This window comes from Hydra viridissima, unplaced genomic scaffold (assembly GCF_058129835.1).
Source record: "Hydra viridissima isolate aposymbiotic clone 2 unplaced genomic scaffold, HvirCarnegie_v1 scaffold_1, whole genome shotgun sequence".
Classification (NCBI taxonomy): domain Eukaryota; kingdom Metazoa; phylum Cnidaria; class Hydrozoa; order Anthoathecata; family Hydridae; genus Hydra; species Hydra viridissima.
This window is the reverse complement of record NW_028324300.1, coordinates 34080451-34150357: the sequence shown is the minus strand read 5'-3', so window position 1 is coordinate 34150357 and position 69907 is coordinate 34080451. Positions and strand designations below refer to the sequence as shown.

At 28.9% G+C, this 69907-nt stretch overlaps 8 protein-coding genes and 1 long non-coding RNA gene across 29 annotated transcripts in view; 3 read left to right on the top strand and 6 right to left on the bottom strand.

Annotated features, from left to right (window-relative positions):
- The window catches only part of LOC145192190 (uncharacterized), a 14167-nt gene extending 3394 nt beyond the window's left edge, over positions 1-10773 (bottom strand). For 3 of the 4 annotated variants that reach the window (XR_016453360.1, XM_090090442.1, XM_090090444.1), the window contains exons 1-13: positions 10616-10773; positions 6539-6637; positions 6248-6339; positions 5778-5894; positions 2470-2604; positions 2291-2355; positions 2134-2195; positions 1668-1783; positions 940-1132; positions 773-850; positions 559-683; positions 369-464; positions 75-203 (exon numbers count right to left, since the gene is read on the bottom strand). Coding sequence is in view for 3 of the 4 variants with exons in the window: in XM_090090442.1 (XP_089946568.1) it covers positions 75-203; positions 369-464; positions 559-683; positions 773-850; positions 940-1132; positions 1668-1783; positions 2134-2195; positions 2291-2355; positions 2470-2604; positions 5778-5894; positions 6248-6339; positions 6539-6637; positions 10616-10676 (1368 nt within the window). In the remaining variant the exon portion in view is untranslated. Of the gene's footprint in view, positions 1-74; positions 204-368; positions 465-558; positions 684-772; positions 851-939; positions 1133-1667; positions 1784-2133; positions 2196-2290; positions 2356-2469; positions 2605-5777; positions 5895-6247; positions 6340-6538; positions 6638-10615 lie in introns of those variants that run through there. The other variant, XM_090090448.1, reaches the window with a different exon arrangement.
- A 464-nt stretch (positions 10774-11237) lies between these two features.
- Positions 11238-16058, bottom strand: LOC145192191 (RNA demethylase ALKBH7, mitochondrial-like). 2 transcript variants are annotated; one of them, XM_090090650.1, is made up of 5 exons: positions 15482-16058; positions 12584-12729; positions 12303-12333; positions 11846-11970; positions 11238-11626 (listed from the first exon to the last, which is right to left on the bottom strand). In XM_090090650.1, exons 1-5 carry the CDS (start codon positions 15776-15778, stop codon positions 11488-11490), a joined length of 738 nt encoding a protein of 245 aa, XP_089946776.1. In that variant the 5' UTR covers positions 15779-16058; the 3' UTR covers positions 11238-11487. The 2 variants fall into 2 exon arrangements, with proteins under 2 accessions (XP_089946776.1, XP_089946785.1); XM_090090659.1 differs by lacking the exons at positions 12303-12333; positions 12584-12729 and having other exon boundaries at positions 15482-15871.
- A 4830-nt stretch (positions 16059-20888) lies between these two features.
- On the top strand, positions 20889-29809 carry LOC145192596 (gamma-aminobutyric acid receptor subunit beta-like). Of its 7 annotated transcripts, none has more exons than XM_090098824.1 (10): positions 20889-21201; positions 22929-23014; positions 23610-23713; positions 24742-24809; positions 24903-25129; positions 27561-27643; positions 28184-28321; positions 28555-28707; positions 28916-29145; positions 29586-29809. In XM_090098824.1, exons 2-10 carry the CDS (start codon positions 22962-22964, stop codon positions 29802-29804), a joined length of 1275 nt encoding a protein of 424 aa, XP_089954950.1. In that variant the 5' UTR covers positions 20889-21201; positions 22929-22961; the 3' UTR covers positions 29805-29809. The 7 variants fall into 7 exon arrangements, with proteins under 7 accessions (XP_089954950.1, XP_089954981.1, XP_089954961.1 ...); XM_090098855.1 differs by having other exon boundaries at positions 24494-24809; positions 24911-25129; XM_090098835.1 differs by having other exon boundaries at positions 20897-21201; positions 24494-24809.
- Positions 29810-43093: 13284 nt separating this feature from the next.
- LOC145192281 (transmembrane matrix receptor MUP-4-like) lies at positions 43094-49673 on the top strand. Of its 7 annotated transcripts, XM_090072556.1 has the most exons (12): positions 43094-43303; positions 43584-43642; positions 44009-44083; positions 44758-44898; positions 46529-46684; positions 47041-47184; positions 47303-47443; positions 47741-47893; positions 48272-48409; positions 48620-48778; positions 49088-49216; positions 49411-49673. In XM_090072556.1, exons 3-12 carry the CDS (start codon positions 44029-44031, stop codon positions 49557-49559), a joined length of 1365 nt encoding a protein of 454 aa, XP_089928682.1. In that variant the 5' UTR covers positions 43094-43303; positions 43584-43642; positions 44009-44028; the 3' UTR covers positions 49560-49673. The 7 variants fall into 7 exon arrangements, 5 of the variants coding, with proteins under 5 accessions (XP_089928682.1, XP_089928678.1, XP_089928675.1 ...); XM_090072552.1 differs by lacking the exon at positions 44009-44083 and having other exon boundaries at positions 43128-43372; XM_090072549.1 differs by lacking the exon at positions 44009-44083 and having other exon boundaries at positions 43131-43303.
- A 1411-nt stretch (positions 49674-51084) lies between these two features.
- LOC145198400 (ubiquitin-like-conjugating enzyme ATG10) lies at positions 51085-54023 on the bottom strand. Of its 3 annotated transcripts, none has more exons than XR_016445084.1 (7): positions 53823-54023; positions 53543-53641; positions 53227-53335; positions 52426-52520; positions 51891-51976; positions 51402-51664; positions 51085-51254 (listed from the first exon to the last, which is right to left on the bottom strand). XR_016445084.1 is itself a non-coding variant. In XM_090067070.1 (7 exons), exons 1-6 carry the CDS (start codon positions 53922-53924, stop codon positions 51583-51585), a joined length of 573 nt encoding a protein of 190 aa, XP_089923196.1. In that variant the 5' UTR covers positions 53925-54023; the 3' UTR covers positions 51085-51254; positions 51537-51582. The 3 variants fall into 3 exon arrangements, 2 of the variants coding, with proteins under 2 accessions (XP_089923196.1, XP_089923202.1); XM_090067070.1 differs by having other exon boundaries at positions 51537-51664; XM_090067076.1 differs by having other exon boundaries at positions 51571-51664.
- A 303-nt stretch (positions 54024-54326) lies between these two features.
- LOC145198398 (NAD(P)H oxidoreductase RTN4IP1, mitochondrial-like) lies at positions 54327-55502 on the bottom strand. The gene has a single exon (XM_080074113.2). The coding sequence runs from the start codon at positions 55500-55502 to the stop codon at positions 54354-54356; it is 1149 nt and encodes a 382-aa protein (XP_079930239.2). The 3' UTR covers positions 54327-54353.
- A 389-nt stretch (positions 55503-55891) lies between these two features.
- LOC145198399 (NADH dehydrogenase [ubiquinone] 1 alpha subcomplex subunit 7-like) lies at positions 55892-57108 on the bottom strand. The gene is made up of 4 exons (XM_080074115.2): positions 56838-57108; positions 56623-56669; positions 56273-56425; positions 55892-56016 (listed from the first exon to the last, which is right to left on the bottom strand). Exons 1-4 carry the CDS (start codon positions 56886-56888, stop codon positions 55974-55976), a joined length of 294 nt encoding a protein of 97 aa, XP_079930241.2. The 5' UTR covers positions 56889-57108; the 3' UTR covers positions 55892-55973.
- Positions 57109-62479: 5371 nt separating this feature from the next.
- Positions 62480-64691, bottom strand: LOC149894672 (uncharacterized). Of its 2 annotated transcripts, none has more exons than XR_016455937.1 (2): positions 64340-64691; positions 62480-64078 (listed from the first exon to the last, which is right to left on the bottom strand). It is a non-coding gene; the product is annotated as an uncharacterized LOC149894672 (long non-coding RNA). The 2 variants fall into 2 exon arrangements; XR_016455938.1 differs by having other exon boundaries at positions 62480-64051.
- Positions 62945-67440, top strand: LOC145192334 (uncharacterized). Of its 2 annotated transcripts, none has more exons than XM_090098798.1 (3): positions 62945-63101; positions 65270-66479; positions 66612-67440. In XM_090098798.1, the coding sequence occupies exons 2-3, from the start codon at positions 65309-65311 to the stop codon at positions 67280-67282; spliced, it is 1842 nt and encodes a 613-aa protein (XP_089954924.1). In that variant the 5' UTR covers positions 62945-63101; positions 65270-65308; the 3' UTR covers positions 67283-67440. The 2 variants fall into 2 exon arrangements, with proteins under 2 accessions (XP_089954924.1, XP_079925700.2); XM_080069574.2 differs by lacking the exon at positions 62945-63101 and adding an exon at positions 64796-65156.
- The last annotated feature ends 2467 nt before the right edge of the window (positions 67441-69907 follow it).

The following is a 69907-nucleotide window of genomic DNA, read 5'->3' as shown; positions in this document are numbered from 1 at the left end:
ATGAAAAAGAAAAATCAATATGTTTAGGGTAGTTTGAAAAATATAGATGTTTAAAAAAAGATAAGAGTGCTTACAAAGATAAGTCTACTTGAATGCATAGGTTTATTGATGGCAAGGCGTTCATTTTGTTGATTAAAAATATTAGACCATGTCTTTTCAGTAATATATAATGGTTGCTGTTGCTGTTTCTTCTTCACTTGTTTCTACAAAGAATAATTTTCAATCATTTCAGGTATTCCAACTATTATAATTTTCAATAGAGCAGTAAATTTTTAAAGATTTTCATAATACCAAATATCTATTATAAACAAAAACTTTTTCTAAGTAAAACTCAGCATGAAATAAAAACAAAATAGAAAATGCAATACTGGTTTGACATTCTTTTTCTTTTCAACACATGGAACACTCAACTCAATCACTTGTTCCTCAGTTGTGCAAACATCAGTTTCATTCATTGTGCATACCTAAACATTCAAATCATTTAAAAACTACAACTATTACCACATAAACCTAAGTCAAAAATACCATAATCCATAGATAAAGTACATTAAATATTACCGATTTTCTAGGCTGGAGTGGATTAGGTAATGACAATAAACCAACATCACTTAGCAGAATTTCAGTGATGTGAGGTGTTGGCGAGATTTGAGAAGTTAGAGTTTTCTGTCTTTTAACTCGATTACCTTTAAAAAATCACTTGAGAATAAAAACTTGCTAAAAAAAACATTGTTTGTTTTCTTTTTAATTATCAGCAAAATACAAAAATTTATACCAGAAACCTCTTCTGTCCACAAAGCAACAACAAATGGCAGGTTGCTAACATCATAAATCTTCAAGTGACGCATCATTACTAAAAATAAATATTATTTCTACTTTTTATACACTTACAAAGAAAAAAATAATTGATAACTTATAACTATAATTTTGTGATTTATATACCAATTGAAACCTTTGTATCAGCAATATTGGTAATAATAAACTTAATGTGAGGATGCTTTGACTTAAAATGTAGCATGCTACGTTGGTATGCATGTAGGAAATTGTATGAAGCTGAATTTGATGATGTAAATACACAAATGAGAAGTATAGTTGTCAGAGACACCTTGCTGGTCATCAATTCATCCAACTGGTCCTAATAAAGTGTAAAAATAGTATAATACATTATTGCAACCATGAAAAATTTTAATTCAAAGCAAAATGCTATTTACTAAAAATATCAGCGAAAACAATTAAACTTTTCAGTTAGAAAAATAAAATAGAAATAAAAATATTTTATACAGAAATTAATTAGATCATGTGTATCTAATACTTTGTTTTACCATAAACTTCAAAATGTTCTAAAGTTCAAGAATAAACTTTTTTCTTTTTTTCTTTTTTAAAGACATTACCAGGATCTGTGCTTGACATTTACCAACTTTTATCAACAATTTAAACAAATTTTTGAATTAAGTGCTATTTTGCGTTAATATTCACCTGGAATTAGAGACATGCCCCTATTTCCAAACAAAAATATGACTTTAGAGAATTAAAATATTTCAAAACAATAATTAACAAATCATATTGTTTAATATTGTATAATTGAGTTTGTTCTTTAGTTTATTTTAAAAAAAAACAACTAAAGTTTGAAAAAATAGGCAAGTTATGAAAGTTCAAGTTTAAAGGATTACTGGATTTGGAGAGATGGCATTTAGATCTTGTACAAGAAAATGCAGTCTGAGAAACATCTCTGTCACTTGATATGGTCCATGAAATGATTTCAAGACTTTAAACTTCTGCTGGCTATCTGAAAGAAGATAAATACTTTCAGAAATTTTTTTTTATTTTGCAGAGTTCAAAATTTATTTTCCAGAAAAATGTTACTCTTTATGAGTAACAATAAAAGCTATTGCAGGTAAAAGATAAGATTTAGTAAAAAGTTTTTTTTACGCATACTGTTTCATAATAGCTAGACAATAGATGTAAACAGTTTTTTGGAAATTGTTCTCTCATACAAGCTCAAATACAAAACATTGAGTTAGATGGTTTTCTTTATCAATAGAACAATTTATTGACAAATCTTTTTATAATGACCACATTCTATATCATGATCTATTCCCATATTTTATACAGCTAAAAGTTAAAAAGATTACTTACACTGCCTCGTTAATATGAACACACAAGGAAACTCATTTACTTGTAAATATGGGACCATCTCTCTGAAAATTTTAAATTTGAAATTAAATGTGTGCAAAAATTGAGCCATGCTTTAATTAGATACACCAATAATAACATAATGTTTATAATAGTAAACCTCTCAACATTGGTGTTTGGTGGAACAAACACAAGCTGTAAATTTGGTTGTTCAAACTCCAGCATCTTAAAGAAGAAACATTTTATTGCATGAAAAATTTTTAAAATCTTTACATGAATTTCTATTTAAGACATCTGACTTTTTTCTACAAACTAAAGATTAACCACAGAAACACCAACCAATTGTAGCAAATTGCATTGAGTATTTATCCATATATTTCCAGGTAAAAAAACAAAAACTGTTTTTGATTCTCTTGATACAAGATTCTCTAAATGGATATCCTTTGCAACTTTCATTTGTATTACATCTGGATCCTAATAAAAAATATTTAAAATTTTTCAAGAAATCTATTGTCCATACGAGAATTCAAGAAACATCTGCAGACAAAGCTCATACAAATAGTATCTAATAATCAAGATCTGCATAAAAGAATTAAGCAAGTAATAATTATCATCTTAAAAAATTACATTACTATGACGTGACAGTAACTTAATTTTACCAATCCATCTTTTAATAAGCTACATATATTTTATGTTTAATAAACTACCTATATATTTTATCATTAAAAAACTACCTATATATTTTATCATTAAAAAACTACATATATTTGATTTTTTAAAAAGCTATATTTTTTATTTAAAAAAAACTACATATATTTTATTTTTATGAAACCATATATCGTGGGTATACTGGCAAAAAATGTTAACTCAAAAATCCTTGTTTGGAGAAATCAATCATTTCAGTTTTCTTAAAATACTCATTATATAAGTTAGCGTTAAATGTATTTTAAAATCAGAGAAAAGATAATGTTTCATTTGACTTAGGGGTAATTCCACATCAAATCACCCAGTCCATTGAACCATGTGTCTTCCTTTTGTGTTATATTTTGACACATTATTCCTTATTATAAAAAAATATTACATGCAAAATTTCAGCTAAAAATGTTGAGCGGTTGACAAGATACTGCAATTTTAATATCGACCTGGTTTCCCAAAATGACCCGGTTTTCATAACATTCTGAAAAAACATTTTTCTTAAAAAAATAAGAAATAAAAATGGCAAAAATATGAAAATAAACATATATAATGTTTTTTTGATGCTGAATTCAATAAAAGTACTTAAAATGCTAAAATATAAAAGGAACATGCTTAAAAGTTAATAAAACAACTAGTTTCTATAAACCAACTTTGGGGCCCAATATCTCAAAACACCCCTGTCAAATTTTTTTTTTTTTTGCTGTTAATATTTTCAACTGCTTATAATCTTACTAGGCACAAAAAATCTAACTGGAAAAACAACTGAAACATATGGAACTTTAATTTCAATGATCTATTACTTTTTCAAGAAATTCCCAAAAAATATTTGTAAATAAAATAAAAATAAGTTAATCGTAATTTAAACAGTCACTTAAATATACAAGATTTTTAAAGGTATTGAAAATGTCAGTTATTTTGACTGTGTTTGTAATAGTTTACAATATTGTTCCCATTTTACTTGTACTTCCTCTATTTCAGTATTTTCAAACACATTGTTTCTACCGGAACTGGAGCAAGCTTGTGGAACAGATAGTTTTTTCAATATGTTGGTGTTGGGAATAAAACAGTAGTCGTCTCTTTCAGGCCAGTTAAAACAGATTGATGGACCATTTGGGTGAAGAAATTTAACTTTAGCATCAACTTTTTCTAGGTTGGATTTAGTTACAATGCCGATCCATTACTACACAGACTACAGCTACATAACAACCTAAAGCAACAGTATCAAGTTGAAATATATCTTGTTTCTTTTTAAGATTGTGGATTATTGAATAATTAATGTCCGTACTACACCTCTTTGCCCCAACCCTGTTATCTCTAAGATCATAAATTGATGAAAGCTACCAGTACCAGGTAGAGTTGTTACACCAGTGTATCTTTCTTTTTGCTCTTCATGTTGCAATTGTAAGTCCAATCCCTTTATGTAAATGAAGTTAACAACCTTGATTTTCTCAATACAAAATTCATACATAGCTTCTGATGTGAGAATTTGGTTTCTGTATGGTCGTTTTAAACTTTTTTGTGCTGTTAACCTTTTTACAGTACCACCAATCCCATTGCATTGTGACTTTCCATGGGACGTGGCAAAAAAGTTCCATTCAACTTTAAGGTCAAATTCACTTTCTAGTTGGCATAGATTGTAAAAGATTTTACAGCTTTTGTACTGTCCTGCGCAACCATCAATTAATATATGTAATTTAGACAGATTGAAAAATTTTTTGATAAAGAAATAATTCAAACCTTTTCAGAATCCCTCTGTTGTATATTTTTTTACACTGATAGATATTGGTTATTTTCTTTATAGATATATTTATATATATATACAATCTACATATATATATATGAAATATATATATATATGAAATTGTTAATTTGTTAAAATTTAAATAAAATTTACCAATAAATATTGTTTTATAACTGAACTTTTTATAAACTAGTTATTATAAACTTTTACAAAATGTAGTTACCAAAATTTTAAAAACAAATGCACATCAATATCACACTTATTCAGTTTTTATATAAAAACATAACAGGATGTTTTTTTCAGTTGTTAAGATCAAATAACTAAGTTATCATATAATTAAGACTTCCTTAAATATAACAAAATTCTTTTTTTTTTTTTTTTAAGGAGTCTATAAACTAAATATAATATTTTACAGAATTCTATTTGCATGTTTTTTAAAATAATTTCTTTAAAAAGTAATAGATCATTGAAATTAAAGTTCCATATGTTTCAGTTGTTTTTCCAGTTAGATTTTTTGTGCCTAGTAAGATTATAAGCAGTTGAAAATATTAACAGCAAAAAAAAAAAAAATTTGACAGGGGTGTTTTGAGATATTGGGCCCCAAAGTTGGTTTATAGAAACTAGTTGTTTTATTAACTTTTAAGCATGTTCCTTTTATATTTTAGCATTTTAAGTACTTTTATTGAATTCAGCATCAAAAAAACATTATATATGTTTATTTTCATATTTTTGCCATTTTTATTTCTTATTTTTTTAAGAAAAATGTTTTTTCAGAATGTTATGAAAACCGGGTCATTTTGGGAAACCAGGTCGATATTAAAATTGCAGTATCTTGTCAACCGCTCAACATTTTTAGCTGAAATTTTATGTGTTAACTTTTCTTTTTAAGATGCAACAGCCAAAGAAATTTTTAAAAAATTTGAGGACCCATGGTTCAAAATTTTCTAAATTTTGGGTGATTTGATGCGGAATTACCCTTAGTGTATTTTGCCAGTTTGTAGAGCGTTGTAAACTTCACAATACTGCATCATTAAGTCAAAACTGCCAATTTTCGACTTAACCTCTTTTGCTAGTTTACCCACGACATTTTACTTTTAATAAGCTACATATAATTTTTTTTTTGTAAACTTCATATATTTTTTTTTTGACATTTAAATGTGCTTGGTTCTTGAAAATATTTACAATAAGTAGCAAAACTAAAAGTACATACCAAAAACTTTGCAAGCAATCGTTCCATTTGCTTGCTCTTTAAAATATTCTCCATTTTAAAGAAAAATGGAGATTTTTGTTTCACAAAACAAGAAAAGTCATATTCAGTAGATAAAACCTGAATAAAAAAACAACTTACACTAGAAAGATATAATATACAGTGTCAAACATTAAAAAAGTGTTTTCAATAATTGGTGAAACAATAAGCATTAGGCATTTATCAAACAAAGTTTGAACAAAGTCATGGATAGAACTAAAATTATGAACTCAAAATATCAAACACAAGTGATTGATATTTTTATTATTTACTTTCCAAACTTAATCAAGAAAAGCCTAAAAAACAAGTTTACTTTAATGCTTCTTGTTTTTAAAATTATTTTTTTTGAAATATTTAAACTACACATGCATTCAATATGCATTATATATATAGATATGTGATACATTTACACATATATATTATAAATAACTTGCCTGCTTAGAAGAAATATAAAGCTTCACATTTTTCTTCTCAAGACTTGTATTTAAGCTCTGCAGAACATTTGTATAATTTTGGAAAGCAGTTGCTAATTATAAAAAACACAAAACTAAACGTGAAAAAAGAGAGCACTTCGCTGACTATAAGTCTTAAAAAGAAGCTTTTTTTGATTTATGTACTCTTTTTTAAAACTAGTTGACTAATACATGCTCCTGCTTTAAAATAAACAAATTTACAGATTATAGAAAATATGAAATTCAAAATATGAACACAATCAACAATCTCACCAGTGCTATTGAAAAATATGCAGGCAGGATTATACCATTGCTGTTCATTTATGTACTGTGTATATTCTGCAGAATTCAGTTCTTTATAAGCACTTGCACCTTAAATTAACACCATAAATATACAGTACATTGCATTAAAACCAATCTTAAATATAAACCCTTTTTAGCAAATCATTAAATAGCTTTTAGCAAGTTTGCAGTAAAATATACTTGAATATAAGTACAAAAGTAATTTTAATTTACATCAAAGCTCAACACAATATTCAGCTTTGATATTGCAAGAATAAGTAGTAAGTAGTTGCACTAACATCAAAAAAAGTGCATTACATCCCTGTTTTTGGTAAAATCATTATCTCAAACAATATAATATAATATTTATTACATTATATTATGTTATAATATATTAAAATATATTATAGATAAAATGAATTTTCTTTCACTTTAATTTTTTTTTTTAAAATCATCAATCATTTTACTCAGACTATTCCATTCATTATATAGTCAGATTATTCCATTCGTTATATAGTCAGATTATTTGATTCATCAATTAATAATCTGTTTTACATTAAAAAAATTTCACATCCTTTTTCAATAAAAATAAAAATAACATTTGACATGTGATTCTTTGTGTAATACCTTTATATCTTGAATTTTTCATATCAAACTAAATAAAAAACTGATCAAGCAAAATGATGGCATTGATGAGGGTAATATGTTCTATACTTATAACAACTGAAGAGCAGCATTAATGGAGTTGTGATGGTAATATGATGCCAGACTGGAGTTTAAGGCTGGATTTTAGTCAGTACCAATCTCAAGAAAATCAAATCAAAAAGATTTTTAAGTCTGTGAAAAACTCATGAGTTATTCTGGTGCTGATTTCTAACCCTTTTTTCTTATTTAACATTGATAAGGTAATGTGTAAAACTTCCTTCTGATAGGAAAATATTATAGTTAAGGCAATAGCCTACTTAAATACACGGCTCTTTTTCCTGCTTAAGTAAAAAAAAAAATAGAAGCCCAGTTCGAAAATCGTATATTTTATCACATGGACAAACTTTCTCAAAATAATTTTAATTATTGTGCAATAAATTTTAAATAAGTAAATCCAGCACAGGATAAAAGCATTTTCTAAATCTTAATTTCTACTAAACCTCATGTACTTGATTGTAGCTTCTTTTTATTAATAGATAGTTATTATGGTTAATAAATGCTGTGTTGTTGGTTGTACTTCCAATTATCTAGGTGGTAAAGTAGTTTCAGTTTTTGGCTTTCCAAAAGATGATTATTTGAGAAAGTTATGGATTAGATTTGTAAATAGAAATTTTTGGACTGTCACAAAATCATCTGTTATCTGTTTAAAACACTTTGTAGCTTACCTAAAGATCTTATAATAATTTTTGATGAAATTTATTTGCAAAAATGTGCTGAATATTCTGGTGGCAATGTCATTTGGATTAGTGAGGAAAATGAATGCTATAGAAGCATTGTATCTTTCATGGTAGTTGGTTTGAAAGAAAATATTTCCTGTGTTGTCAAGGTGATTCAGATTGTAAAATTGAACAGTGACTGGTTAAAGTCTGAAGTTCTTAACCTGATTCAATTTTTAATAAATAATATAGTTTTAATATTCAAGGTGTTGTTTGTGACAATCATGTTTCAAATGTTTCTTCTTTTACAAAATTACTTGATACACATGGTGGAAAAAAAGATGGTTTGTTTATTAATGCACAATCACAAAAAATTTACTTATTCTTTGACACAGTGTAAAATTATTCACAGTGTAAAATTATTCACAGTGTAAAATTATTCACAGTGTAAAATTATTCACAGTGTGCGTCTGATTAAAAATATTCAAAACAACTTAATAAAAAAAGATTAATTTTTCCAGAATTTAATTTTTCAACTTTTAAAGATGAAATTCATGTTCAATCAGGAGTAATATCGTGAAAAATATTTCATGATTTATTAGAAAAGGACAGTCTGTTGGATGCAAATTTAAAAAAAGCAACAAATATAAATAACAAAGTTGTCCATCCTGGAAAGTAGAAGCAAAATGTCACTGTTGCCTTAGGTATCTTCCATGAAACTACAGCAACAGCAATAAATTCATATTTTCCTGTCTGTTTAGAAATTGCATCGTTCCTTAAACTTTTCAATAAATGGTGGACAATTACAAATTCAAAAAACCAGTTTTCTAATAATTGTCTAGGCAATGCTGCTGTTATAAATGATAAAAAAACCTGAGTTTTTTCGAGGTTATGCTGACTGGTTAGACAAATGGAAAAAACACAAAAATTTCAAATTTTGAGAAATATACATTATCTCCTCAAACATCATCAGCACTGCAAAGAACTTTATTATGTCATGCTTCATTAATTAAAGATCTGTTGAAAGATAAGTACAAATTTATATTGACTGCTCTTTTTTAAAGTGATCCTTTAGAAAGAAGATATGGACAATACCGTCAAATGAGCAGTGGCAGATTCCTTGTCAGTTTGAAAGATGTTATTTATAGTGAGAGTATAATCCAAATAAAAAGTTTAATAGAAGAAGGAATCGACATTTTTGAAAATGATATCAATGCTGATGAAGATAAACATGTTAGATCCTTGATGGAGTAGATCAAAGAAAGAGATTTTGATTGTGTGACTTTATTGGATTATTCTTGTGAAGTTGCCAGTTATATTGTTGGTTTTATTGTCAAAAAATCAATTAAGAAGTTTGGAGTATGTTACAAATTGCTTTGTACTCAGCATTGTCAACAGGAGTCAACTGATTATTATTATTTAAATAAATTGTCCAGAGCTGGGGTAAAAACTCAATCATTACTGCTTTTAGATTATATCTGTGACAGTTTTGCTATGCTAGATCACATTTTTGAGGTAATTTATTAGTCTCAAATGCGACACCGTAAAGCAGCAAAGTTAGTTTTTGGCAGTAGAGAAAGGTATCAATCATTTTTATGTTCAAATCATCAAAATCATGGAAAGAAATTATACACACTGCTATTTCAAACATTTTTTTTAGTAACACCAGAAGGAGAGTTAGGGATTCGATTATCTACAATAATCGAATTATCTACAATAATCAAACATTTCTGCATTTAAAAAAAGAGAGAAAATGAAAATATTGTGTTTCATTTTTAATCAGTTTGTGTTGGAGTTTTTTTTATAATTTTGAAGCTTATTTTTGAGAATTTGTGTATTTTAATTTCTTGCACAGCACTTAACAGTCCTAAAATTTCTATTGCCAAATCTGACCAATATCTTTCTCAAATCATTGTATTTTGGAAAACAAAAAACTGGGGCTACTTCACAACAAATATAATTTGAGGTGCAACCATAGTTAAAAGCATTTATTAACCATAATTATAAAAAAAGCCACAATTATTCAAAGTTTAGTGAAGTTAAGCAGAGTTTAGATTTAGCTAGCCAATGCAAAACTTTTTATCTTGTGCCAGATTTACTTACTTAAAATTTATAGGACAATAATTAAAACTATTTTGAGAAAGTTTGTCCATACGAGAGAATATATGATTTTCACACTGGCCTTCTATTTTTTTTTTAATTTAAGTAGGAAAGAAGGTCGTGTATTTAAGTAGGCCATGGTTAAGGGCAGACAATAGCTATCACGATTTGTAATACATTGTCAATAGTTGCTCTTTTTTTTTTGTTTTGTGCAAGGGTGCGTATTGTAGAGCTTTTTATCTGAAGAAATGTTCTTATGGAAAATTTCAAATAAGTATTTATTCAAGCTACATTTTTGAATTTATCACATTAAAATTATGTAATATCATCTGGTTAACTTAAAACAGCAGTGAAATTTTTTTGTTAGATAGTTATTTTAAATCTTTAAATTTGACAAAAAATAACTTTTTCAATAAATGGATATCTCGAAGTCTTTAAATGGTTGTATAAAAGAAATTTTTAACTAAAGTTTAATTATGAAATTATACTTTATTAAAGCTAGAAAGTTATACACTCCTATAACTTAAGGAAAAGCAGCATCCATATTTAGAGCTTAAAAAAATTGCAATTAAAGAAATTTTAAAAAGATTTAAAAAAGAAAACTTACTTTGAGCAGGTGTAAACAAAAGCAAGACCAAAAAACAATATAATTTATACATTGATACCATATCTTTTATTGAAGTCTTCCAGATGCCTGAAATTTTATATAACAGTATTGGCTAAAAACAAATTAATCAAACTAATTCACATTGTTTTTTTACATAGCTCAACTATTGATGCAGTGAACATCACAAAGAGTTTTTGAAAATTGCTCACTATTTTTTGTCTTTTAACTCTAAATATTGTCATGATTATAAATAGTTTAATATATATAAAAAAAAAAAAAAAAAAAAAAAAAAGAGAAAAATTTAAATTTATTTTTAAAAAACTACCACTTTTGAACTATTAACATAACTGTATACTTATTTCAATTAAATAAATTAAATAACTGTATACTTATTTCAAAGTAACTTCTGACATAAAAATATGGGCAGAAATTCACATTTTTTGGATGAAAACCTTTTTATGAACTTATTTAACATTTAAACTAATAAAAAAAACCTCATTTAGAAGTTAAAACAAAAAAAAAAGAAATAAAATGAATCAAACAAATACATGCTATATCTAAAAAAGAGAAAACCAATTAATGAAAAAATACTTTTCTAGTTTTAAACAATTTTACACACATATTAAACAAAAGTAATTCAAATTTATTTGGGTTTTTTGCCTGATTCAAACAATCCATAAATTTATAATAACAACTTTTTGTGGGATTTTGTGAGAATATTGTTTTATTTCTGAACATTTTATTACTATTTGAGAAAAACTGAGTCATGCTAATTTTACTTTATAAAATAATGTAAATGTTCCAATATTAGATTATAAAATGCTTATCAGTGTAATAAGCAAACACACTGTAGTTGTAACCAGTGTGTGTAACTAAGTAGACTGTTGGTGAGAAAGAGGTTTGTTTCTTCTTAAAACTGTGAGTCTACGATCTCTTGGTATATGCTGGCCATTCCAATAAGACTTTTCCTCGCTAAGAACTTCATGTGTGAAATCATAGCGTAAAGTGTCACTAAAATGTAAAAAATTAACATTTAAATATCATTTTTTAAAAGATTGTTGTAAAAATTGGTAAAATTAAAATACAATAACAATAAAAAGTGAAAAAACTGCTTTGGAGTTGTAAAGCAAAAACCAAAATCAATTTTATTTTTATAGGCCAATTTATGTAAAATCATAAAAATAAATGCAAATATTTGCATCCTCATTAAATAATTTCAAGTATTTCAACCTCATTAAATAAAGACAGTATCTTGGCATAAGAACATCTACAGATGAATCAGCATTAGATGAACTCACAAAACGCATCACTGCGGAGGAGAGTAAACATAAACCAGTAATTTTAGAACCACAAAACTAAATGAAGACAAAGAATAGAAACTGAATAGAAACTTCTAAATTAATAATTTATTGCTACATGTAAAGTTATAAAACCAGATGCAATTTGGTCTCAATAATGTCAAAGTAAAATATATGTATAACAAATTACTCAATTTGTAAAGAATAAATAACATCTAAAATTTTTAATTTGCTAAACTAAAAGTTCTACTTTTAGCAAATTAATAATCTAACTACTAAAAACTACTATTAAAAAACCAATTTACACACTACACACTAAGTCATTTTCTGAATGTTGAACAAAATATATTTTTTTAAATTCAAAAACATTTTTAGAAGTTTTTACTTACTTTAATACTATCTGTGTGGGGTTTTATGTAGCTAATAAGAAAGAAACAAAGTTTATTGTTTCTAATATAAAGTAAGCACATAACATTTAAATGAAAAAAATATTTTCAACACTTTTTTAAAATTTATCTTTTAATTTTAAAATATACAAACTATTCAATTAAAAATTGCAGCATGTTTTTAGAATGCTTTAGACAGCACGTATAAAAATAATAAAGAGAATTTGATTTTTAAGAGTGAGTTTTCACTAGGAGTATGATGGTATAAAATAAATGTAATATACCCATTTTTTGCTAAATCAAGCACATGCGTAAAAGGTTGGATAGAATCAATGTCATCCACAAACACTGTCTTTGCTATGCAGTCTAATATTAACTGACATTCTTTAGACCAGTTTGTTTTTTCAAGTTCTCTGAAACCTTCAATAGCCTAAATATAATTAAAAAGAACATTGGAAAAATATCCAAAAAAATATCTTGAAATAAAACGATGCTCTAAGATATTTTTAAAGCAAACCTTGTTTCATTAAATTTTGGTTTTTGACTGAAACTATGCTTTTACTGTTACAGAGCCAGGTAAATTCACAGAAGAAAAAAGAGAACCAAAATATTTCTACTGTTTATTAAGCGATGTTAATTTCTTTGTTTTAAGAAATTTGAACATTTGAAAATGCTTTTGTTGTAGGCTCAAGTGAGAAAGGGGGTATGCAAGTATGCATGAAAGAAATTAGGAAACTCGATCCTGTTTTTCTAAAAAATTAGGCTTACAGACTGAAGATTTAAAAACATAATTCACTTTTGGTCATATGAAAAACAAAAAGTCTCCAAAACCAATATTTAAAAAGTTGTTAACCCTGGAAAAATAGATCTTTAGAAATCCTATGGAAAATCTACAGAATTTTGGGATTCTAATGCAGTTTTTTAAGAACATTTTTTTAAGATTTATATAGAACTTTTATAGACTTTTAAACATAATAGAATTTTTTGTTCTTAGAAACAATTTTTTGTTTCTTAAAACTTTTTTGCTTTAAATGTATATCAAAACTATATGGTAACCCATATTCTAGGAAATAATACCTTTGAAAATGTTGAACTTCACTTGCTTAATGCCAATTTCAATTTTAAATATTAAAGGTTGTAGACATGACTAACAACAAAAACATAGGTTTACACAATGAAATGAAAGACATCTACTCTATATTGATTTTTATCTGATTTCAAAACTACAAAATGTCTATCTTTACCAAAATGTATAAACTTTTTAATCTCTTTAAATTTTTAAACAATAAAATGACCTTCTTGTCAATTAATAAATAATAACAAAATGTTCCTGATATAAATACACTAATCACCCTTTTTTAAGTCGGTAAACTATAAGTATGTTAATGCTTTCTAATATTTCCTAGTCTATATTTCAAATATAATAGTCTGACAGTCATTTTTTATAATGATCAATTAAATTTGATGATTGTATTGTACTTTATATATATATATATATATATATATATATATATATATATATATATATATATATATATATATATATATATATATACATATATATTATTTCTATGATTGTACAGTTTCTCTTTTTTACCCTCTTAACTTGTTCTGTTTATCTACAAAGTGAACTGTAATTTTTTATGTTTCAAGTGATATTATGGTAAGCTCATGAAGCAGCTATAAATAAAATATAAGAACTTAGTTTTATGAAAAAAACTACTGATAAATATCAGGCAAAAAGACAATGAAGTTTCAGGGGTTAAATCATCCCTAAAGGAATAAGCAAACACACTTTGACTGTTTACAATTCAGGTAACAAGTGGGTCTAGCTGGCTGTATATAATACATATCATTTTTATACAAAACCTTAACACACAAGCCTACAAGCTGGGACATGTCATCACATATTTGAACAAGGTGGGTAGTGTTTTTGATAGTCTCCAGCATTTAAAGGACTAAATATAAATTTATAGGTGAGTTATAAAAGTAGTATGACATGATTGCTATATAATTTAGAATAGTTAGGAATGATTTGCTCAATTCTATACAGCATCTGTAGAAGACTTTTTATGCTCCAGATGACTAAAAAGAGCTTTGTTGTTTTTTGAGATTCTGTTTCTTGATGGGTATTATCTCATTACTGTCAAACAATCCAGAAGTAAAGAAACATTGTCATAAACTGCAGTTAATTTACAAGTGGCTTATTTTGACAAATACCAGATTTCATTAAAGAAACTACTAAAATATTTTTTGCTGTGCTACGCATTTTTAGAACTTTCTATTGCATAATCATACCACATGGGATACAAATAACAGTTTTCAAGTGTCTTGATGCAGAATTCAAAGCCTAAAGTTTGTGAAAGATACAATATAATGCAGTTCAAGAATAACAAAAGCAAAAAAACTTAGCAACTATTTTAGTCTTAGGAACACTGTTCAGACTGTTTCCCAGACTAATAAAATTAAACATATTAGTAAAGTTTTATATTTAACTTTTTTTCTTATTGTAACTAGGAGAAATAATAATATAGAACAAAGCCTTGCTTATTTCTCTATTTCCTTATAAAAACATTGTAAAAATATATTTCATACTATTATTGTTAAAAGGTTACATTTTCTATAGAGCCTGGTAATGCATACAAATTCAGGTAGTGTAAGAAAAAACTACATTTTAGATATCATAATGTTTTATAAGTTAACAAATAAAGCATATTAGACCATGGTTTCATAGTTTACTAAAAGAGGCTGATTGAAGTGCATGCTTGTAAATGCTCTGCTTTGGCATTGAGATGTTTAAAGGGTAAGAAGGTTCTTATTTCTGAAAGTTTTTCAGAGAATGATAATTTTGTTTTTTTTATGCCAAGATTATTTTTACTGCAATTTATTAAACTATTTTTTGCTTTGGCTTTATCTTATTGAGCAATATTATTTTTATAACTAAGGAATGTTGAAAAGATAAAGATAAAGTTGATGCAAAACCAAATAGCTAATTGCAATAAATCAACTTCTCTCATTTATTCTATCAGATTTCCCTCACAAATAATACACTTCTCTGGTTATATGTCAGACAATCATTTTTTATTTATTGGCACATTTATTAGATAAGTGAATGCTAAAAAAAAAAAAAAAAAGCAAAGTGACAAAAAAATTTTTATCTTACATAATAGTATAAAACATACCCCATCCCAATGCCCATACTCATACTTTTTTCTCCTAAATGATTGTGAAACTTCTTTAACGAAATAACTTTCCTCTTCTTCGGTTACAAAGTTTTCGTATATGGCTAAACATCTGTGCAAAACTTGTTCAAGTTTAGATGCCTCGTCTGGTTTATCTGTTTTTATGACTGAAAATTTGTATGCAGTATTTGGAATTGCAGCCACATCAGAATTCAATGATTTGGTATTATTTTTTGAAAGAACTTTATGAAAACCTTTAGTAATTAATTGAGATCTTAATAATTTCATCTCTAGCATTACAAAAACAAATTTTAAATAAGAACTTAGATAAAGTTATTAGTATACGCGAGTCTTTCAGTCTTCATTTATCTATCATTAAAAACATTAATGAAAGGAGATAATTAACTTTATGTTGATTGCAACCTCTTAGACGAAGCAGTTTCAAAATAGAAAGGTAAGTAATAGACTTAACGTTTAAGTACAGAAATGAATTTTTATATTTCGATGAAAGAGCGAGTTTCTCATAACTTAAAAGTTTGTAAGATAAGTTTATAAAGTACAGCTGGTTGAGAAACAGGTATAGTTCAAGTACCGAAAAGCTTAAATAACCTAGTAACGCACTAACCAATTTATCTCTCACCGTCAGAATTTCGGCTCTACGACAACTGCCGAAAAATGACTGGTAAATATTGATTGCCAACAAAATAATTCTCAAACTTACCAAACATTTTTATTTTTTAATTGAATTATACCATCAGAATAAGTATTGTATTATTTGGTAAATTTTTATAAAATAAAAATGATTCTCAAAAACAAAATGATTTTCAAACTTACCAAACATTTTTATTTTTTAATTGAATTATTACCATCAGAATAAGTATTGTATTATTTGGTTAATTTTTATAAAATAAAATAAACCCCACTTGTTATTGAAAAAAAACACATACCGAAATCACCCTGTAATAGGATTTTTAAGCTATACTTTTAGTGCTTTTCTATTAGATATAGTTTTATTTTATCTTAGATACAAAAACAACCACATAAATGTGGAAAATGGAAACTTGAAGACTTGAAATGCAATGTTTCTGCAATCCGGTGAGGAGACATGCGCTCCAACCAAAGCCAACATTGTCTGCTTTTTCCAATTAAAGACACCAGTTCTTTACTTAGAATAAAATGTTGCCTTCAAATGTCCAAGTTTATTTCCCATAATAGTTAGTTAATAAAGGATTTCATAATTAAGATATCTTCAGTGAAAAAGATTTTATTTGTAAAGTGGTTCCAAGATATTCTCCTCATCATTATATCAGGTCCATGGAAAAATTAAAATCAAAAATTTTAACCTGAAGTTTGATAAATAACTTGCTCAAGTACATTAAGCAAAAGAAAAATGAGACTCCATTAAAAAAAGTACCAAGTCTTTGAAGCGGCTGTCCAACCACTGCGACCACTCCGGAGAACATCAAAAAGGTGGGATTTCAAATTCTTCGGAATGCCGAGATGTCGATGTGCAAAATGGCTGAAGATCTCGATATCGATGAGAAAAGCGTCCGTCACACCGTCGAGGAGAAGACTTCGAAGTTACAAAATCGCTCGCGTCCATTTTCTGAATAAAACGATAAAGGCAAAACGGCTGCAGAAATGCTATAAAATGCGTCGGCTGGTCGGCGGTGGTCACTTGTCACGAGTGCTCTTCACCGACGAGAAGTGCGGTGAAAAGCATAAACTGCTATCTTGACAACTTAGAAGCGCGGTCGAGACGCTTCATAACTGTCAGAATCGTAGGGAGCTTCTCAAGAAGGGTCAGCAGAAGACATTGGAGGAAAAAATCATTGGCCGCAGTTATTTTCCAGCCTCAGTTGTGATGTGGGCCGGGAATTTTGCCAATGAGAAAACGCCACAGGTCTTCATCGAGGAAACATCAAGATCAATGCCGCCAGGTACTAACTGCGAGTCTTCTGCGACGTTTTGGATCCCTGAGCGAATGAGCACTTCAGCCCAGAAGGTTTCGTGCTTCAGCAAGACTGAGTGCAAGTGCATTCTGCCAATTCAACTATTGCCGTCTGCGAGGAGTTGTTTTCCAGCTTTTGGGGCAATGAGGTCTGGCCGCCTAATACGTCGGATCTTAACCCAATGGACTACTCCGTCTGCTCCATCCTGGAGGAAAAAATCTCGGGAACACGATATGTCACCGTGGAAGCACTAAAAACGGTTCTGAGCTGTGTCTGGGTAGAGATAACTGTCGAACAATGCGCGACCATTATCGAAAATTTTCTAAAGCGAGTAAAAAATGTATTGAGGTTGATAGAGGCAATTTTGAGCATTTGTTTGATTTTTTTTCTTTATTGTCATTGCTATCGCTCAAATAAAATTTGCTATTTCTGGAGTTGAATTGTTTTGTTATTTATTCAGTATTTTTGTGCTGTTGAAATTTTAGAAAAAATTGCCGGAACTTTTTCCGCACCCTGTAATAAAAGTCGTGATTAAGTTGTCTAAAAGTAAAACTGAAAAGTAGAAATGTTTAAACATGCTTCTCCTTCCCACTCCCCCTTTTTCGCTCAACTTCCCTCCAGTAATAATTTTATTATTTTACTATCTAAATTTTTTATAACAGAAAAAAAAATGTTTTAAATTGCATAAATGATCAATTTGCCTGTCAGCCATATTAGTCAAGAACAGGGCTGTGGAGTCGGTAAGCTGCTGTTCCGACTCCGACTCCGACTCCGACTCCTTGATTTTATCATGGACCGACTCCGACTCCGACTCCTTCATAAGTAACCAATTTGTAACAACAAATAGTTGTTTGTTTTACTACAGTTATTTTTTTGTAACAACAAATAACTGTAGTAAAATGTTAACATTGGCTGTTTCATCACTGATACAAACAATCCAACCACTTAGTGCTTTAAACAATATTTATAAGAAAAAAATTTCTGAACAAACAACTTTTCTGAACTCTTGTTATGCAACAAACTCTTATGCAGTCGCTAATAACATTATGAATTTGTCAAAATCATGTTTGAAATATTGTCAGTTGGACAATATTTCAAACATGAAAGAACTTGTTCTTCTTTAAGTTCATATTCTTTAAGAATCTTTTCTACTAAGACCTGGAGAAATTTGCTGGTGTGATTAGTTTTGGCGTCTTTTACTGCCAATGTCTTGGTAACTGCTTCATTTTTTTCAAAAAAGAATTAAACATTGATTGCAAAATAGTTCACTCTGTTAAGAAACACAAAGCGTCCCTTGAGAGATTCATTAAGTTCTTCTTTTTGTTTAACAGCTTCTTCAATCACTAATTTTCTAATATTCTCTCTCTCCAGAGAAACAAAGTTAATTGAATACTTACAGTCTTTCTGTTTGTGGAGCAACTCTTTGGTGCTTGGTGGTGGCACGCCTAGCTTTCTACTAAGAATATGTAGCACAGTGCCAGACAATTTAAGTCGGGAGTTAGGGGATCATGAAGTTATATAGTTTAAGGGAAGGTAGAGGAGAGCGCAAGGGAGGTGATATATGATTCTCAGTGATAAGCAGCAAAATACCCTATTGCTTATAAGAGTTTTAAAGGCCTAAAAATAACATGTCAAACTCCTTGTCCTCCAGTTGTTGCAAACTACAATTCCCATTGTGTCTGGATATCCTACAGCTTTCAGACCATCCTGGGACTTGTAGTTTTGTAACATCTATAAAATCCTTATGAAAATTATGAAACTTTGAAAGATTTTTTTTAAACCGGAGTCGGAGTCGGTACAATTTTTCCGACTCCGACTCCGACTTCGACTCCAGCCAAAATGAGCTCCGACTCCGACTCCGACTCCACGACTCCGACTCCACAGCCCTGGTCAAGACCAACAACTAAAATAATTTCTAAACAAACATATAACTTCTTTTTCTGATTTTTTTTTTTTTTATATTTCTAACAAAAAGTAACATAAAAAGTGAGATAAGCATAGTATCTCATTAGAAGATAAACATATCTGTATCTTTAGGTCGAAAGATTTAAAAGAGACGTAATTGATAACAGTTTTTAACACGTTATCTAACCTTGTGTTCAGCGCTTACTTTTTCTGCTTTTATGAATGAGATTACCATACCATCAGGATTTTGAATCCATACATTCCCCTAGCCTATTGCCCACAATTCTTTGTGGGCTTGAATTCAGTTTATAATAACGATTTTTGCGTGAATGATATTTTTAAAGAAATGAAGACGATTTTTTATTAAAGAGAGATTAAGACTTAAGATTTGCCGAAGAAAAAACTCAATGCTAATACTAAGGGTCTGCGCATCGTTTCATTGCCGTATTGTTATCATTCCGATACGATAGCGCAAAAAAAAAGTGTCATCGGAATAATTACGACAAAAAAAACTGGTAAAATAATTTTGTTCGGTATTGTAGTTAGTTTAAATCTCGGTATATACCGGAACTCTCGTCAATCCGATGATTTTTCCGCTATCATATCGGAATGATAACGATACAGAAACGATACGCAGACCCTTAGCTAATACACAAATACCTTGTAAAGGCTTTCGGTTTCGGTTTCATCGAAGCAAATTTTACAATGAGATCAGAACAACTCATCAACTTATTGAAATAATAATACAGGAAAGTTTGTTTTGACAAGGTTGACGGTAGATATACATTTTTATAAGCTGGAGTTTTGATAAGCTCTTGTGAGCATAAGCTGCCATAACAGACAAAGTTAGTCAGACTTTTGTAAACGTTTGTTTCTAGCATGGTTAGGTCATTTCTAATAATGTATAAAATATTGAATTTGTCACATAAATTTTAGTGTAAATAAATTGTTCATTCAAAGAGTTCAGAGCTGTATCATTTAAATAGGTGAAAAGTTTACTTCCAAACTCTTTGGTGAAATCTTGCTTCAACAAGACCTTTGTATAAAAATTGCCGCCGTTTTTTTCCTCGTCATCGCTCTTGAGTAAACTCAGGCGTGAGGTCCGATTATTATTCGCTTGACGTCCAGTGGCCTTGAATGTGAAGTGCATTTGACATTAAAGTCGTTTTTTCAACTGAGATTTTAATACCATCGTTTATTTTCATGCAGTTATGACAAAGTTCTGTTTGCAATTTGCGCTGATAGCTCATATGAAGCAACGTTATATACTAGCGTTATATACTATAACTAAGTAGCAATATTGTTAAAAGAGAAACTAGAGGTCTCCATTCGTTTTGTATTTGTTTTATGATTTGATAACATATACCTATTTTATAATTAATGCAGAATTTTCATTTTATCAAACTAAAACGATAAGGAAAATTTGACGCTTTTTCTGTTCTGAAGCATGACGCACAAGACAATAATCCATGTTCTTTCTTTAAATAGTCCTTAAAAGAGACATGACGTCATGTTTAATACTTTTTAATTAGGTAACGTCGCATTACTTCATTTGAAAATAGTTAAAGCATGAAAAGAAAATTCCATAACCTAAAAAAACACGAAAAGCAAATTCCACTACCTAAAGCTGACAAGGAAGAAGAATCTGACGTTTTTTTTTCCTAAACAAATTCCACTTTTTTGAACTATGCCTTTAAAAAAAAAAAAAAAAAAAAAAAAAGTATTTGAAACACAAAGAGCAGCAAATTTAGCAGATAAGCATCTTAAAAATCAATGATTGGTTTTGCATTTTAATTTAAAATCAGAGATTATTTTGTTTTGCAATCAAACGTATTATTCTTATATGACATGACAGATTGTTATGTAAGTTGTATTTTTTTTTAAAAAGCTATTATCTAAAATACGCCATATATATATATATATATATATATATATATATATATATATATATATATATATATATATATATATATATATATATATATATATATATATATATATACACACACACACTATATACATACATACATGCATACATACATACATACATACATACATACATACATACATACATACATACATACATACATACATACATACATACATACATACATACATACATACATACATACATACATACATACATACATAGATACATACATACATATATACATACATACATACATATATACATATATACATACATACATATATACAAGTGAGGTTTTTTTGTATTCTTTCCAGCAATTTTGTTCGCACTTAAAGGTAAAATTGCTTAATTAAACTTAAATTAGATAAACTCTAGATTTTCAAACATAATTCTACTAACTTACACCATTTTAAAAAAAATAATACATGTTTCTGTGTAAGAAGGAAAGATAAGTTTTATGACCAATCCAATATTTACTTAAACCTGAAAATATCTTAAATTTATGTCAGCTTCTTTAAGCGAGAATTTGTTTTCAACTTCTTGTCCTATATACAAAGAATCATAAATTGTGTTAACTATGAAAATTATTTTTTAGACTTCACTGTATGCATCTATGTATATATGTATATATGTATGTATGTATGTATGTATGTATGTATGTATGTATGTATGTATGTATGTATGTATGTATGTATGTATGTATGTACGTATGTATGTATGTATGTATGTATGTATGTATGTATGTATGTATGTATGTATGTATGTATGTATGTATGTATGTATGTATGTATGGATATATACATGTGTATATAAATATATGTATAATATATGAATATCTGTATATATATGTATAGATGTATGGATAAATGTATGTATATATGTATGCACAAAATTTTAAAACATCACAAATTTTTTTTTTTTTTTTTTTTCCTTTTTTTTTAAAAAAAAAATAAAGAACCACAGAAGTTTAGATACAGAATTGACCAACTTTGTTGTTTACATCAAGATATCCTTTGATGTTTGCTGCAATATTTGCTTTGACTTCTCAGATCATGCTGTTTCTCAACTGGTTCTTGACCTTAGATGGCCGGCCTGATCTTGCTTTGCTGAATACTTCTCCAGCTGTATCAAATACTGATGATAGATTTAATTATTGGCTGTGATATGGAAACAATTCTAGCAATTTCACATTTGCTTTTATTACTTTGATGCAATTTTATGATGTTCCATTCTTCAAGCATAGTTTATTTATTTTGTCATTTCTGAGAATGTTCATCTAAAACTAACATCTTTGAGTGCAAATACAAATTATCTAGATGATATTTCATAAAGTTTTTTGTTGTGAATCTCAACTACAATTTATCTATTATTTATTATCAAGTTGGTGTAAACCCAATAGTGGGACATCATAAATTGACAGTTGGCTGAATACTTTTTTTTTGCATCAAATCGTTGCATCATGGATGCCATAGCACTTAAAACAGTAATTTTACACTATATTTGGTAACTGTAAATGTAAATTTAAAAAATTCTGTGGTTTTTTATTTAAAAAATAAGATATATATATATATATATATATATATATATATATATATATATATATATATATATATATATATATATATATATATATATTATTTCTGTGTATTTGTTAATATAGGTTTCCCCTGGTTGATCATCACACTAAATAGACATGGCTCTCAGAGTCTTAATTGCCATCATATCTTCTCATTTGATCATGATGAGGTATGTCTGAATTTTAAATATGGTTTTGATAAGAGGGTAAATTCAACAAGAAATTATTTGAGATAACTATCTTAACTTTATGTTCATGACAGTTTTATGTTGACTTCCTAAAGTTAGATGTTACTAATTCTAAACCTTACTTATTTATTCTTGTGAATAAAACTCTTATTTCTAATAAGACATCCTTTAAATGTAATTCAATACTTTTATTGCATTTTGATGATTTTCACATCTATTTTTTTAATAATGACAAATCAATATCATAATTTGCCATATTCAATTCCCCCAAAAGTGATCAAATATCATTTTTGAAAAGCTTAATTTTTGATTTGGTCAGACATGTTTTGCATTTAAATTAATCTATTGCCACAAAGTCATGGGACAGTTGCAATATTTTTTGATTTGTTTGTTATTATACATTACCAAAATATGAATATACATTAGTTTTTCATATTCTTAAATTTAATTTAAGCTAAAATGTATTCTTTAAGTAAAAAATGTTTTTAAATATTGTAATAAATATTAATTACTTAAGATATTAATATAATTTAAGCTATCAACAAAATCATGTAATTTTATCATTATTTTTTAAAAGGATTAATTGCGAACAAAATCAAGCAATGAACTTGGAAAAAGCTACAAGTGTACTTGATAGAATACTGAAGGATTACAAGAAAGAAGTTGTCCCTATTTATAATAGTAAGAACAATTTATTTCATTTAATACACACCTGAAATAAATGATTTTTTAAAAATCTTCATTTGTTATGACAAAATCAAGAGAAAAAAATTTGTAGCCAAAAGAGAAAAAAAAAAATAATAATATTTTTGAAGAACAAGAATCTGAAAATAAATTTATGAAAAGTGGAGTTCAAAAAGTTCTTATTATAGCAATTGTTGAAGATATTCCTGAAAAATATGAAAACCTTGTATCAAACACGACACAATTTGGCTCCCTCCCCGTCTAGATTGTTCTTCATGTCACACGCACATGATGCCATTGGCCGTGTCTGTTACATGACTCCCAAAGCTGAAGCAAAAAAGCTATAATACATCTAGTATGGGACAGTTTGGCTGAGGCTATTATATTTTTAACTTATTCCTATTATAACTTTGATCTTGTTTTATTGCTCTTGCTCTTCATTACAACAATTGTTATTTATTGATGGTATTATTGTTGATACATCTGCTCTTTTTGCTGCTTTTTTCTTTTCTTTTCTTTTTTTTTTTTTTTTTTTTTTTTTTATTGCTGTTAGTTAATATTATATATATTTTTTTTACCAGAATGGTTTAATGGATCAAAATTATAGAAAATATAATTTAATTAAGACCATGTAAAACAACAGTGAAATGAATTTTTAAAGTTATTCACAATTAATAATATAATCTGTCGGGAAAAGGTTAGAATGGGAAGATGTATCCTTAGTATGACAGCAAGTCATACTCTTTTTATTTTATGTATTTTTCTTTATTTATAAAGCAAGTTTTTTGATTGGAAAGAACAGAATTTTGTTGGTAAATATAGAAGAAAAATGCATCAATTTACCATCCAACCATTATGTGGATTTAAGGCAAAAACAACAGTTTTCACCATAATAATAGTTTGATGACAAATTTATGTATTTTTCTTTATTTATAAAGCAAGTTTTTTTTCAGGTCAAATTTTTAGTTGGTTTTAAATTTTACCAACACGATGAAATTCTAAAATTAATGTCTATGTATATTTAGATCAAGCAGTTGTTGTTGAAATTAATCTTTGGATAAATAATATGTTGCCTTTAGAAGATACTCCCCAGGTAACAAATATAAGTTTTTTTAAAACTTATATTTGTATAAACATCTTTTCTTTAATTTAATTAAAAATTTTTAGATTGATATATATATTGTAGCATTTCAGCTTAGACTGCACACTTCGTATGAGCTGGGAAGACAAACGTCTTGCTTTTGATTATGATGACCCTGATGATTATGCTGCATTTGATGTAGAGGTAGCAAAGCAGATATGGATTCCAAATGTTTACTTTCCTTTAGGCAAAAAGGGAGTATTTCATGATCTTATAGCTCGCAATGTATTTGTTTTTATTTATGGTAATGGTACAGTCAAGTTCAGTCAAAGGTAAGATTATTCTTTCTTATCTAATAATCAACAATTTTTTTTGCGTATTGTTGTTACCTTTTTCTTCAACTGCAAGTTCTAGATTAATAAAATAGAGGGAGGCAGAGGGGGGAGCATTGGTACATTTTAACAAGAAATTAAAAAACAAAAAAAAAATTTTAGAAAAAATCAGAAGTAAATAGTTTCCATTTTTTTTAAATGTATTAGTAACATTTTAATATAATTTATGTTCAGAAATATTAATGGTAAAGTATAATACTTTTGAGTTTTCTAAACAGTTTTATTGTGTCAATGCTCCCTTAAATGGGGAGCATTGGTACACAATGTGTTTACATTATTTCAGTAAGAAATTTCATTTTCAATTTGAATGAAAAATAAAACAGATTTTAAAACCAACAAAATATTTTATAACATATCAAGAAACATATAGATAATTTATTTAAATAATTAGTATTTAAACAATTATATTTAATTGTTTTGCATAAGACATGTACCAAAAAAAATCTGCGCGGACATTTTAAAGGATATTTATTTAACTATTGTATTTTGATATTGAATGTTATATATATTTTGAAAGTACTTATATTAATATCATTAAATTTCACTTAAGAGAGTTTGTGAAGTTTTGTACGTGAGAACGCACCCACTTTGCGGTTACACTTGACATCAGCTTTTGCACAGTCTTCGGCTGGACTTTCTTGGTAGCTCTAGTCTATTTACTTTTGAAGTCTTTAATGTTTTTGGCTTATTTTACATTGAACCTTATTTTTCTTTTGACAAGAGCCCAATATCTTTCGATAGGATGTAGTTAAGAACAATTTGGTGGATTGCAGTGTTTTTCAACAAAATCTACTTTATGTTCTCTAAGCCAGTTTAAAGTTGTCCCAGAGTTGTGACATGATGCTTAATTGGGCCAAAATAACGGGTTACCTGTGTGTGTTCTTAAAATCCGCAAAAGACATTTCTTGAGGCATTCTTTGATGTATATTTTTGTGTTCATTATTCACGTAGTCACAAAACAAGAGTTTCTTTCACCACATTCACAAATTGTTTGCTAAACTTTTAAATTTTTTAGCGAATCTTTGCATTCCAATGCATTTATATTTGGAATTCAGTTTCTTGCGATTAATTGCTGAATAATATTGGTGTCCTGGAAGAGATCGGAAATAATCGGAAACAAGATTTTTAAGCTCATAATTTTTTACAGAACAGCTTTGAACGTCAAATTGCAACATTTTCTTGCTTTTCTTCACAATGAGGAACTTTTTTCTTTTTATAAGATTTCCACAATTTCTCTTTACTCTTTGTATAGTGGAAGTACTTGTCTTAAATTTATTTGCTAAAGTTCGAACAGAAATCTCTGGTTTTCTGTCTAAGGCATCTTTCACTTTTTTACCATGATCTCGTCTAACAAAACCTTTTTTTCTTCCACTTCCTGATTTTCTTATGATTGTACCAGTGTCCTTAAATTGTTTCACAACACTCTGCACTGTTCTCAAAGCAATCTGCAGCTCTTTAGAAATAGTTTTGTTTGATACACCAGGATTTTCAACGAAAAAATGCAAAAATTTTTTCTAGCTTCTTATCTTGATTTGATAAAATTTCAATTAAAACTAAGTGTTTTATAACAGAGTTGTTTAAATTTTGAATAAGATTAATACAATGAGATTTTAAAACAATTAGCTATTTAAAATGATGCACGGTTTCCGTAAACACCACATCAGAACACGCGCAGATTTTTTCTGGCACATGTCTTAGGTGCATAGTGCATAGTGTATGAAAGCATTAGCAAAGCATTTGAGAGTAAGAACCACATTGTAAAAGATATATTTTACCACGCTGTATTAAGTATATATGTTATCTACAGAACAGATATTAAAAATTATGGACCAATGCTTCCTGAATTTAATGTACCAATCCTCACCCTTTGCGAGTGAGTGCTTCAAAGTGAAATATTTTTTTATGTACTAAAAAATATTTAATTTTTTTAATTTTTTTTTTTTTTTTTTGAGTTTTAGGTTTTAACTTAAGTTTGAACAAATGAAAACATTAACGCTCTAAAAAGTAGCATATTCACCATACACAGTTAAACATGAAAAAAATCAACATAGCCGCAAAATAAACAAAAGGTAAATTTACAGGTAACAGATGCTTAAAACCTAACAATATTTTCTGTGATTTCAAACAACATTTGGTATCTGCATTCAAAAGTTGAAATTAATTTAAAACGGCTGAATATTTGCCTGTGTACCAATGCTCCTCCCTCTCCCCTAATCTATGTAAAAATTCATAAAGTAAACGTTTAAAGACAAAAATGAATTTTATTTGGTAATTATTGTTTTTTATTATTATTATTTTAGTTAATCTTTTTCCATAATAATAGCAATTTAGTTAATAGTATGATTAATATCAATATATTTTAAATGTTTAGATTTAGAATCTTGTCATTTTGTCCGATGAATTTTGAATTTTATCCATTTGATATTCAAGAATGCAAATTTAAGTTAGCTGTATGTAAGTACAAAAAATTGTTACTGGGGGGATTTATGTTTTTGTGTTCTCTTTGTAAGATTTATTTTAATTTAAGAATTATCACTATATTGTCAACAGTCCTTTTACATACATAATAAACTTAATTATAAAATTAGCTACAAGAACAACAAATCTTCTAGGAATTTAAGTTATTACTAATTGCTATTTTTTTATTACAAATGTTACATTATTTTTATTACAAATGTTACATCATTTTATTACAAATGTTACAATGTAACATTTGTAATAAAAAAAATAGCAATTAGTAATAACTTAAATTCCTAGAAGATTTGTTATTCTTGTAGCTAATTTTATAATTAAGTTTATTATGTATGTAAAAGGACTGTTGACAATATAGTGATATGATATTATGATGCTAAAAGAACTGGTGACAATATAGTTATGATATTATGACGCTAATAGAACTGCCACCAGTTATATGATATTTACTTTTATCTGTTACTGTTAAAACATTGACTAATAATTGTAGTTTAATAAAATCTTATTCTAAAATTTTACTAGTTCCTCAATCAATATCGTACGTACGTTTGAAATGGATGCGTGTTCCTATAGAGCGTTCAGGGGAAGACTTGCATATACTTGATTATAGTCAGGTTAAAATTTCCACCAATCACTCAATACTTGATGGAGATTTCAACAGTTAGTAACCTTTTTTTATGAGTCCTGGCTGCTCTGTATACTAACTGCGTTAATACGGTTGATAAAAATACTTACAGGGCAATCATTTTGAGTAATTTTTTAAAATTTAATCTGTATATTTTCAAGACTTGCAAAAACTTTATATTTTACATAAAAAGTTAATGTCTTAAAATCATTGAATTCAAATACTTTTGTTGTTTTTACTTTATAAAAATTATCAAATTTAATTTTAGTGAGGTTTGACACCTTAGTTGTCACATTTACATTACATCGAGATTTTTCTGCGCATTTTCTTCGGGATTATTTTCCTTGCATTCTTACAGTTGGACTCAGTTGGGTTTCTTTTTTTGTGAGCTACAAGGCAATTCCTGCTCGTGTATCATTTGGTAATTTTATATCTATATATATATTTATATATTTGTAAAAGCATAATAACTTTGCTTTAGGTTTTTATAAATACTACAAACCCATATTCAATGAAGTGTAAAACCTATTTTTGAATTTTCAATCAGAGGAGTTTTTAAAATAAATTTCAACTCAATAGTCTTTTTAACATATAATTCAAAGTTACTGTGTTTCTTTTTTTTATTTCAGGCATTAACACATTTTTAGCCATCGTTTTCATGAGCAATAGTATTCGCTCAACAGCACCAGTTTCTAAGACCTTGCGAAGCCTCGATTACTACATGCTGCTATGCATGATGTTTGTATTCGGTGCTTTGTTTGAGTTTGCTGTTGTGGGAATCACAGATCCAGATTTTTCTTTATCTTGGAGGATGATCGTTGAAAAGGAAAGTTCTGATAAACAAGACCCGAAAGCGTCTGTAAGAATTTCATTCTTTTCAATTCTTTTTATTACCTAGTTACCGTGGTGTGACCTTATAAAGTCCTATGTTTTAAGAAAGTCCTGTTTTAAGAAATGACAAATTTCGTATATATGAAATAAATATTTGGGGAAATTAACTTAGTTATTCTAACTAGATATCTAGTTAAATAAAATAACTAAATTTTTTTCTCTAAATTTTTATTTTATATATAGAAAATTTGTTGTTACTTAAATTAGGACTTTCTCAAAGCATAGGACTTTGTTAGGTCACACCACGGTATTGTTAAATTGTTAAAACTTTTATTTTGCTTATGCGTTAATTAGTCCACTATTAGATTATCGCTGTTATTCCAAGAGTTGATTTATATCTCTTTTAGAGTCTTTAGTTACCTGTCTTTAATTTGTTTCATTTTCACACCCAGAATGTTCTACTTATAGGGATCGCAGCTCCAAAAAAAAGAGCCATCAGAAAGTTCCAAGATTAAGAAAGTAACATTCGGACCATTTGTTTTTGTAACAGGCGATCAGCATGTCATTGATAATTGTGCAAAAGTGGTTTTTCCTTTGATGTTTTTATTTTTTAACGCTCTTTATTTCATTTATCACGGTGTTCATCCAGAAACTGTAAAATTTTTTACTGATAATATTGATTTTTGACTTAAGTTTACTTTTTAAGGTTGGTCACCAAAACAGACGTTTCGATTTAATGCTATTCGTGTTTGGTTATTTTAAAACCGATGTTTTTTGCCTTAAGTATCGGCCATACTTTCTAAACTAGAGATTTTTTAAATGTTTTATGATTTGTTCCTTTTCTTTTTCTCATATAAAAGTTAAAAAATATATAATATTTCATGATTAAACATACTGCTATATACATGGTCACGCATTTGTTACCTCAAACGCAGAATAAAAGGTAAAAAGTCTTATCTAAACTGTTGGTTTCGTAGATTCGAATGACTTCAAATTATTAAAATGCTGGCTTCAAAACGCTGATAGCATTGACAACATTTTTTCTGGCAGAATGTAAAAGATGCTCTGATTCCTGACCTTCAGAAAAATAGGTTACACTTGCTTTAGAAAAGAACCGTAAATGACACTGAAGAGCATGACTCTCCTGTTGCAGAGAATCTACAGTACTTCATGGAAGAACTTCAGAAAAGGTCACCCAAATATGGGATTGGAGTCAAATACTATAATGTGGGATCACTCCTACATCCTATTTTAGAGGATGTACTCCAAAAAATATCAAACAGCAAGGAAGAGAGGAAAGCTGCCATTAAGAAACTGGATAATAATCTCCAAACTACAATTCAGTTCAATGATTCATTGTATAATGAGTATTCTTCGCTAGAAACATCAAACCTCGATGAAGCTATAGATCCAGTGGACTTTTAGTTTTTGAAAGGCAGGAGGCAGGTTTCAGCGCAGCGCCCTGGGACTTCATAGTCAAGCCAATCAAATTTCTAGCCACCCTTGATAGTGTGTAGTGTAACTAGAAGTTACTAGGCTATACCAATGACTTCTGCTTCATCAGAAAGCAGAACTCATAGGTATAGCCAAGTTTTTAGTTAGGGTAGGACAGGTACAGATGCAGGCATAATGTAAACACTGTTATTAGTAGGACAGTTACAAATTTAGACTAATGTAAACCCAGAAAACACTAGCAAGTTAGTTTTTGTGAGCCAAAATTACGCAAGGCTTCCTTCTTCAAAATTAAGAGAAATTTTATAAAGGTGAATCATATGAGTTACCTCATCATATCACCACCGGAGAAGACTCAACAAAAGGGAAAATTTAAGACTCAAGCACAAAGCCAAACTAAAATTAAAAAAGTTTGGCTCTGAGGTAAGTTTGTGTAAAAATTTACGTATTTTAACACACTTTAACCGTTGGTGCGGTGACGCCGATGCTTAAATCAGACAAAGTTTTATTTAACTTAAAGTTAACTTATGCAATAACTTTTATTACAAGATTTCTAAACATAGTTTCTAAACATTTTTCATCGAAAAGTGTTTAGAAACCATGTTTTGAAACCAAAAATCACTTTTTGTGTCTAAACATCCGAACTACCAAATTGTTTAAGGTTTCAAGTGAAATATTTTCACAACTTTCTTTCAAGATATTCCATCTGATGAGCGGGAATTATATATCTATACTACAATTTCTTTTTCCTTTTTTGTATTTCATCTACCTTCATTTTCTTTAAAGGTTTTTCAACATTTAAAAAATCAATACTAGTAAAACAATGCTACCTTGCATTACATTGCTGGCCTTACTACCTTTTTTAAGAGGTGCAGAACTTCCATTAATTGTTACCATCCTAACTACCAACACTTCCATCGTTCCATTAGTTGCTATCATCCTAACTACCAGCACTTCCATCGTTCCATTAGTTGCTATCATATATACCTTTTTATCGTTCAAAATCAGCACTACCAGTTTTTTTACTTAATTACTTGTACATTTCTTGTAAGTTTTTATATTAATTAGCTGAAGCAACTTGCTAACTGATAAAGAATGTGGAAAATATTGTGAGTACGAACTTCAAGTTTTGCTCGTTCCGTTGTTTCAACTAAATGCGTCTAGTTGCAATAAAATTGCTGTTCCTAAGAAGGTGGAAAGTCTAATCAAAATTAATCTTCCTTTTAAAAAAGATATCATTAAAGAAGAAAAGGAAAAACATTCTTTGGCTGAATATAAAAAAGCGGTAAAAAATCATTTAGTATTTTACTGCGCGGAAAAGAAATTTTGCTTTGATGATCCTTCAGTTAAAAGAAAAACACAACTCCATAATGACCATGCTAAAAATTATGAAGCAAGATATAAATTTGACATATTTTCTGCAAATGAAAGTAATACAGAAGGTCAGTATGCTTTGAAAAAATTGATGAGCGAATGTCTTCCAAAATGAAGTATGAAAAAAAAACTTCCAAAATGAAGAACGGAAAATTAAAAATTTGTCTTTGGAATATTAAAAGGTATGGGATGATGAAGATGTCATTGGAAAAATTGATGAAGAAATTTTACTACAAGAAAAACAAGATTTTATTACAAGAAAAACAAGATTTTACTACAAGAAAAACATGATTTTTTAAAAAAGAGTAAAATGTTGCTTGAAAATGTCGCCTGATAATATTTGACATAATTCATGCTACATATGTAATTAAATATGGTTTCAAGATCAGGGTCCACCTTCTTGTGATTATTGTCAATGTCATGTATGTAAAAATTGCAAAGAAGAACATGATGAAATGCACCCACCTGCACCCTCGAACAAAAACGCATGCACCTCCACTCTCAAATAAAAAGAAAAAATTAACACTTCATAATGGGACCTTTTTACATAATTTAAAACCACATATTAAATGCAAATTAATCTTTTTTCTTTATTTTTTCTTTTAAAGTCGAAGTAATGGTTTTCTGATAGTAACTCGAGAAAGTTGATTAGATTTTCGTAAACACATTTTAGTAGAAAAAGAGGTGCATTCCGGTGTGTGTGTAAGCATAAATACATATTTCATCAATATATACCTTTTTACAATTATCCACACAATTTATGCTTTTACATTCATTGCTACTTTTTACTCGCGTACAAAACTTTTACTCAACACATCAATATGTACCAAGATTAAAAGAGTATTTAACCTGAAGTATCACAAAATATTTTGTTCCAAACATAGAACTTTAAACGGCCCGAAAATATTTTCTGATTGGTTTAAATTTTTTTTAATTAAGTTAACATAAAAATGTAAGCATGGAATTCTCGAAACTATTTTTGTTTCGATACGTTACGAAACGAGACTCGTAACGGAACTCTTCTCGAAATGTTTTTGAGTTACGAGAGTAAAGTTTTTAAACTTTCGAGAAATTTATTTCGATCGGGTCCCGGTTGTTACGAGAATCATTACGAGAACGGTTTCGAGTTTCTCGTAATGATTCTCGTAACAACCGAAACTCATTTTTCCCAAATTTTCATTTTCTCATTACGAGAATTATTTGTGTTTCGGGATATTTCGGGATATTTCGAGTTATTTCGAGTTCCAGAAATGATTTGCAAAAAATTTGATTAACCAGTTAATCAGTTGAAGTACGCATTTTTAGGACATTTGACGAGCGCGACAGCTGAATTTTGTTTTCTTTTTTTAAAAAACACAATTAAAGGTTGAAAATATCAATTTAAAGTCTTTTATTATATTACTTATCAAGACTAGGGTTAGGACTATTGTAATTGTAATTGTAAAAATTAAATACAATTACACATTACAATACAATAAAATTGTATCGTAATATTACAGAAGATTAATTCTTCTGCGGCTGAAAATTCAGCCACTTATAGACTAAAAATTGCTTCTGCGGCTGAAAATTAACGCATGCGCAAGTATTCATATTAATTTACTTCATTTTCTTAACTTAAATATCATTGTGAGATATCTTTTAGGAATTTGAAGAGAATTTGAAGATAATTTAAAAAATACAATGAGCGACCTATCGATTGGAAAATCTTTTGAGAATTTAGTTTTTTTTTGATGTTATCATTTATTTGTCATCTCGATGTAACTTTGCGCATGCGTTAATTTTCAGCCGCAGAAGCAATTTTTAGTCTATAAGTGGCTGAATTTTCAGCCGCAGAAGACTCAAGCATTACAGAAACAATAACAAAATTTTACTTTAGTAATGTATTGTTGTGATGAAAAACAATTACAATAAGTATTGTATTGTTTTTCTTCTAACAATACAATAAAATTCGAGAACTATTGTATTGTTTTAATGAAATAAAATTACAATAACTATTGTATTGTTTTAATGAAAACAATTACAATAACTATTGTAGTGTATTACTTTACATTAAAGTAGAAAAGCTAACGTATTTTAACGTATTTATATTCATCTCTTAACGTATTTATATTCATCAGTTTTTTGTTAATTTTTTAAAAAGTAAATGTACTATGTATAATTTAAATAATGTATTTTTTTAAAATTTTATTAGACTGTTTCAATGGTCGAGCGGTCTGAGGCATATGTCCCGTTATTAGAAAGTCGTGAGTTCGATCCCGAACAATCTATGACGTTTCGCGATTTGACTATTTCTTTAACTTCATCACTTCTTCAAACTACGTCACATTGCAAAAGCAAACCATCCTCAAAGCAAATTATGACCATTGAAAATTTTTTATTAATATTTTTTTCATTTTCTCGATATGTATCGAAATTCAGCTGTTGCGCTCGTCAAATGTCCTAAAAATGCGTCCTTCAACTGATTAACTGGTTAATCAAATTTTTTGCAAATCATTTTGGGAACTCGAAATAACTCGAAATATCCCGAAATATCCCGAAACACAAATAATTCTCGTAATGAGAAAATGAAAATTTGGGAAAAATGAGTTTCGGTTGTTACGAGAATCATTACGAGAAACTCGAAACCGTTCTCGTAATGATTCTCGTAACAACCGGGAATTTCCCGTAACGTAACCGAAATGTTACGAGAAATTAGTTGATTTTTCGAAATCGCTCTCGTAACTGATCGAAACCTCTCGTATCGTAACGTAACAATTTTCTCGATTGATTTTTCCCGAAACGTTTCGAGAATCCCTAGCTTATAAAAATGCACCAAGTTGCGCAATAACATTTCGCAATATTTGTCTGATATGTAAGAGATAAGAAACTCTCCGTTTTAAGTGAAGGGTTTTAGAAATTTTGGAAACAATAAGTGCTTACGTTTAAATTGTATCGTACCTCAAAATAATACTTTTGGTTGAATTTTATGATTACGCATAATTCCACTCGATTTCTCACCTCCAAATTCTTTAAGCACCAGACGATAATTCGTCTGACTTTTTTTTCCCGTGAACTTTGGGAAGTCAGACGAGAAAACTTTGGTTATTTAAAAAAATGAATAATGGCGAAATGTAATTACGTTTCGCTGGTTTAAGGACGGGGGTAATTAACTTTTTAAAAATCAATTATTAAAAATCAACTATTTTCAACCAAACTTTTTGCCAAATTTAAACATACGTCGAATATATTTTGTAAACCCGTATTTTGTAATTTCAAATTAATGTTTTTTCTGATTGCAGATTTATAAAAATAATTATTATTTCGTCTCTTTCTTTTCTTACTCGTAAGTAGTGGCCAAGTTCAGTCAGATTAAATTCAAATTTAATTTATTAAATTTAAACATTTTGCTTTGCTTTTTGACTTTTCGTTTGTCATATTGCTTCTGAATAGCACTGATAATTTAATTAACTAAATTTTGGCGCAACCTTTAATTAACCCCCCGAAACTTTACGATATTTCATAACGATCAAAGAAAAGCCGCAGGAACATATTTGTTCCGGTAGGGTAATTCCGCATCAAATCACCCAAAATTTAGAAAATTTTGAACCATGGGTCCTCAAATTTTTTAAAAATTTCTTTGGCTGTTGCATCTTAAAAAGAAAAGTTAACACATAAAATTTCAGCTAAAAATGTTGAGCGGTTGACAAGATACTGCAATTTTAATATCGACCTGGTTTCCCAAAATGACCCGGTTTTCATAACATTCTGAAAAAACATTTTTCTTAAAAAAATAAGAAATAAAAATGGCAAAAATATGAAAATAAACATATATAATGTTTTTTTGATGCTGAATTCAATAAAAGTACTTAAAATGCTAAAATATAAAAGGAACATGCTTAAAAGTTAATAAAACAACTAGTTTCTATAAACCAACTTTGGGGCCCAATATCTCAAAACACCCCTGTCAAATTTTTTTTTTTTTTGCTGTTAATATTTTCAACTGCTTATAATCTTACTAGGCACAAAAAATCTAACTGGAAAAACAACTGAAACATATGGAACTTTAATTTCAATGATCTATTACTTTTTAAAGAAATTATTTTAAAAAACATGCAAATAGAATTCTGTAAAATATTATATTTAGTTTATAGACTCCTTAAAAAAAAAAAAAAAAGAATTTTGTTATATTTAAGGAAGTCTTAATTATATGATAACTTAGTTATTTGATCTTAACAACTGAAAAAAACATCCTGTTATGTTTTTATATAAAAACTGAATAAGTGTGATATTGATGTGCATTTGTTTTTAAAATTTTGGTAACTACATTTTGTAAAAGTTTATAATAACTAGTTTATAAAAAGTTCAGTTATAAAACAATATTTATTGGTAAATTTTATTTAAATTTTAACAAATTAACAATTTCATATATATATATATTTCATATATATATATGTAGATTGTATATATATATAAATATATCTATAAAGAAAATAACCAATATCTATCAGTGTAAAAAAATATACAACAGAGGGATTCTGAAAAGGTTTGAATTATTTCTTTATCAAAAAATTTTTCAATCTGTCTAAATTACATATATTAATTGATGGTTGCGCAGGACAGTACAAAAGCTGTAAAATCTTTTACAATCTATGCCAACTAGAAAGTGAATTTGACCTTAAAGTTGAATGGAACTTTTTTGCCACGTCCCATGGAAAGTCACAATGCAATGGGATTGGTGGTACTGTAAAAAGGTTAACAGCACAAAAAAGTTTAAAACGACCATACAGAAACCAAATTCTCACATCAGAAGCTATGTATGAATTTTGTATTGAGAAAATCAAGGTTGTTAACTTCATTTACATAAAGGGATTGGACTTACAATTGCAACATGAAGAGCAAAAAGAAAGATACACTGGTGTAACAACTCTACCTGGTACTGGTAGCTTTCATCAATTTATGATCTTAGAGATAACAGGGTTGGGGCAAAGAGGTGTAGTACGGACATTAATTATTCAATAATCCACAATCTTAAAAAGAAACAAGATATATTTCAACTTGATACTGTTGCTTTAGGTTGTTATGTAGCTGTAGTCTGTGTAGTAATGGATCGGCATTGTAACTAAATCCAACCTAGAAAAAGTTGATGCTAAAGTTAAATTTCTTCACCCAAATGGTCCATCAATCTGTTTTAACTGGCCTGAAAGAGACGACTACTGTTTTATTCCCAACACCAACATATTGAAAAAACTATCTGTTCCACAAGCTTGCTCCAGTTCCGGTAGAAACAATGTGTTTGAAAATACTGAAATAGAGGAAGTACAAGTAAAATGGGAACAATATTGTAAACTATTACAAACACAGTCAAAATAACTGACATTTTCAATACCTTTAAAAATCTTGTATATTTAAGTGACTGTTTAAATTACGATTAACTTATTTTTATTTTATTTACAAATATTTTTTGGGAATTTCTTGAAAAAGTAATAGATCATTGAAATTAAAGTTCCATATGTTTCAGTTGTTTTTCCAGTTAGATTTTTTGTGCCTAGTAAGATTATAAGCAGTTGAAAATATTAACAGCAAAAAAAAAAAAAATTTGACAGGGGTGTTTTGAGATATTGGGCCCCAAAGTTGGTTTATAGAAACTAGTTGTTTTATTAACTTTTAAGCATGTTCCTTTTATATTTTAGCATTTTAAGTACTTTTATTGAATTCAGCATCAAAAAAACATTATATATGTTTATTTTCATATTTTTGCCATTTTTATTTCTTATTTTTTTAAGAAAAATGTTTTTTCAGAATGTTATGAAAACCGGGTCATTTTGGGAAACCAGGTCGATATTAAAATTGCAGTATCTTGTCAACCGCTCAACATTTTTAGCTGAAATTTTGCATGTAATATTTTTTTATAATAAGGAATAATGTGTCAAAATATAACACAAAAGGAAGACACATGGTTCAATGGACTGGGTGATTTGATGTGGAATTACCCGGTAGATGATAAATTGCATTAGCGCAAAAACCAAAGTTTTCTCGTCTGACTTCCCAAAGTTCCCGTGAACTTCGCAAAGTTCACGGGAAAAAAAAGTCAGACGAATTATCGCCTATTTAAGCACCAGTCGGACCGTAAATAAACGGCTATTTTAAAATTAGCAATTTTGCAAGGTATTTGACGTGTTATTTCATAACCGCTGTTTTAGGTAATGTATATACAGTGCTTTCAAAAAAGTTTGGTGCAGTAAAATATTTAATTCATTTTTTTTTTGTTTTTTCAAACATCATAAAACAGTAACCATATTTTTTTTTTACGACAGGAAAACTATTTCTCTATAATTTACGTACCAATGACAAGTTCATTTTATGTTGCTTTTTCTATTAATTTAATTTTTTCAAAGGAATGCAAAAAACATACCGGAAAATGTTGGAAAAAAAAAGCCGTACAAACTTTTTAATTGATTTTCGTTCTACTTTCCTCTCAACCCAATTTTTATTCGTAATTTTTTTGTTAGTTTGTCTGTTAGTTTGACAATTTCCTATAAAAGGTAGCAAAAAAAACAACAAAAAAACAGTCTTATATTTTGTCAAGTAAAAGCCAATCAAGCTCTCGTGAATTTACCAGAATATTCAAGGAAAAACGTGAAAAACGTTTTTCTTCAAATGCAGTCTGTAACACCATGGACGTTTAAGAGATGGATATGCAACTGTTTTACATCAAAGAGGCCGCAGAAATCAGAGAGCCATGCGAGTTTCCGACATACTCTAAATTTTCACCCGTCAACAAAAAAATTTATTAAAATGGCTGCCCGTAAATTTAAAACAGAAACTCTGATCACGTGGTATTAGTTTAAACTTTTATAGCATTTGTTTAATAAGACTGTTCAAGATAAAGTAGCTACTTCACGCGTTGACAAATTACTAAACAAATTACACTTAGTTAAAGGAAATTAGTTGTCGGCACGAACAGATTTTCAACATCTTTTCAAGATAAACATTTGTGAACTTGGAAACTTTTTTCGTGTAAACAAAGTCTGTCAATGATAAAGTAGACCTGTAAGGATAATTTTAAAATGACTCAAAAAAGTATAGCAAAATATAAAAAAGCTTAAATAAAATTTTTTGTCAAGATCTTGTTTCATTCAACTCCTTAGTCCTTCATTCACCTACTTTAAACTTGTGTTTTTTTAAATATTTTTTCCGAAATGTCGCCATTTTTTGCCTCGACTACTCTATAAGCTCCATAACATACCGTCAACGGGGGTGACTATGAACAGCGGGGTGACTATAAACATCAGTACCAAGTTAACTAAAAGGTGAAACAACACACACAATTTGATCTAAATTGTGTGTTATTTTGATCCAGTTGCATTAAAAATGATATTTAAAAGCTAATTTTAGGCTGAGCAAAATAATTTCCTTTTTCGGTTTTTCTTTATCGCATATCAACAGCATGAGTTACATTGTTCGGGCAGTTAGTTGACTTATCAAGCTATATCTTAAGAAGCGCGCATCAAAACTCTATAAAAGTTGCTGCACATCAAGTTCAGGTACATATTGTTCTAATGAATTCAAATTGAGGGTGTAACTTGTTAGTGAATGATTATTTGCTCATTTAAAAATGACATTTTTTTAATCAAGAATTCAAGTTTTTTTTTTATTGATTTAAGGAACTATGCCTCGAAATTACAAAAGAAAGGAAAATAGCCGAGATTACAAAACAAATTACACTCAAAAAGACTTACAAGCAGCAGCAAATAAAGTGAAAAACCACGGATTAACTATCAGGAAAGCAGCTAAAGCTTGTAACATTCCGCGAGGAACTCTCCATAAAAACGTAAAACCAGTTCTAAAAAAGCATGGTGGACAAACCAGACTTGACAGTTGTGCAGAAAATTTAATTGTTCAAACAATTACTTACTTACATGACAGATTGGAGAGTACCTCTTAATTCTTTGGACATTCGACTTTTAGCTAAATGTTATTGTGATAAAAGGAAAATAACAGACTTTATATTTAAAAACAATATTCCTGGTGTAGATTGGGTTCAGTCTTTCATGAAAAGTCATTGTTTGACGAAAAGGGTTGCTGACAATGTAAAACACAGTAGGGCTTTAGTCAATGAAGAAACCCTTGACCGTTATTTTAACGACTTATATCAAAAGTTAAAAGGTATACCTCCAGAAAACATCTATAATTATGACGAGACCAATATAACAGATAATCCAGGATCCAAAGCTGTTATTGTTCGTCGTGGACATGGACACCGTGTTGAAAACAAACAGGAACTTTCAAAGCAATCAACAATTGTAATGTTTGCTGGTAACCCCGTCACCCCGAATCCCGTGTTCAAAGTATCCCCGTTTTAAAAATACGAAGATGCTCGTATAAAATAAGAAAATTGAGGTATTTACTTTATAATATTTATCAGGCCTGGAACCAACTCTGGAAGCTGGATAGTATAATGTTCTTTTAAAAAAAAAAAAAGGTAGCGATTCGACGAACTGTTTTGTTATATGATGCAAAAATGTTTAAAAAGCGTTCATAGTCACCCCGTTTGACGGTATATTCTACTATGAATTATTTTTTTATAGGTATATTTTCTGATGGGCTTTTTTATAATTCATTTGATAAATCAAAACCTTTTAAAAAGTTATTCAAGTTTATAGTTATCTTACAAAATGCGGCCAGATATTTCATGTTTTCGTTTTTCAAATTTCATATTATTTTATTTGTCATAAAAAGCATATAATATCCATTTGTTTTTGTCAAATAAAAATTAGTTTATATATAGTTGGTAAATCACGCTATGCTAATATTAAATACTTAGCTATTCTTGCGGTTTGCCATAAATTGGCTTTGCTAAATTCTTTAAAACTGTGACATTATTTTTTTCTTTTTTATTCATAAACTGGAAGTCTACAGCAATATAGTAGATAGAGTAGTTCCCTGGACATTAAATCATTTTGCTCTAAATAGCAAGAAAACTAGTTGATACTTTGTATTATTTATTATATCTCTAGTTATACATGTATTAAAGTAGTTAAGTAAATGATCTCAATTTCTATATCATCATCAGCGTTATTTCTTAAAATGTTAAGTATGTCTAGCTATATAAAATTCAGCTTAAAACTTGGTTTCATTGCTGTTATCTTGAATAACTAAAAGGAAGTTAATGTGACTGGCTAGGCGAGACCAAAAATTTTCGACGAAGCCGACAGACTTTAATATTTAATTTCTATCGTTTAAAACAAAAGATTTGAAACAATGCGCAACGAGCATGGTTCACAAAAAAAAACAATATCGTTGCACGTCCATCTCTTATACGTCCATGCTAACACTCTACTTAACAAAAACAGTGGTGTTTATGCAGCTGTTAGATAACCCATGTTGACTACTAGAGATTTGCTCACAAGATTAAGGGGGTGTTAAGGGAGAATTGGGTAGTCTTTGGAAAAGTGGAAGCAAGTAGTTTTCAGTGATGAAAGTAACTTTGAAATTATGAACAGAAAGAGCAAAGTTCTCGTTAAAAGATTTAAATTTAAAAAGTATAGCAATCGCTTTGTTGTACCAAGGTTGCCAGGTGACGGTCGGAGTGTTGGTATTTGGGGCTGCTTTAATTTTAACAGAGTAGGTGCGTGTAACATTTATACAGCTCGAATCAACCAACACACATATATAGAGAAGCTAGAAACTGCATGGCTCCATCCAGTAGACATGGTGATTGATCGAAAAGAATGGTGGCAGGTTTAAAAAGATATGGCGCTTGCTCTTACTGCTCGTAAAGTCAAAACATGGATGAAAGAAGATAAAGTAGATTTATTGCCCTGCCCAGCTTGATCACCAGATTTGAATCTAATTGAATCTGTTTGGGGTTGGATGGACAAAGAATTAGTCAAAGTTCCAATAAGATCCATGAATAGCCTAAAACAAGAACAAGATGCCATTTGGAGAAGAGCTCCAACCGAAATTTGCAACAATCCTGTTAAATCAATGCAAAAAAGCTTGCAAAAAAAAAAACGTAGGGCATATTTTAAATATTAGTTCAGATGTTTATTTTTTGTTGCGCCAATTTTGGTATATCACATTTTTTTTTAGCATAAATGTAAATAAAGTAATACTCATAACTCAAATGTAAAATGAAGAGTAAAAATTGAAATTGCCGCAAAGAGTTTCAATTGCTCATTTATTAGTGACATGAATTATTGTAATGTGTAAATTTTAAGTCACAATAATTCTTATACAGCACATAAATGTTATCAGAATACTTTTGTTATAGAAAAAATATGAACGAGAAATTGATTAAGATCAAGGGGAAATTTGCATCACTCATTCTAAAAAACTAATTGAAAAAGTTCCTGACAATTGTCAATGTACCGTTTTTGTGCAAGGGTTCAACTATTTTAATTATGTACATAAATCCAAAGAGGTTCTCACTTTTTGGTCTAATAGTCTAAGATCATGTGGAGTTTTTTCTTTAACATAGAGTCCTAAGAGCAGATCCGTCGATGATTTTTGCATCATATTTACCCTGTTTAACATCTCTCAGATGAAATGGTTGGGTAAGGCTTAAACATCTCACCTTCAAAAGGCGTTAAGCTTGCGGAGAAGTAAAATTAAATTAAAAGAAAAAAAAAAAAGAAAAAAAAAAAGAAAGTTTGTTAACTCTGACATTCACTTAAAAAGATTAGGCTTCTACTACTATGGCTTCTTGTTCTGGTTTCTGCAAAAATATCTCACCTATGTTATTCGACTCAATTTTTTAAGCTTTAACTTTCTAAGTTGTAGTTCTGCATAAATCTTTTTCCAATATGAAAATGAATTGCATAACAATCAGTAAATCTCCTTTTGCTTATAAAAACTAGGTTTAGAATAGAACAATAGAATAAAACAATAGAACAATAGAATAAAACAATAGAACAAAACTTGATTTAGAGAAGCGAATGGTTACGTTTCTTGCATACATCGGAAATTATGTAGTTTATCAAAAAATTAAAAAAATTCAAACTCAATAAAAGTTGAATGGCTTAACAGACGCCCCTCAAATGGAACTTTGAAAAAAAAGATTAAAACAGATTAAGGTAACAGAAAAAAGTTTGTGGTTTTAAAAAAAAACTTTAATGATTATCTTAGACAAAAGAATAATCTTTCGATTGTTAGGCACAAAATTAGTTCGTGTTTACAATTTAAAATCTACGCGTAAAAATCGGCGTCAGCGTAAATATCTTAAAGCAGGACAAGATGAAGTCGTAGTTAAAAAATTTGCTGTTGGAAATTTTATGAGAGCGTCAACTGAAACTGATTCTTCATAAGTGTTTAATCGCTATATCTGCTATCCAGCTTCAATCAAATTTTTTAAATTTAATTGAAAAAGATAATACTTTGCAGTGTGTACTCGTTTTTAGATTTCATTTTTAAATCAGTTTCTTTTCCAAACTCCAACTTTCTTTGAGAAGGTTGTATATATTTGTTTTAAAATTAGAAATTACAGGATAAAAGTAAAAATTTTTATTGAATTATCAGCCTCATACAATCATTAAGTGGAGTTTTTTGGCTTGCCTTTATACAAATGTTTTTGTCGTATGATAAAATATTTGTGCATTTAAATCAATGATTTTACTATATGAGTTACACAATCATCTGTTGTAAAAGAAATACTTTTATTAGGCAAAAGATGAAGTTGCTGGGACTGTTCTTCCTTTCCTCGTTCATTTTGGCGTGCAGAGGTATGTTCAACGTGCGGGTTTCTTTTTAGAAATAATCTTTTTTTTAAGAGAGTAAATAATAATTTGTGTGTGAGAATGTTTCATATTTTTTAAATGTATAAACGCCGATCACAAGCGTACAAAACCGATCACAAGCGTACAAAGAGATAGGGGAAGATGACCCATACGGAACAAAAATTCATTTTTCACTTTTTGTGATTGACTTTATAAACAAGATTTATGCTCCCAGGATCAACAAGCCTTGAATTGTAGAAGACCTTTCTTGCATTTAGCATGTTTTAGATTCAAAGCAATACAATAATCCTCAGCCTCATTTACATATCATATTGGTCTCATATTCATTTTTTATCTTCACACTTTCTTCAGATTAAACCACCTTTACTTCGATGTGGGAATTTATGGGGAGTCAATTCATCAATATTATCCAATCAGGTGCTCTGGGTATGTTTTTGTGTTAATCTTGATTAGTTTCAGTATTCAAAATTATTGTGTTATTTCTCATTTAAGGATTTAAGTGATTAATTGTTATGGAAGGTAGGAATTTGTACTCCATAAAAATTGGATTGTCGTTGGTAAGTTGGAGGTTGTAGAATAAATTCAGTTTTCTGTTTCTACCATCTTTAAGCTTAAAGTTATTAAAAACGTGGGAGGTCAGTTTTTTGTTTTCTTTTATGAGGCTTATGTAAAAATACTTTTTCATCTTGAAGATTTATATATTCAAGTTGGGTTTAGATCTATCATCAACTGGATCATTTATGAGTACAGAAAAGGTTTTTTTTATGCCTTTTTTTTTCTCTTACATGCTAGATATTTTTTTCTCCCGACGTCTCTCGCTGAACCAGCCTTCAAAATTGACACCCAGTGAGCAATAGGAGCATTTCTTTGATTCGAAACAATTTCTTTCCGCTCTCTAAATGAATTTCAATTTTTTATCAAATGGATTTTAATATTTAAAATAGTTTTTTAATTATTAAAATATTGTTTTACGTCGTTTCATATAATTCTAATGAAATCCACCAAAGTTTTTCATTTGACAACAGTTCGTTATCTAATGTAGATTTTAAAAACTAGATTTGTCCGGTTCAGGTAAAATCCGTCTTGATTTTTTTTTCCAGGTGAAGTACTTCGAACCTGTGCACAGAACCCATGTCACCAACATGCTATATGCGCGATGGTAGGGGAAAGCTACAAATGTTATTGCAAAAATGGATTCATTAGCTTAGGTTCTGAAGAAAACTCTAAAAGAGTATGCGAAAGTGAGGTTTTATTGACATATACCACTTTTTTTTCACCCTCCAAAGCATTAGGATAAATTTTGAAGTTGAAATAATCCTATTATTTTTGAAGTGTTTATAAAATGATTTAGACATACTCATAATAAAACTCTTCCCAGCAATAGACCTACTAAATAAGCATATTATCCCTTTTTGTAATCAAAGTGCGAAACAGAAATGAAATTGTCAAATAATTGCATAAACTGTCTATTGCGACAAATACTGACGAGAAAAATAAAATTGTTTTTTTGCGCTAAATGAAGTAAGATGAAACGAATCCGAGAACTTTTTCACTTTTCATTACTTTTTTAAATAGTAGTTTTCTATAGTTTCTTTTTATATCATTTCTTATTATAAAGAAACTATGGCGTAAACCGTCAAATTGTCGTAAGAAGTCTTTTGTCAGTTGAAAACAAAACGCTATTAAAGCTTGTTCTTCTTCGTTTCAGTTCGTTGAGTTGACCAGTTTTTGTTGACTTGACGAACGAGCGGTTTCATATTTTTTGGGAGAAGTTTTTTTTGCGTTTTATTTACAATATTTTCGCAGTAATGCCCTATTCAGGGAAAAGTGATTTTCCACATGATTTTTTTGTTGTTGCTGTTTATAATGTTTCTATAGAAATCCACTTTTCTAATAGTTTAAAAACGTAGGGGGGGGGGGGGTCTATGTAAGATACTAAAAATGGAAGAAAAAGAGTTTAAGTTTAGGAATTTATGGCTAATATTTGTGACGGTATTCTTGAAATATTTGCGATGATATTCTTGAAATGATCTGTATGATCAATGACTCAGGTTTTGAAGAGCTCGAGAAGCATATTGCTACAGGTTTTTTTAAGATTTTTTCATAGCTACAGGTGCCATAATTTTATTCGTAACTACTGTTGTTGAATAATGATCCTATCTATATCTTCAAAAAAGGAACCAGTTTAATTTTACCAAAATTTAAGTAAAATTTAACTGGTTTCTATCGACAAAAACATCACGAGCTTTTTTCCTAACCCAACATATCTTAAGAACTTAAAAACTTAACTAACAACTTTTGAATTTTACGGTTTGAAATAACTTTTGGAAATAAAATGAAAAAAAAATATCGCTTAAAAAAAAAAAGAAAGAAAGAAAAAAAAGAAAAAGAAAAAAATTCCCTTTAAAATTTCAAAATGGCGCAAACAAATTTTCATAAGGTGACAACTTAAATGCTGTCTCAAAGTGCACTTCACAAGATTAGTTACTTATCAATTTTTACCCATTACAGAATCTGATTAATCAACATTAAATTGTAACCGAATTTTCAAAAGTTTGGATTTCAATCACACGAGTAACCCACGTTTTTATAAATCAAATGATTTAGCAAAAATAAATTTTTCAACCACAAATCGAAAAGAACATCTGATCTGATCTATAGGAAAACGAAAAGCAAAAAATATAATGACTGTAACGAAATACATAAAAATCTATTTTTGAGATCAGATAGGTAAGAGAACGCAATAAAAAGTTGGAAATTTCCTTGCAAATTTGAAGAAATTTGCAAGGAAATTTCCAACTTTTGAAGAAATCTCCTATAATTGCTTTTTTTTGCTATTTTTACATAATTTGTTAAATTTTGATTGTTCAGATATTAACGAATGCAAGTTAGTTGAACATAACCACTGCGTAAAGGAGCAGTATGGCGGGTATTGCACTGATACAGAAGGATCTTTCTATTGTGGATGCGCTGCTGGGTGGAAAGGAAACGGTAAAATAACATCAAAAGGTGGAACAGGATGTTCGGGTATGGTACAAATTAATATTAAATTGATAACATAACATTTTTAATAACATTTTTGATTACGTAAAAATTATATAATATGCCAGCTGCATAAAAATAATTGAACAACTTTTAAAATCATTTTGGTACGTGGCTCTGTTTTGTATTTTTCTGTTGTATTTTTCGTAAATTTTCTTCACAATATTAAAGAAAAAATTTTAAAAATGTAATCACACCATCAAATATTTAAATCCATTCTCTCTTTAAGCAACGCCTTATATTTTAAGCGCACCCCCACCCACCCCCCACCCCCACCCCTGTATTTTACGTAAAGTTACACAATTGTGTTTGTTTGAATAAAAAAAACCTTATTTTTATAGATATCGATGAGTGTGCAATTGGAACACACAAATGTTATCGAGGAGGTACAAAACATTTTGACTATTGCCGCAACACTTTTGGTTCATATGTATGCTTTTGTCCATCAGGGTTAACTCTTTCCAGCGACAAGAAAACTTGTCTGGGTATATATATTCATCCATTTTTTGTTAAAAAGCATATTGAATTAGTATTTCGTTATCCGTTTAATATCAATTGAATTTCTAATCAGTATTAAGTATAAATCACCCAACTTCAATTTAGCAATCAATGAGTGCACAGAACCTGAACACAAGCATAACTGTTCCAAAGAAGCAACATGTGTTGACCAAACACTAGGCTACAACTGCTCATGCAATGAAGGGTTTGAAGAAGGATTTGAAACAAATAATGAGCGATGTAGTGGTATATTTACACATACTTACACATTATTTACACAATTCAAAGGGACATTAGTTATAAAGTTCAAGTGTAATTCTGAGGGACCTCAATGAAAAAGTCCTCCTTGAGTTAACATTCCCCCCCCCCTCCTCCTCCCAATTTAGCAGTTTTTTTGTTTTAATAGTCATCCTTAGCAACCAAAAAGATAGAATGCTTAGTTTGAAAAAATGTTTTAAATTTTAAGAGATTCAATTAGTTTTTTGTATTGTTTTTGTATAATCTGATTATTGAAGGAGACTTTTACTCTTTACTTTTCTTTAGACATAAACGAGTGTGAAGTCGATAGTAAGGGAAACATCCAAGCACTTTGTGATTTCATTAATGGAACATGTTGGAACACACGGGGGTCTTATGTTTGTTTTTGCAAGCATGGCTATAAAAGAAACAGAGAAGTGGAAGAGCACGCTTGCCATGGTCATTTTTTTGATTTTTCTATCAAATTAGTTGCTATCATTGTACCAATATATAAATACGAACAATAAACTTATGGATTTGTATTTTGCTTGTAAATATGTGTATATTTATTAATGCATACATACATACACACATACATACATACATACATACATACATACATACATACATACATACATACATACATACATACATACATACATACATACATACATACATACATACATACATACATACATACATACATACATACATACATACATACATACATACATACATACATACATACATACATACATACATACATACATACATATTATTGTTCCTAAAATGAATATTTTGAAAGTGAGATTTTTATGATTGTAATGATTGTAATAGATCGTAATGAGTGTGAAGAATCAATGCATGATTGTGACTTAAATGATAAACACCTTCGTTGTGTAAATACATTGGGATCTTTTAAATGTGTCTGTGAAGATGGATTTACTCTTAATACAAGTGGAAAGAATTGTGTAGGTAAGTTGATCATCGTTGATGCAGTAAATGTTGGTATTAAGGATGATTATTTTGAAGAGCTTTATAAATAAATCTTTTTCTATCTTCCGACAGTTTCTTTTATGGTTTTTTTCTTTTAGCTTATAGATTTATAGCCGCAAGGAAACTATAGGAACAAAAACATTTAGTTAAACAAAAATCTGTTTAACTAAATGTCCTTATACCGTTTAGATATAAACGAATGTGCAAACGCATCAGAAGTTGAAGGTTATCCATGTATATATAATCAGTATGTCAAATCGGAGTGTAAAAACTTCGATGGTGGATATGAGTGCACGTGTCCTAGTGGTTATCATGGTGATGGAAAAAAGAACGGAACTGGTTGTCAAGGTATCGTTTTCATGAGAATACGAACTAATTAAAATAGTGATTTTAAAAACCTGATTTTTTTGAGTTGCGTTTTAAAAAAAAGTGATAAAAAAAGTTTAGAACAATCATCAGCCGGTAGAGAATTGAAATTTCTAAATATAAATAATATCTGGAAAAATAATACTTGTCTTTTTAGTCTGAAATCGTTTCTCTGCACTTTTATAGATGCCGATCATACAATATAATTCCGAAATTAAAAATCTTACGCTAATATAAATTGATTTAAACTGAAATTAGCTGATATTTGATTAAACTTAATGTTTATTTCAGATACTAACGAATGTGATGAAAGAAAATTTGTATGTGGTAAGAATGAAATTTGCCAAAACAAAGAAGGTTCTTACGATTGCATTTGTAATACAGGTTATGAAAGAAGCAAAGATGATGTAGGATGCATAGGTAAGAATATATCAAAAGATTATCAAATATATCAAATGCAGTTTTTAACTGTAAAATTAAATGAATAACGGGATAAGATGCTAAAAAACGTTTTTAAAGTTGTAAGAGCAAATAGAATAAGTTGTTTTGTTTTAAAAATACGTTTTAATGATTATTATATTTATATTTTACACATTTTAGTTCTAATCTTTTAGATATAAATGAATGTGAGCAAGAAAAAAACGGAAAACAAAAAACTAGATGCATTTCAAATTCCGAATGTCACAACACTGAGGGAAGTTACACTTGTGTGTGTAAAACCTCTCATGACGTCTGCAATAATAATCAAGCATGTTATACCTAGTGTAAATATTTTTAAAACTTCAAGAGTTTAAATGCTATTATTGTAAACCACAGTTTAGTATTTAGCAATGCTATTAATTAGAGGTAAAAATATAAAGAAATTAGAATAATAAAAGATTAAAATATGATTATATGTATATATGTAAATATATATGTATGTATGTATGTATGTATGTATGTATGTATGTATGTATGTATGTATGTATGTATGTATGTATGTATGTATGTATGCATGCATATATATATATATATATAAATATATATACATATATATATATATATATATATATATATATATATATATATATATATATATATATATACACAGTGGTGGCCAAAAGTCTTGGAACAACATATTTTATGTTACAGTAAATATTTTAAGTAAAATAAATAAAAAAATAAATAAGTTCTAAGTATTTTTTTAAACAACATTCTCTTTAAAAATATACCTCAAACCTTCAAAATTTATACTTTAGATCAAAATATTGGTCGTTAAATGTTTTGTTCCAAGACTTTTGGCCACCACTGTATATATATATATATATATATATATATATATATATATATATATATATATATATATATATATATATATAGACACACAAAGATAAAATGTAAAAAGTAAAATTCAGAACTGTGTTAAATTTATTTTTACATAACTTAAAAAAAAGTTTGTCACGTCACGTCGTGTTTGTTACTGAAACGCGGATGTTTTACTTTGAGCAATCACCCAGTGGAATCTGATGCACAAATTTTTAGGTGTTTTTATGTGCACGGAAATTCCAAAAAGTTTTTTTAACTAGATGTCTAGTTAGTTAAAATAACTAAATCATTTTCTCCAAATGTTTATTTTACATATTCAAAGTTTATTATTTCTTACATTAGGACTTTCTAAGTATATGACTTTGTAAGTTTCACCACGGTAAGGAAATTTCAAATTTTTTTATCGTTTATTTTTAGTTTCCGTTTATAATTCCCAATTCGTGTAATAGTATTGGTGACTTTTCCTTACAATATTTACAATAGTTGTAATCGAAATGGCCATTGAATGTTAGCGAATCTCAATCATTCTTTAGAGTAAGCTCAAAAACTGCATGTAGAATAACACAGAAAGTATTAATTATTTAGGTGGCATGGGGTCTTGACGCTATTTTGAGTAATTTATATATATAAGTGTGTAGACACAAACACATTTACATAAATTACTTACATATACATATTTAAATGTAATTTCCTAAGGGTATCATAAGGGTGTAACACCAATCCATAACCCATTTGGTATTTCGTTCTCATGGTCAACTTGTGTAACTTAGAAAACAAAATAAATCTGGTAAAAAATTTCTTCAATTATAAAAAAAAATTTAAAGCGACATGCAGCCTACAAAAGCACCAGTGATCCAATTTTTCATTTAAATGAAAAAAATTTTCATGTCGACGTAAACGACAAAATTTTTAAAAATTCTTCACGTAAACGACAAAATTGAGCCAAATAATGACTGGAGTGGACAGTAGACAAACGGCTAAAATAAATTGGATCAATCCTATTTTTATCATCAACTCTAAAGAAAAAATACATCGTTTGTGAGGAGTATTCATCACGACGTTTGGAACCAAGAGTCCGAGGTGGTGGTGGTGGTGATGGAGGGTAAATGAGAATGTATGGAAATTTTTTACTCTCTAACGTCGAGTTTTACACCTAAAAAAAAAAAAAAAACCTTTAAACTTAAAGCAGTGTATAATTTGTCTTTATAATTTAATAACAACTTTCGAATTCGTAGATACAAATAAGTAATAAATAAAAAGATACAAAGCTTATTAAACATTGTAGCAAACATATGTTTACCTCCCTAACAGAAGATTTTTTTCTTTTTTATTTTTAAACAGAAGAATTTCAGATTAAAATTAAAGTAAATCTATTTTAGATGGTAGAGAATCAATAGAAAATCTTTTTCACAAGTAAAGTTTGTTAAACTTTTACTTTCGGGTTAAAGAGAATACTTGAAGTGGAATACATTTTGTTTGTACTATTTGAAATATTCCAATTCTAAGTTTAAACATGCTACTGGACCAACAGCACTCAACCAAGTCAAAACATAGTTTTTTAGTCTAAAAAAAAAGGGGCAAATATTTGCAAAAAAAATATAAAACGTTTTTCTTGTAAATAATTAATACTCCACCACATACATTAATTACAGTTTAGACTATTTTACATAAACTGCAACTTTTTAGGAGCACAAGATAAAATACAAGTGGTGGGTTTAGCTGTTATATGCTGCAAATGCCAAATTAAAAAAAAAACAAAAAACAACAAGACACTTCTTTTGCAATATACCTGTCATTTAACTCAAAATTCTTCATCAGGTTACTGGTGTGGCAAGGATGCAAATGATAATATATGCATCCTAATACAGGATGCTCCTAAGTTACAAATTAAAGAAGGTTCACAAAAGAAAAATAGTTTTAATTATTTTATGACTGTGTTCTTTAAAATTTTTAATCAAATTTGATATTAAATGCAAATGTATAAGTTTATTGATTTATTATATAATAAAATAATATGTAATAATATAAAATAACATAATAAAATAATATGTAATAATATAAAATAACATAATAAAATAATATGTAATAATATAAAATAACATAATAAAATAATATAATAAAATAATGTAATTGAATAATATAATTAAATAATGTAACTAAATAACATTATAATATTATTATATATTTAATATCATTTTATATTATTTTAAATAATATTATAATATTAATTTATAATAATATATCTTAATATAAAAAAATTATGAAAAAAAAAATTAATGGATTTTTAAATAAAATAATTTAGAAGTAGCATAACAGTTCTGCACCTGTTGACTTATGAAAGACCATTTTTCCTGCAAAGCATGCTGATGTTGCTTTGGCACATGACTCCAAATAGTTTCCAAAGAAAGCATACTTCCATCTATAACCAAAATATAAGCATAGAGCTGTCACACAAAAAACCTTTAAATATAAAATATTACAGATGAAACATGCAAGACTAAAAACTATATTGGAAAAATATTTTTCATCAAGTCAGATTGTATTTAGATTTAATTTGAAAATCAACTTTATTAATTTGGCTAATGCAAATACATTTAATGTTTTCATAATTCACAAAAACCCAACCTACTTATACTTTTTAGGGTTTTTGCAAAAAAGATCTTAAATTTAATGTCTCAAGATCATGAATGAAAAGTTAATTTTATACTTTAGTTATTAAACGCTATTTTTTGTAATAAACATGTTAATTCTACATTATTTAACAATTTTACCTCCTATTTCCTAAAGAAAATACTGAGTAGAAAGGTTAACTTAAAAAAATATTTTTCAGGAAAATATTTTAGGGAGATAGCAGTAATTTTTTCAATTTGTAAAATAAATGATAGCCTAAGCATTATATATGTAAAACCAGTAATTTTTGATGTATATTAGAAAAAGATTTTTGTTAGAAAAGTATTTTTGTTTCTCATAGTTAATATTATTATACTAAAACTAGCCATATTGAAAAAAAAAAAAAAGATGAGTCATTTAATTATCAAATTAGTTACCCTATTTAATCTCATTTTTATTATTAAAAAAAATTTATAACCAAACATACAGAAAAATTTTAAAATTTTAACTCATACCATGATGATAAGCTATAAAGTACAGCACAGGAACATTAAAACTGTTACTGTAAAGGACGTGGTGTTCAAAAGTGACCAAATGACAATTATTTGAAGGAGCAATAGATAACTATAAAACAATGTTAACATCTTAATATAACCTTGATACCACAATATAAATAGAAGATAATTCAATTGGATGTTTGATCAATCAAGAGTTATTTCCGTACGAATAACAATGTTAAATATTGACAAAAGATTTTTTATTTTTGCTTCTACTATTTTATTTTGTTTATAATAATAAGAGAACTTATTTTAAAAAAACTCTGATAAAAACCTGACTCTCAGTTAGTTCTTCAAAGTCTGTAAGTATATTTTCTTCTCTTGTGGCTATAAGCTCTTCCACAGATTTTCTCACCATATAGCAGTTTTCATCCTAACATTTAGAATTTTGATTAAAATTTATGATAAAAAATTTGCTAAATGATATAACTAAACTAAATTTTCTTAACAAACATGAATTATAATTAAAATGCACAATTAATAATGCAAAAATAATTAATACAATAGTGCTAACAAACCAATTTTTTTTTTTATTGACTTTAAAATAACATTACTTGGTCAGTTCGTAACACAAAACTGTCTTGGAACTTCTTACTTAAAGCACAAATATCCTGACAACATCTTTCAAATTCTTCTTTACTGATAAACCCTTTCATTTTGAAATTTTTTAGGAGTAATAGATGCAGATTAATAAAACACTCTTAACAATGAAAGAAAGTAATTAAAAAACCAATCTACATTTCCAATCAAATTTTTTCAACATTTAAGTTCAGCACACATTTGATCATAAATAAATTCAATAAATATTTTTGTTATAAAAAAAAAATTTAATGCTACCTAATAACATTTTTTCAAATAAAATTTCCCTTTTATTATAATTATGATATTTAGAATAGCACTATTTGTGACAGAACCAAAACCAATGTCTGAAAAACTTAAACTTACATACATATTTGGGAGTAAAAAAAATCAGTATGAGTTCATAATAAAAAATAATAAAATTTTAATTGTCATAACAAAACAACAAAACATAAAATTTAAAATAACAAGTAAAAATCTTATCACATAAACAATATATTTCTTGACTAAGAAAATTGAATCACAACTTTTCCACATGACTTTTTATCTGACTGATATTTGTAGCTGTCAATTCCATCATCAATGTCAAATACACGATCAATTAAAGGAAGTATTTTTCCTTCTTCAATAAGCAATCGAACATTATCTAGAATTAAACCACTGGGGTTCACAAACCCCCAGTGATACAATCCCTTTCCTTCATTTATTTGACAGGCTAAAGTGCTAAAATAGTTACCAGCAGACTTTAGTAAGCCTAGTGCCAATCCACTCTGATCTATGTCCCTTAAAATACTTGGACTAAGGGAGATGTAGAATGATCTTTGATCTTTCTTTAACACAGTTAAAAACTGCTGTTTAAACTTTTCCTTTAATGTATCAAGGATGACATCAAATGGACCAGCTGCTGAAAGATCCTTCAAATAGTTCTCTGATTGATAGTTCAGGATATTTCTCAATCCAATTTTTTGCAATTTACCTATATTTTGCTCACTGCAAGATGTTACAACATCATGTCCATATGCAACACATAGCTGTGCAGCAAAAGAACCCAATCCTCCTGACCCACCAGGAATGAATATTCTTTTTCTCTGCTTGAATCTATTGATGGGAACAGCACCTGAATTTATCAGGGAGTTCCAAGCAGTACATGACACATAAGCAAGAGAAGCTGCTTCAGTATGAGACACGTTTTTGGGTTTCAAGCTTATTTCATTTTTCTTAATAATAACATATTCTGCATGAGTTCCTTGCCCAACCACCCATCGAGCACAATACACTTGACTTCCAACTGGAAGCCGGTGAAACTGTTTTCCAACAGCAACAATTTCTCCAGAACAATCACGACCAAGTATCAAAGGGAACTCTGAGACATTTTCTGCTTTTCTTAAAAAGTTCACAGCAGTATGACCATATCCATGAGTCATTTCAATATCAATCGGATTTACAGAAGCAGCAAAAACTTTCACAAGAACCTCATTTGCTTTGAGGTCAGTCTTTGTAGGTGCTTTTTTGTTAATATTCAAACCAGAAAGGGTTGGTGAATAGTTTTCTATTTGTATACATTTCATTTGAGGAGGAATGTGGAGGAATGAGGAGGAATACCTGCATAACAAAGACTTTTGCAACAGTTGAACATGTTTCCAACTGTTCATCATAGAAATTTTTACAAAACTGATTCTAATGAGTCGATTTATTATTTAAAACTAAAAATAATAACAAACATTAACAAATTTTAAACCTATATTTATAATATTCTACACAACATATCAAGAAACATCCTATATAAAGAAACAAGAATCCAAACTGTAGTGCAAATATGTAATGCTATTTATTAATTATTAACTATTTATAAATTATTTTGACAAAAGTATTTAAAAAATCTTTTATTTTCAACTTCTGTTTTCAAAAAAAAAAATTAAATTTTTTAGCATTTTAAGATTTAAATCTAGTTACTATATCAACAAAAGGAATTATGGCTTTAGAATGATTGATTGTTTTTAATAACCACATTGTATACTCTGCTTTTTTTAAAATGAAAAATCAGTTGTTTTATATAGAGAATTTTATTTGTTATGAAAAAGTTAACAATTTAAAGAATTCAAATAACAAATCAATAAAACAAATAATTAGACAGGCGGGAAGACTTCACCAGGAGCTACCAACTTTAGCCTAAAATAGAAGAAAAATTTTTTTACAAGAACTTGAATAAGCAAAATATAATAACTAAGATGTAAATATCTAAAGCTATTTAAACTTATCTCTGATGCCATGCAATAATTTAAAATTAACAATCTATTCAAACAGATATGATAAAACTTAAACAGTAACATAAGACTGATTCAAAGAATTACATTCAATTCACAGATTAGAGATAAAAAAGTATAAATCTATTAAGTATACAAAATTATTAGAAATTAAAACAAACTTTGTTTCATTTTCCCCAGACTTAAGTTGCAAGTTACTTTTAGTAATACGTCTTGGAGGTGCAGATTCACGTCGATGATCTCGTGTGAGACCATAATAATTATTACTAAGCTTATGAGCAACACCAGAAGGTAAATTAGGAGGATCCTGAGTTCTGTAAAAAAAAATAAAAGTAAGTAAATATAGTAAGAAAAAGCAAACATAGTAGTAAAAAGTAAAAATAATAGTAATAGCAAGAAAAAGCTCAGTTATTTTAAAAAGATAAGTAAAGTTACTTGTTAAAAATTTTTTGCAAATTGTGTTTTTTGTTTCATTCAAGTTTAAAGAACATACAAAAAGTTGTTTTCTAACCTTTTAACTTGATCTACTGCATATCTTAACTGTATGTTGTACTCTTTCTGTAAAATAAAACAAATTATTTATTCCCATCAAAATGCACATTTATTTACTAAGAACTCTAACTGTTTGGTTAATAGTCTTTTACCTGTCTGCTTTTTTGAGCTAGACTTAAGGGAATAGCTGCTTTTTATATTACATAACTTGATAAAGAAAGGAAAAAAATATACCCCTATTAAAAAGTTCCTGATTTTTTGCAATGCACCTTTAGAGGCTGCCATGTTTTGTTTTTTTTTTTAATCTTGAAAACTATTAAACTACATGTGCCAGGTAATGTGCTTTCCACTCGCACAAAATTTTGTTGTTGATGAAAGATTATTGAAGAAAAGTTATAATCTGAGAGAACTGTTCCAAGTAGTAGGGGGGACTGACGGAGTGTTGTAGAAAGTTTGTTTTTGTGCCACAGTCAGTGCGGTGCCTAAAGCCTCCCCGAGGGAGAGAGACAGAAGAATAAAGGGATCTTTTAGAAAAATACTTCACGTTTAGTAATTTAATATAATTACTGCCTTTAGAAATTTAAATAAACTTAACATCTTTATACCATGATTATACGAAATAAAACTGTGATTTCTCATTGAATTTGGTGTTTATAGAGCGGGTAAGTAAAACAATTAATTATGCGACGAGTGCCTCATAGATACTGTGTTTTGTTTTAAAAGCACTATCGTGGTATTTGAGCTTCAACTAAGGTTCAAAGCCAAAAATTGTTTTTAGCCTCACATCTTTGATTACATTTTTACAAGTCTGTTAAGTTCATATTCTATTATATCCAATGAACAGCTGTTTTTTTAAAGTTCTATCAAAGTTAAGTTTATCTTATTACAAGAACTATTTTAAAGATTCGCTTGAAATTGGATTTCAAAATACTGTATATTTGTAGAATATTCAAATAAGAATTTTTTTTTTTTTTAAATTTAGTTCGTGTTTTATACAAAAATCAAACAAAACCTTTGCATTTATCATGTCTAACATCAAAAAGTTTAAACCAGTCGCTTCGCTAACAACATTTATTATTTGCGAACACGCCCATGTGCGAGTATCGACTATTCGCAGTAGCATAATGGCGAACAGAGGAGTGAACTGTAATGCAGAAATGAAATGCAGAGATAAAACTCGAACTGGAATGAGTGCGATCTGCGTAGACTACAGTTCTATTGCACTCATTGATGGTTGTTCAAAATTTGTCGTTTTCCGTAATGTACACAAGTGTGGCATTATCTCAACTCCTCAAGAAAAACTGACTTTTATCAACATAATGACGTAACTGGGTACTTTGTCAAAAAAAATCGATAGTTATCAAAGATTTAATACCATTTTGGTAGTATATTTTTGAACCATTCTCATCTTTAACAACTCTCATTTTGTGAAATTCTAGAAACAGAGTTCATTTTTGAGTTTTAAGATTTTAAATTCTTTTCTGTAAATAAAAATTTACCGAGCTGCACGGATCATAATATGGTATTTCTCATCACGAATCATAATATGGTATCTCTCATCATTTAACATGATCAAAAGCATTTTTCTGAATGTGTTGTTAGAAATTAATGGTTCAATTACATTACGTTACTTCTCTGGCAAGTACCGAGATTAGCTAATGATGAATTCCATCTTGGAACCGTGAGGATGCGTACATTCTTAGAATGAATACAATCCTAGTTAGCAACTTATTTGATGGGTTTGATTTAGATATATAGAAAATCTTATTAGTTTATTTTTTTTGACTAGTTGCAATTTTTATAGAAACTTTTTTGACCGAAAATTACTTTTGTATGAAGGTTTTCTGTGAAAACCATTTTCTTAAAGCGTTGTAAAAGTTTATTTTTTCCGACAGAAAATTGTATGCCGTATGTTTTAATTACGACACTCAAAAGTTCAAAATTTAAAATTACACAATAAATTTTCGAAAAAAATTGGGCCGAATATTTTCCGTTAAAACGTATACTTTTTCAAAGTTAATTTTTGGGTTTTAGTTTGTTTTAGTCCAGGTTTGTATTCAGAAGACCAATTTTTCTACGTTTTTTTTTTTCCATTATATGGTGTTAGTTTCAGCTACAGGACACTGGCATTGGCAAACTTGTTGGTTTCTTTATTTTTCTTAGATCATTATTATTATCACTTTGTAATATCCAGTTCTCAAAAACATTTAGATTAAAAAGATGTATTCAGGTTTTGGCAAAAGCATGACATTTGCTGGCGTATTTTTTTTTTAACATACAAATCAGAAACGGCTAACTTTTTATCACTGAACAAAAACTAATCTCTTAGTGGTGTATATGCGCTCTGTGGTATAGCATATATGTTCTAGCCGTTTTTAAACACTACTAGTGGCGAACCGTTCCCCTCCTTCGACCGATTTACATAGCAAAATGATTTACTGCCAATTGAAGTATCAACTCACTTTTAAATACCATTTTTGAGGAAAAATTACCACTAAAATGCATAAATATATCAAATGTATTTAAAGAGCACATATAAATATATCAAATGTATTTAAAGAGCACATTACGGTCAAGTGTTGGTTAGGATCAGCACTACTAAGATTCTAAGATTAAATTTTAAAAGTCGGGGCCTTCCAAATTTCATTTGGTAGCACCGCTACCTTTTCTAAACTTCCTACGAAAATATGTTACCTGAACATAAAAACTTTTTTGCCACCGATAATCAATTTTTCCCTCTTCCTATAGCTTTTTTCATTGCTTCATCTTTATTTTATAACCAGGCCTCTTGCAATTGAAAAGATAAATATCGAAACTTGAATATAATTCTACAACAACATTGGCATTACTGCATCACCTACATAAATTACATGTATAAGAACTTTAACACTATGCGTCACTTGCATAAATTTGCATTTGTTTATTACAAAAAGATATTTGTGAAGGCGGTACGTGCATCTAGAAGAACTAATGAAACATGCATACAGACATACGAGCCTTCCACTTTCATCCAAATTCAATTTTTAGAAATATTACCAGTATATCATCATGCTACCATGGCCACATTTCCCCTACTGATAGCTGAAAAGGATTTGGTTGGATTTAGATTGCCAAAAAAAATGGATTTGATAGTGTATTTGATCAAACGTTTTTGAAACTTTACATTTTTGTTATCTAATAATCTATCTATAGTTTAATTTTGTCAGATTATAATCTAATAATCTATTTATATAATCTCTTTTAAAAATTTTGGATTGGCAATCATTTTTAAAAGCTGAAAAATCCGAGCTGATAAATTTCTGACAAAATTAATCTAATAAATATTAGATTATTTTTGTCAGATTATTAGATAAATTTTTTCAGATTTTTTTTAGATAATTTTGAAGGATTTTTTTAGATCGGATTTTTCCGCTTTTAAAAAGGATCGCCATTCCATAATTTTTAAACGAGATTATAATCTGACAAAATTAATCTAATAATTTGGCAAAAATAAATTAGCAAAGCCAGAAGGTAAGAAATTACGCTTTGAATTCTCTGACCTTAAAACACGTTATATAATTAAGGATGTATTGCAACGAGTTTTTTTTAACATATCCAACTTAAAAATCCACTCTTTAATGAGAAAAGGAGAGACCGAGCTAAACGGAATTGGAAGTGGTTATACTAGAAATGTTACCTGTTTCAATGACTAACGGTGAGTGAATCTAATTAGATCAAGTGTCAGAAATTTTATTATTGCTAGTAATTATCATTTATAATCAGATTTTGATCATTTTAAAAGTGCATTGGAAAATTAGTTGTTTAAATTTTATCATTATTTAAACTACATTCGCCTTCTTTTGTAATATTCAAGATAAGTACACTGGAAAGTAAGTTGTTAAAATTTTATTGTTATTTAAACGGCGTTCGCCTTCCATTGTAATAACACTATTTAATATAAGCTCAATTTATTTTATTGCATTGACGTGCTTTTGTTGTATTTCATTTAAATACTTACAGTTTTTAAGTTTTTACTCTTCCTAAAAACGTGGCAGGTTGTAACAAACATGGAGCAGGGTGTAACTCCGAAAGCGATAAAAGCATCACAAAAACTACCTGACGAGTAAAAAAATACCAAATCTTAAACATAAAGTTTATAAACGAGCTTGAACTTCGTGCCTAGGCCACCTAATAAGATAATTCCTAAAAATAACGCATAAAATGATGGTGCTCGATCGTTTTAAGCAAATTAAAATGGATTTCAAGCGCAGTTTCATAAAAAATTGATGAAACTTGGATTAACTATACACCAGAGCAAAAGTAGCAGTCTAGACGATGGATGGGAACTGTTAGAAGTGCCAAGAAAGCAGAGACTGCTTTCTGAGCTGGTAAGGTAATAACAACAGTTCCTTGGACTGCAAACAAATTTGGAATGATGATTGATTATAGTCAATTATGAATATTATAAAAGAATTATTGGAAAAAGTTGGACACACTGTCTTGAAGTTGAGGAAGATTATATTGAAAACCAAATCTTACTTTATGTTAAAAATGATAGTTTTATTGCCAATATTCTAGAAAGTTATCGAACAGCCCTCGTTTTTTTCATTAGTCTTTAGCTTCGTGTTTAAAAAGAGGTGGGAGAAAAGTGATATGTGGAATGGAGGAGGAGGGCGTCAGGATCATGCCTCCTACTTCGAGTTAAATTGAGGCTGTTTTTGATTGGTTTTAATCAAGAGTATAGTTTTTAAACAAAATATGTAAATCAAAACGGTGTGAAAATCAAAATGGCGTGAAATCATTTCTTACATACACAAATGACATTTGATCATTATAAGGAGTAATAATCGAACATGGCAAGTCAGATAGTGATACTTTCTTGATAAAGTTTTTTCAGGTTTTACTCTGCGTTGGCCAGAGCGACCATTAAGATAATAAATTTAAAAGTCATACTTTCAATAAAAGACTTAGACTGTATTCAAAGAACAATAAATCAGAATTAAAATTACAGTAAGGTGTTGCTTTTCTTTTGAATAAATAGGTTTAGAATAAGCCAAACATTACTGTAGAAAGTCAGCGCTATTCTTAATCGAGGGTTCTTTTCGTTTATCTTAAAACGATTTCTTTTTGAGTTCACCCCCTTTTTATTTGGCCGCTCACATAGTTGCCGCCATTTTTGTGGCAATTCAAGCGGCAGTTTTTGTGGCAATTTTCTTCGCGGCCGCGCAAAATAATGACTTTCGAAACCATTTTAGAAAAACTTTGGATTAATTTCGTACCTCATTTAGTTTTCAAATAGTGTCTTTGCTCATCTTTCTCCTATTCATGTCATTTTTTATTTGCTTTTAAGACCGCTATTGGAAGGGTAACATCCAAACAAAAAACCAATTATCTGTTCAATTTTGGATGACATCACTGCAAATTAAATAAAAAGAACTTCTGAATGTATTGTTCCTTTTTTACTGTAAAATAACGATAACATACCTTTTTTAGGAATGCACTTCACAATTACGGTTGTAATCGGATTATTTAGAATATTTATGACATTCTAATTCAATCTCTAAATAGATCTCGTTAAGAACGAAATTTATCTAAAGAACGGAAAGACAGATTCAGTAAAGTTAATCACTTATCGAACATTTAATTGGTTGATTACGAAATTTTAAAAAAGAACACTAGAGCGTAATCGCGAAGAAAGATATCGCTCGAGAAATCACTCAACTGAGTATTGTGATCACTGTAAAATTCCTTCCCAGTTTTCCGTTGCTTCATAATATTTTTCAAAATTTTAGTTGAAGATTGTAGCGCGTGCTTAAAACGGGTGCCGTAAATAAAAACCTTTCTATTTTTTTTCTATTTCTATATCTGTTCGCAATATGATTATAACAGTCGCGTAAGACACTAAAAATATTCTTTAATAAACTTTTACATTATACAGGGGGTTAGCTAAAAATTTTATTAAACTTTATTAAATTATGTACAATAGCTTCTTATTGCAATAAAAGTAAATACATTATGTAAAATGCATTTACGTAATTTTTACATTTGTAATTTTACTTACCATGACACAAATTTCGTAGCTAATAAATAATAAAATATGGGTAGCGACTTTACAGAATACGTAAGCAAAATATTATACATTATCTCATATGTTTATATAAAAGTTGTAAATTCTTAAAATATTAAAAAAACGCGTATAAGAGAAAATTTTTTTAAAAAAAAAAAAGAGGGAAAAACATAAACGAAATCAGTTTTTCTTGAAAAAATATATTTTTTTAAATTTAAAATAAAGTGTAAACAACCTCCGTCTGGAAAGAATTGTTTGTTAATTTTATCTTCCGTTTTTCATTGTTTATAAATGCAGATTACGTTTGCTTTAAAAAACACGCGGTACAAGTTCAGCTCAAATCTTGTCAACGAACTTCTATGCGGCTAACTAGCATCTCAAATATAAATATATGTACATACCTTTTTCAAAAAAATTGTTAATCTGATTTTTCTAACGTACGCTCGATGTTGGTAAGTGATTGCATATTATTTAAACTTTCAAAAGAAAAAAAAAAAACGACGTTAATTAAATAACGCGGAAGTGGTTTAAAGAATGCGGAACTAGAAGCTGCTTGCGTTTGAAAGAGCTTTTAGGACTGCATTAACTGTCAGCTGTAATTTGTAAGACAAATACATCGATCGTCGGATAAATAAAATACTTTTTATGTACCTGAGCTGAACTTATTTTCTTTTGGCAAAAAGAATGTCCTTTTAAAATGATTTTTTCACCTTTGTTTTTTTTTAAAAAAAAAAAAACCGTTGTAAAAAGAAATATAAAATTATATTAAACTCTCATTTAAAAAAACCATTTATTTGAGTTACTTTTTCTATATTTAAACCTTGTTTCACAAATTTTACTGTTAATAATTTTGAAATAAATAACTTCTTTCAATCTTTTCAATTAAATACTAAATTTAAATCCAGAGCGAAACGACTTTATCGAAAAATTCGCCATGCAACCATTTTTAGGTATTTTAATTCATAAAAACTTGATACTTTACACAAAAATTAAAGTGGAATGTCAATAAAATTCCATTGATTTAACAAAGCTTCGAACATCCTATATCTAGGTAGTCTGAAGATGAAGATGGCTGCGCGGTTCGAAAAGGATTTACTTAATTCCTAAAGATAAATTCTTTGCTTAACTTTTTTTCTATCAAAGAGAAAAAAGCTAAAATGATTTCGTTTATGAATCTTTGTAAAAATGTGAGCGTACGGCTTTCAAAATATTGCTAAACGCACGTGCTTTTCTAAAACAAGTTCAAAAAGAGAGTTTCTTAATAAAACAAGTAACACCGAGTGTGTTTGCAGAAATTCTCTTAGTCAAAGAAATAGCTAGTAGTTTTGTTCCCAGCTCTTTTTCAATTTTATGCAGCACTATCCGTATTCTTCATTTACACTCGCGTTCATCGAAATCATTCCTGCGCAATAGCAATACACAACGTTACCTATATTCAAAGTTGTTCCGAGTTATCACAATCTTTTTTTATTACTATTCACTCATTATTACTTATGAGTTTTAATTTTTTTTTTTTCTTCTTTGAAAATTGAAAACAGATTTTAATAAATTTGTTATTGTCATGCAATTAAAATGTTAAATACTTAAATATATTAGCAATATAAGTTTAGTTTACAATATATATATATATATATATATATATATCCCTCTAACAATTCCTGAGATTCTCAACAGACTACTGAGATGATACCTTTATATGGTATCTTCCTTTTTCCAAGTTCAACACCGAAATACGTGAAAACATATTTCATTAATTCATAGGTTTACTTTTAAATTGTTTTTATCTGCGCTCCAGTTTACAACTGCGTAATAAAAAGTAATACTTAATGTAATTTACCATAAAAATATAATAATTGCTATGATAATAAATGATAACAACAGCAATAGTTATGCTTTTAAATGCATCCTATATATATTGGTGCATCTAGCTTCTGGATAGTTATCATAGGGCACTTGTATGTTAAAATAAAAAGAGTCCTATACTCATTAAGCATAACTTTGCTCATTAAGCATAACGAAGACGCTGTTCAAAACCGCCTTATATATAGTGCTCACATAATTTGCGGCACTTGCGTCGCGTATAATGTTTACGGCTTCTTGTAATTGATAACGGAAGTTTTTGTTTGTTTTTAAAACCACAGTATTTATAAAATAAAGTTCTTATCAATGCAAGCTTTTCTACAAAGAAAATATATATTTATAATAAATGTAGTCTTTGATTTAAATCTGATTTAAAACACACAAAGCATTCTATCGTCTAAATAATAAAAGCATTCAATGCACGGCATTCGCTTTGGCTTCCTAGCGTTCTCAGAATAAATTATGTATCAACTGATTCACGGCGATTCATTTAATGACGTCCCAATTTAAATAAGCACATGTCGATTTTTTATTAATAATATGGCGTCCTTCAATTGCTCTTTTTCATACTTGTTAATAATGTTAAAAAGTAGGAAGTAGTCAGTGGAGGCAAAGAGCGTCTCTTATTATAAAAAGAAAAGAATTTTGTATGTTTTTATCTTATTTTCTAACTAAAATTTAGATTTGCATGTGTACGTGTCGACGTTCTACTTTCTTTCACATTATTTCTTTTTTCATTTTTTTTTTTTTTTTTTTGCAGCTGTCGTTGTAGCTGTCAAGTGCCACAATAAACGACATTATGGTTTTACCTTCTTTACAACCTGTTATATCTTTGTCTCTTAATTCGAGTATGAACCCTTTTCCAGTTACGTCGTCCTTTTTCTCTCAAATTAATTCTATTGATAAAATTAGAGAAGAAGAAATGAAAACAAAGGTTCCGCCATTCCATTATTACTACGATCAATTAAATCAAGAGCTAGCTGCAAGAAGCAGCGGAAAATCTATAAAATATGAAGAAAAGCAATCTTTTAAAAGGTGCGGAAATGATCTTAGAACACAGCCAACTCTTTCTTTTGCAAAGTATTCGACTACAGGCAGTGCTTTATTGCAACATAACATGTTCGAAACAGATTTTTACAAAAAACGCCAGAATAGTTCCCATCCCAATATAACATCTACTCATGATCTTTTATCTTATTCTCATGCCCAACGAGAACGCCTCTTCAATGCTGCGACAGTTTCTCGTGAAAACTCTGTTCGTTTGCCACAAGCCCAATTATCTCCTCTTTTCATGAGGCGTGAACAAACACCCTGTGATGCTATGAGCTTTAGAATGGAGAACTTGTTGAGATCGAACTATTTAGATATACCGTTAAAGCATTCTGTAGCTCCAGCAGAAGGACACCGTCAAAAAGAGCGAGACACGTTTCCGGCTCTTCCCGAATCTAAAATTCTGAATCCTGAACCTAAATTGCTTCGAGAGTATTCAAGTGATAGTGGCTATTTAAGTGACCCGTCTAACTATTCAAAGACTTCGATATTAACACACGATAAAAATGGACGTTTCCCAGAGATTCGCAATGCATATGAGCAATCAAGACTATTAACATATATGCAACAAGAGGACTGCTACAATAATCTAGAACAACGAACTTCTACGGAATTAACTGCAAAAAAACTTATCGAAACTTGCGTTTCATCTGATTGTAATGATCGAGAAATTGACATAACTAAAGATTGTTCAAATTATGCATCTGATGAACATGCGGATGCTTACAAGATGATGTTAGAAAGGAATTCAATTAAACAGCGTGCAACCAGTGAAAACCCAACAGTCCAATGTTCAAAAATTGATAGTACTCATACCAGCGATGAACTTAAATACGGCGTCGAGGGTTTACTGGGATTAAACGTAGTTACAAATGAACATCTAAAGCACGTATTTCCTAAAGAGAAAAAAAGGGCAAAAAGTGAGATTTTGTTTTACAAATCATCATGAAATTAATTGTTTAAGGTTTTATTTAAAGAGTTTATTAATTATTATATATCTTTATAAATAAAATAATAATGTAATTATTAATTGCAAATAAAAATCAATTTAGATAACAACTGTCTACATCTTTGGCAATTTCTCCAGCGCATGCTGAACGAAGAAGAGAACAATGTGAATAGATGCATCGAGTGGACAAATCGAGATGTAGGAGAGTTTAGGCTCATCAAGACAGCTGTTATTGCTGACCTATGGGGTCAATCAAAAAATAGGAATTGCATGACGTACGAAAAAATGGCAAGAGCAATGCGCTACTATTATAAAATGAAGATTTTAGAAAAAGTGAAAAATAAACGGCTCCATTTTCGATTCGGAGAAAATATGTTACCGAAAGTTCTGGATTATAAATCTAGAAAAACTAATTTTGATCAAACGGCTTACGAAGATTATCTTCGACAAAAAGGGGTGACTTTCCAAAAATTTCCCAATGTGCATTTTGATGAGATTAAATTTAAATTACCTAGTGATACTAACAACATTCTTAGAAACTCTGTCATTTGTCCAGTAAACAAAATAGAAAAAAACTTTTTAAAACTTCATACCAATTATAAGCAGAAAAAAGAGGGTACATGCTTAAGTATCCAAGGTACAAACCTTGCTGATACATGTGGCAATGTGCTTTTGAGAAAGTGTAACATCAAGGAAGATGCAACCGATGAACATATTGATGTTGAAAACTCCGACGAAGAAACTGAAAAAATGTATTTATCTTCAGGAAGCTGATCGTAGTAAAACCAAATGAAAAAATTCGTAGAAAAAGACAGCGATAAAAGGTGTGGGCGTGAATAAGAGGGATAGGTGTTACATATTTTAGTTGCATAGAAATATATTATAGAAACATATACAATTTATTTTAAAAATTGAATAGCTAGTTTTCTTGCTGTTTTTGTTTTATTTGCTGAGCCTTAAGAACATAAATGATCACAAAACATTAAAATTTAAAAAATTAGAATAGTTTATTACGTCTTTTTGTGTTTAAAATTGATCAAATTTATTATTCGAATGAATTCCTGTTCTCGATTACATCTTTTCAATGTCTGCTAAACAAAATGAGGAAGCCGCGAACTCAATTATTTATTTTAAAAAGATTACTTAAAAAGATTGAATTTTAAATCACTTTAAAACATTCATGTGATTATGATATCAAACAGGTTATCTGGTCTATTCTTATTGAAACAGGTTATCTGGTCTATTCTTATTGGATCTAATTTCAGAGATCCTTTGAAACTTTAGACGAGAACTTTTTTTAGCGTGTAGTGAAAAAAAAAAAAAAAAAAACTTTTTTTCTAGTAAAGTTATTAGTCTGAGCTCTAGAAAATGGCCGATTTTTAACTGAAGTGCAATACTTATTTTTTTTTTTAAAATCTTGATATGCTCCAAAGGGTCTGGAAAATAATTTTTTTTGCAAAGTTACATTTTTTCTAACCAAAATGATCTGGTTTGTATTCAAAACATTTACTAATAAATCTTATTGCTTTACCAATCCATTACTACTATGCTCCTGTTGATTACCATAATTTATTTCCAAATTACCATATATTATTTACAAATCTCTTATACATAAAATGTAAAAAAAAAATAAGTCAGTAACTATTTCAATCGATTGTCCGACTTCTTTTGGTACAGCAGCATCACTGATATTAATTTGAAACGTGCTTTAATAAATCCGTCTTGCTGTTAACAGATCAACGAGGAATGATTTCAGCCGAAGAGGCTTTTAGTGTTTTTTGAGAAACCAGATAGAAATAATACATCCGAATCATGTTCAAGATTTCCACTTTTCGGTATTATTGTGGCAGAGAAAAAATGACATGCCCTTCCCAAACAATTCATTAATGAAATTGCATTGAAAATAAGAGAAAAATGAAAGTGGCTTTTGAAAAACGTAGTTGGATATATTGGTAAAATAATTGATGCTAAGTCAAATCAATATTTGAATTTCAACGACCAGGGTTGCACTGATCTGGTTCTTTGGCATAGACGGTTCAACTGGACACTGAAGTCATAATGCCAGTAAATGAAGATGATGAAGTTGATGTCGCTAATTCTAGCGGAACTTCTGCAAAACAAATGAGACTGCTGTGGCACGTGCTGTCTTGCAGGACGCTGTCATAATAGGTGATGAGGACTCGTCGAGTGTAATCATCAGGAGCGAAGAAATATGGGAGTGGTAAAGCACTAAGATTAATTAGTTAATGCTTTGGTTACAAACCAGATCATCGAGAGCTTCTATATTTGATGAACAAAAATGCTTTCATAATTTTTTCGCGTTTTATAGAGTTTTTTTATGGTTGATATGATCAAAATACGTTGCTAATGAATATTTTTCAACATTTCACTACCAACTTTCCAAAATGGCTTGCCTTTTTATTGGTTTAAAAAGAATGATAGTATCTTGAAAACGTTGAAATCTTAAATCTTCATCAATTCATCATTTTTTGATTCCAAAGAACAAAACGTTGAAGATAGTTTAAACTTCGCATAATTATTATGAAATTCATTTTTAAAATGCAGTTTTTAAAAATGCTTGCTTAAATAATGCTATTATAAATTGAGATTGTAATTTAATAAAATATATGGTTACATAAGGTTATAATAGTTAAAGAGCTGCTTTAACATTACTCTGTTTCACTATCATCACAAACCCTTTTTCAATTTCATCAATATCTTCCATTCTAATACATCGTCGCTATTAATACTGTTAACTGTACATTTTGCAGGCTCTTCGGATACAATGAAACTGATTAGGATGTCATGATAATCCATGGTCATTTTATTCTGTCTTTTTTTTTTGCCATCCAAATTTAATTGAGTACTTGTACGCATCGACGTCAAATAGTTTATTCCAGCTCTGCTAAAATAAGGAAACTCTTTCAGTGTACAGTTTGTTCGGTTAACGTTGTCTTACGGCTTCATAAAAAGTTTTTAATGAACTCCGAACACGCTGTTGAGACAAACGATTTTTACGATCTGAAGTTGATGTTTATTGAACCAAGGACGTATTAATTGATGGACGTTCAACGCATTGTTATAGATCAGAGGTGCCGCCAATTAGCCAAAAACTATGTGTGTTACCGTCACTTTTCTAAATTCATGATACAGATATTCCGACTTCTACCCGTCAAATAACCTCCATCAGTAAATCTATTATAATTATGCATTTACTGAAGCTTATGGTTATAAAAGACAAAAAAATTAATCAAGAATAGTTCACAAATCTGAAAAAGGTTGATTTGAGCTATGAACTTTGCTTAATAAAAACTTAACTGTGTTTAAACTTTGACGTCTAAAATTAGGTTTTTGCAAAAAGGCTATGTATAGTTTACTAGAATGGATAGAGTAAAATGA

Excerpts from the sequence above, each read along its gene's own strand:
- LOC145192596 (XM_090098824.1), top strand. The coding sequence starts at position 22,962 with ATGGCTCTCAGAGTCTTAATTGCCATCATATCTTCTCATTTGATCATG. Across the intron at positions 23,015-23,609 it reads TCTCATTTGATCATGATGAG|GATTAATTGCGAACAAAATC; the intron begins GTATGTCTGAAT and ends ATTTTTTAAAAG. Across the intron at positions 25,130-27,560 it reads ACAGTCAAGTTCAGTCAAAG|ATTTAGAATCTTGTCATTTT; the intron begins GTAAGATTATTC and ends TTAAATGTTTAG.
- LOC145192191 (XM_090090650.1), bottom strand. The coding sequence starts at position 15,778 with ATGCTAGAGATGAAATTATTAAGATCTCAATTAATTACTAAAGGTTTT. Across the intron at positions 11,971-12,302 it reads CCCACACAGATAGTATTAAA|TTTTGTGGTTCTAAAATTAC; the intron begins GTAAGTAAAAAC and ends GTCTTCATTTAG. Across the intron at positions 11,627-11,845 it reads TACTGTCTTTATTTAATGAG|TGACACTTTACGCTATGATT; the intron begins GTTGAAATACTT and ends TTTACATTTTAG.
- LOC145192334 (XM_090098798.1), top strand. The coding sequence starts at position 65,309 with ATGGTTTTACCTTCTTTACAACCTGTTATATCTTTGTCTCTTAATTCG. Across the intron at positions 66,480-66,611 it reads AGAGAAAAAAAGGGCAAAAA|ATAACAACTGTCTACATCTT; the intron begins GTGAGATTTTGT and ends AAATCAATTTAG.
- LOC145192281 (XM_090072545.1), top strand. The coding sequence starts at position 43,540 with ATGAGTTACACAATCATCTGTTGTAAAAGAAATACTTTTATTAGGCAA. Across the intron at positions 43,643-44,757 it reads GTTCATTTTGGCGTGCAGAG|GTGAAGTACTTCGAACCTGT; the intron begins GTATGTTCAACG and ends TTTTTTTTCCAG. Across the intron at positions 46,685-47,040 it reads AGGTGGAACAGGATGTTCGG|ATATCGATGAGTGTGCAATT; the intron begins GTATGGTACAAA and ends TTATTTTTATAG.
- LOC145198399 (XM_080074115.2), bottom strand. The coding sequence starts at position 56,888 with ATGGCAGCCTCTAAAGGTGCATTGCAAAAAATCAGGAACTTTTTAATA. Across the intron at positions 56,670-56,837 it reads TCAGGAACTTTTTAATAGGG|AAAGAGTACAACATACAGTT; the intron begins GTATATTTTTTT and ends TTTATTTTACAG. Across the intron at positions 56,017-56,272 it reads TCTGGGGAAAATGAAACAAA|GCTAAAGTTGGTAGCTCCTG; the intron begins GTTTGTTTTAAT and ends CTTCTATTTTAG.
- LOC145198400 (XM_090067070.1), bottom strand. The coding sequence starts at position 53,924 with ATGAAAGGGTTTATCAGTAAAGAAGAATTTGAAAGATGTTGTCAGGAT. Across the intron at positions 53,336-53,542 it reads AAGAACTAACTGAGAGTCAG|TTATCTATTGCTCCTTCAAA; the intron begins GTTTTTATCAGA and ends ATTGTTTTATAG. Across the intron at positions 51,665-51,890 it reads AATTTTGAGTTAAATGACAG|ACTAAAAAACTATGTTTTGA; the intron begins GTATATTGCAAA and ends CTTTTTTTTTAG.
- LOC145198398 (XM_080074113.2), bottom strand. The coding sequence starts at position 55,502 with ATGATGAACAGTTGGAAACATGTTCAACTGTTGCAAAAGTCTTTGTTA.